Genomic DNA, 68,988 nt, shown 5'->3' with positions numbered 1-68,988 from the left:
TTTTGAAATTTCTACACACGTATATAATGTGTTTTTATCACCCTTGCTCCTCCTGTTATCCTGTCTGTCCCACTCCCACTGACCGACGTTTTTCCCCAGTTAGTGTCATTCCTGCTCTCTTTTTTTAATCCTTAAAAATTTTATTTGTAAAAATTTTTTTTTATGTGTGAGGGTGTTTTGCCTGCATGGCTATCTATGCAACCTGTGTATGCCTAGTGCCTATAGAGAACAGAAGAAGGTGTTTGGATATCCTGGAACTGGAGCTTTTATCAACCGCCATGCACATTGGGTGCTAGGAATCAAACCCAGGACATTAGCAAGAGCAACAAGCGCTCTTAACTGTTCAGCCATTTCTGCAGCCTCTAACATCTTATACTTTTTTTTTTTTCAAGACAGGCTTTCTCTCAAGCTGTCCTGGAACTTCCTCTGTAGACCAGGCTGGCCTCAAACTTAGAGATCCTCTTGCCTCTGCCTCCCAGATGCTCAGATTAAAGGGCATGTGCAACTGCCAGTTACTTTAGTTTTTGTTTTGTTTTGTTTTTTTTAGTGAACCTATGAGCTTATTTTTACAGGAGCATGGCTAAGGGGATGTTTTCAGAAGCGTTGACCCCTTACCAGTGGCTACACTACTGAAGAAAATGCCTCTTCCTCTCTTTAGTGTGACTTTTCTGGAGGAAATAAAAATAATTACCTTCTCAACCCAGACAGGGAGCCAACGATAGGGTAAAGTCTGCATAAAATTAATCAGCAACGATTCTCTTAGTGTCCAGCATGGTGATTTAATGAATTTATTGGAGTTATTCACAGGAGTATGCGTGAGGGTTTCTTTTCATAGTTTAGATGACTCAAAAGCAGTCCACTGCATTATAGAAAAGTCACCCCAGCATGGGATGGGTAATGACTCACAAAAGCTGCATCCCTGCCGTTCCCCACTGTTCTCGTTCTCTCTCTCTCTCTCTCTCTCTCTCTCTCTCTCTCTCTCTCTCTCTCTCTCTCGCCCTGGCTGGTCTTGAACTCACAGAGATCCGCCTGCTCCTGCCTCCCAAGAACTGGGATTAAAGGCGTGTGCCACCAGTTCCTGCGTTTTCAACTTTTATTTTAGATAGAGTCTTGTTATGTAGGACTGGTTGGGTTGGTATTGATGTCCAATCGCACATCAAACTCCCGCCAGCCCTCCTGGCTCAGCCTCCCCGATGCTTCACGCTGGTTCCTCCTTAGAACCGGTTCTCACTGAGGTACAGCCCAGTCAATAAAAGGAGTTCCCCATCATCTGTGGATCTGAACAAACGGCTTCTGCCCAAGAGCAGCTAAAACATAACTTGAAGGACCACACGGTCAAAAAGTCCGCGCTCTGGAAAAACAGACACCAGAGTCCGAGTCGTGGTGTTCTCGCGAGAGTTGACGCCAAGCGATCATGTGACAGTCTAAGATGGCGACGCCCAGGGATGTGGACGAAGAGTCGACGGTGTACCTGGTGGTGAGTGGTATCCCTCCTGGGTTACGCTCGGCCCAGCTACGGAACTACTTCAGCCAGTTCCGGGAGCAGCGCGGCGGAGGCTTTCTGTGTTTCCACTATCGACATCGGCCAGAGAGGGGCCCTCCGCAGGCGGCGGCTCCCAACGCGGCCCGAGCTGCTCCCGACCCTGCTGCTGACGTTCCGGATCTCACCCAGACTGCAGCCCCTGATGCCGGCGCTGTCTCCGCCCGGAACTCTGCTCCCGTCCAGACCCCCACCTGCTGCTGCGTCGTCTCGGTGCGGGGAGTGGCGCAAGCTCAGAGACTGCTTCGCATGTACTCGGGCCGCCGGTGGCTGGACTCTGAGGGCACCTGGCTCCCGGGTCGTTGTCTCATCCGCAGGCTGAGAATACCCACTGAGGCTTCAGGTAAGGGAGAGAGAATGGACTGGACTTGTATACAGGCCTCAGAACGAAGGCACATTTCCTGGGTAGTGGAGATAGGTCAGACCTCTGCTTGTCACCGACAGTTTTGGACAAAGTTCACGTTTTCAGCCTTAATTTGCTATTTAGTGTCACACAGACAAGACAAAAAAAACAAGATAGACACCTATATAGTTGGGTTTCCAGTTTATCCCTTATTAAGACCATTTCTCTGAGGGGTTGATTTTTTTATGTTTATCCTTTTTAAAAAAATATTTATTTATTATGTATACGGTGTTCTGCCTCCATGTGCCTGCAGGCTAGAAGAGGGCACCAGATCCCATTATAGATGGTTGTGAGCCATCCTGTGGTTGCTGGGAATTGAACTCAGGACTTTTGGAAGAACAGCGAGTGCTCTTAACCTCTCAGCCATCTCTACAGCACACAAGTGATTTTGAAACAGTTTTTCCTTGGCTACAAGAATTATTAACAAGAGTTTGGACCGTTAGTCCTAGCACTTGGGAAACAGAGGCAGGGGGATCTCTGTAACTTCATAAGTTCCAGGCCAGCCAGCCAAGATTATGTAGCTCAGACCCTATCTCAAAAAAAAAAAAAAAAAAAAAAAGAACGAATGAAAGAAATAAAAAAAAAAAAAAAACAAGAGAAAGAAAACTTACAAAAAACCAGTGTGTAGGAAGTTAAGGTCTACCAGGCAGATAGGAACTAACCTGGAGTCGGCCTCTTGCTGTCAGAGGCCCTGATTTCACTGCCTGAGTGTCTAGCAACAGGCGCTGTCAGAGGTCCTGATCATGCCTAGCCAATGAGCGCGCCCTCCGCCCCCCCCCCCGCCCCCCCCCTGTTAAACTGCTGTACGCCTTCTACCTCAGACACTGACACTATGCCTTCTCACTCCCATCCCTGAGGAAGATGTTAGAACCCAGCAACTCCAGTGGTGTCAGTTCAAGGTTGAACAAACAGTTGTTGAGCAGATGTTTTCAGAAAAGAATATTTTGTGTGTATGTGAGCAAGGTTATGGTTTTGGCAGAGTCCTTCCGAACAGTGTCTTGTCAGGGTATACTGTATGGGAGTAATGAGTTGCTTCTCTGTGTCTCAAACTATGTTAGAATGACTTTGAACCAGGTGGAATGACTTTGAACCATGGTAGAGCACGCCTTTAATCCCAGGAAAGGCAAGCATATCTTTGAGTTCAAGACCAGCCTGATCTACACATTATACATACCGGGCCTATCTAAAACATGAATAAAAGAAATAACCTTGATTTGAGTTCCTGATCCTCCTGCCCGTGCCTCTCAAGTGCTGGGATTATAAGTGTAGATCATCATATCTGACCAGTCCGTCATTTTTTTATTGACTTCTTGAAACAATCCTGGGCTACCAAGATGAGTAAGGGTGCTTATTGCCAGATCAGAAGACCTGAGTTGGATCTCCAAGACCCACATGGTAGAAGGAGAAAACCAACTATAGCACGTTATCGTCTGACCTCCATAGGAGCACCATGGTGTACACGCACATAACACAATAATCGAGCAAATAATAATTTTTAAAAAATCGTTTGATGTGCCTGGAATACAAGATATGTGCAGTGGGGATTGGTGACAGCTGAGCACCCAAAGGTCGGCATAGGGCTCGAGATCTAGTTGAGAGGTAATGATTCTATCTCTGGTACCAATGAAAGCCAATTGCCAGGAGGCAGATGTTGAAGAAAGCTGTATATCCCTCCAGGGAGACATGAAATACCAGGGCTAGACAGGAAATACATCTGGCTCACAAGTTAAACGTACTTACGTTCATGCTGTTGCAGAGGATTCTCAGTTCCCTGCACCCGCACGGCAGCTCACAGCTCCAGTCTGGGGATCTGCCCTCCACAGGCTCCTTCATGCATGTGGTGCATATACATACACATACTCAGGTATATACACAGAAACATTTGTTTAAACTGCATTTATTTTGTGGAGGTAGAAGACACACATGTGCTGTGACAGTAGTGTGGGGGTCAGAGGACAACTTACGGGAGCCACCTTCTGCCATGTGGATTCTGGGGATCAGACTCAAACCATTCAACCTGGAGGAAGTTCATCTTGTTAGTCCTTGTTTGAAATATCTTACTATGTGGCCTAACTGGCCTCTAACTCATCCCCTCTTGCCTCAGTTTCCTGGGTGCTGTATACCACCATGCCTGATAGGAAAGAACTTTAAAGTGAGATTTACTTCTGACTTGAATCTCATTACTACAAACGTCGAGGATTTTAACATCCATTCGTTTTCCCCTTTCCTAAGATCTGGGTCCCTTTCCCTTTAAAACCCGGAAGGAGCTACAGAGTCGAAAGGCAGCGAATGAAGCTTTTACTTTGTCCGACCTGAAGCAGCTACCCGAACTGAATCCACCAGTGCTAATGCCCAATGGCAACGTGGGCACGCCCTTGCGTATCTTTCTGGACTTGATCCGGGCCTGCCGTCTTCCCCCTCGCATCATCACGCAGCTGCAGCTCCAGTTCCCGAAGACAGGCTCCTCCCGACGCTATGGCAATGTGCCCTTCGAGTATGAGGACTCGGAGACTGTGGAGCAAGAAGAGCATGTGTACACTGCTGAGGGGGAGGAAATCCCCCAGGAAACCTGCTTGGAAGAGCCACCAGCCAGCCTCTTGGATGAACCTGAGGATGAAGGGCCGCAGGAAGAAGAGGAGTCTCACTCCGATGATGTGAGTAGTGCAGCCCTCTGCTCATCTCTTGTAGAGGCCAGGCCAGGATTTGTAGTTGGAAGTTTCTATTCTGCCTGGTCCCGCATCCGTTCAGTCCCAAATAAACACACAGAGGCTTATATTAATTATAAACTATTTGACCTTTTGCTCAGGCTTATCAGTAACTAGCTCTTACAACTTAAATTAACACATAATTCTTATCTATGTTTAGCTATGTGGCTTGGTACCTTTTCTCAGTATTCTCATTTTGCTTCCTCTATGTTTGGCTGGTGATTGCAGACTGAGCATTTCTTCTTCCCAGAATTCTCCTATTCTGGTTGCCCACCTATACTTCCTGCCTGGCTACTGGCCAATTAGCGTTTTATTAAACCAGTAAAAGTGACAAATCTTTATAGTGTACAAGAGCATAGGGCCCCAGGGGAGTCAAGCCAAGAGTCATCCTGTCATTCCACAAGTCCAGTTGAGCACATTGTAGTAAGAACTAGTGCTCAAAGACATTCCATGATCCATTTTCTGCCCTGCAAGAGCCGAAATGTTGAAACAAGAAAGAAAGAGTGTGGAAGGCTGTGTGGTGATGGCCTGGGATTGCCTGCTGGCTCGGCTGCTCTTGGCAGTGTGTGGGCAGCCTTATCTCTGACTTTGGTTCCCTCCTGTAAAGTGGAAATAAAAGCACTTACCTCACAGGGCCACCAGGATTATTCTAGGAACCCAGTTGTAGGAAGGGCCTATGCAGCAGGAGCTGACAGAATTGAGAAATTTCTCAATTGAGAATTGAGAAATTGGTGTACACCGATTAACACACTAGAGAGAGCTCTAGACCGAGTGGGCTTTGTGTAGGCTGGGGACTCAGCTTGAGGATTTGAGCAAGCAGAGAAGTGGCGTGGAGGAGGAACTGTGGTCACTAGCACAGAACTGAGAGCGGGTGGGGGTGAGCAGCAGAGGGATGGCAACAGGTGTCGTCAGGGTCCAGATGCGCTGCTTCTGGAGATGCCTGGAAGCACGGTGCTGTGGTCCAGGTCCCATGTCCCCTGCTGGGCCCTGGGACTCCTCCTCCTAGGCCTGCGGTCTGGAGTCAGACACACAGGTCACCCTTCCTCCCCTTCTCCCAGGACGATGACCGGTGTGAGGAGTGGGAGCGTCATGAGGCTCTGCACGAGGACGTGACCAGGCAGGAGCGGACGACCGAGCGACTCTTCGAGGAGGAGATTGAGCTCAAGTGGGAGAAGGGCGGCTCTGGCCTGGTATTCTACACTGATGCTCAGTTCTGGCAAGAGGAAGAAGGAGGTAAGGCTTTTGGTTACGGTGGCGAATACCAGAGATGAATTTACTTTTAAAGAGAAGAGAGCTGACTTGGAGGTCTTGGGCGTGGGCAGTTGGCTTCTGTGACTGTGTGAGGCCGCACAGTGTAGTGGAAGCCATTTCACCTCATGACTGGGATGCAAGGGAGAGAGAAGGAAGAAGAGACTGGGGTCTCATAGTCCCTTTTGAGGTCATAAATGAAGCTCTACCTCTTAAAGTTCCCGTTACTTCCCACTGCATCTGAGACTAAGTCTTTAACACATGGACTTTGCCGGGGATGCAAGAGCTGTCAAAACCAGGTAGAGGCTTCTCTGTTCCCCATAGTGGATTATTCCCTGACAGTCTAAATAAAGCTAGGAAATGGCTTCCATCCTGTATAAGTGCAAACTGTTCATCATCCTATTTTAGAATAGGAATTGGGATAGCACCTAGAATGTCTGTCTAACACTGGACCGGTTGAAGCACAGCTTGGAGTCACTGGGGTGGGGCACAGAGCTTGACGGTAGAGCGCCTTCGGCTTGTGCAAGCCCCTTAGTCGGGTTCCTAGCCCCGGAGTCCTTAACGCATGCTTCTCTCCCTGTAGACTTTGACGAGCAGACGGCCGATGACTGGGACGTGGACATGAGTGTCTACTACGACAAAGGTACTGGCTGGGGGTTGGCAGTCCTGGGAGGAATGGTGTCTGTATGTTAGCCACGCATGCTTGGCAGAGGTTAAGTCAGGGAGCTAGAGACACTGTACACTCATTCTCAGTGTACTCAAGGAGAATGGTTCTAGAACCCCCATGCACACCAAAATCTGCAGGTGCTTTCTTACACAGTTGTGTAATTGCATAGACTTACATACATCCTTGTGCACATTTTAAGTAATCTCTCTTAAAATCAGTTAGCAAGGGCTGGGGCCACATCCTAGTGCTATTTTCCTAGCAGATGTGAGGCCCTGGGTTCAATTCCAGAACCAGGAAAAAAATTACTCACTATCTATGGTGGTGTCCAGCTTGGAATCCCTGCTCTGGAGACGTGAGAGAGACTGGATGATGGGGGTGGGGAGTCTGTGTTGGTACAAACACAGTTATGATCTGAGTCGTTTCAGAGTGGTTGATCTGCCTGTGCAGAACCTGTACAAATAGGCTGACTGGACTTTACCATCTCTGCTTGTGCGTACTCACTGCCTGTAGTTAGGTGCTGCCGGAGGGCAGGCCCTGGGAACACCCTCAGGGTCTGACTGAACAGGCTCTAAATAGAAGCCTTTGGTGGCCTTTGGTCACCTCGTAGTTCTGAAGGGAAAAATGACCTGGATTTTTGTTTTGTTTCTGTTTTTGTTTGTTTTCTTTTGAGACAGTCTGTGTACCCCTGGCTTTTCTAAAACTCACTATGTAGACCAGTCTGGCTGTTCTTTTTTGATTTTTTTTTTAAATTTATTTATTTTTGGTGATTTGGACTAGGATCTCACTATGTATCTGTAGAGCTACACTATGTAGACCAGGCTGGTCTTAAACTCCCAAGTGCTGGGATTAAAGGCATGTGTCAGCACACCCAGCTAAGATTTATTATTTTTATCTATGTGTATGTGTATTTTGCCTGTATGTAAGTATAGCATGTGCCTGGTACTCTTGGAGTGCAGAAGGCATCCGATCACCCGGAACTGGAGTTACAGTAGTGAGTGCCTTATATGTGCTGAAGAATGAACCCAGGTCCTGTGGAGAATCAGCTACACTCTTACTTACTGAGCCATCTCTCTGGCTCCCAGTAACCTGATTTCTGGTTTCATCTCTGTTCTGTGATTTTTTTCTGCACTGTTCTTTGTTGGTGTATCCCGGCAATCAGCTCTCTCCCACCAGCCGGCTCTCAAATAACTACACAGAGACTTATTTATTATAATATTATGATTGCTTGACTGACAGCTAAGCTTGTTACTAACGAGCTCCTACCTCAGTCAACCCATTTTTATCTGTGTTCTACCATGTGATCGGTACCTTATCTCAGTATGGAAAGTTCACCTCCTCCTTTTCTTTGTCTCCTCGGGACTTCTGAGACTCCGCCTTCCTTTCCAGTGTTCTCTCTACACCAAAAATCCTGCCTAGCCCTTGGCCAGTTAGCTCTTTATTAACCAGTGAGGGTAATACATATTCGCCATCTACCGAGAGTTTACCCCACAGTAGTTCTCATGCACAGCGTGAGGGCTGTGCCTCCTGCTGTGTGTTCCCAGTCTCCTGAGAGAGATTCCAGGCATTATGAAAATTAATCAGTAAGTCTTGTGAGGGGACCTCAGACACCTGATTCTCCTGGTGAGAGGGATCCTTTTACAAAATGGGTTATGGTTCCTCAGATGGTGGAGACAAAGACGCCCGTGACTATGTCCAAATGCGCCTGGAACAGAGACTCCGTGGTGGCCAGGAAGATGGCTCTGTGATAGGCCGCCAAGTGGGCGCCTTTGAGCACCACACCAAGGTAAGGGAGCACTGCCCTGCCCACTGATGTTTCCCTTTTCCTGTGTTCTTCTCCAAGAATCGGTCCCCCTCCCTCCTTTCCCTTCTTCCATTCCTCCCTCTCCTCCATCTCTCCCTTCCTTTGAGGTAGGATCTCCATGTGTAGCCTATCCTGACCCTGAGGTCAGGTCCTTCTGCCCCTGTCTCCCAAGTGATGGGACCTGCACCACCTTGTCAAACTTAAACCACTTTTCCTGAGTCTCACTGCTTCCCTTTGCAGGGCATTGGCCGGAAGGTGATGGAGCGCCAAGGCTGGGCTGAAGGCCAGGGCCTGGGTAGTAGGTGCTCTGGGGTGCCTGAAGCCCCAGAAGGTGATGGCCAGCACCCCAGATGCAAACGTGGATTGGGGTAAGTGCACCCCTAAAGGACTCCTTAGAGTCTTAACCCAGCAATGATGTTATTGGTTTCTTGCTGCTTTTGGGATGCATGCTAGGTACCCCTAGAGGATGAACTTCATAGAAGTAATAGAAGAAATTGATACTATTCTTCATGTTCATTTTAGACCAAATCCTATAACTTAAAACGATCATGGGTCCCCCAGGAAAGTCATTTCCTAAAGTCTGAGTTTGGGATTCATAAGAGAGCCCGTTGTGGGATGAAAATGTCAGGGCTCCTTGTAGTTGGCACAGACTGTCTCCAGAAGGGGGCGAGCACTATGCAGGTGCATAAAGCTTTGTCTTTGGTGTTGGGGTCTGGCCCTGGGTTCAAACCCTATCAACACAAGACAGCATATCTTACAGGACAAACTAGATATATAGTAGCTACTCCTGTCCCTTGCCCTGTTTGATACAGGTACCATGGAGAGAAACTACAGCCATTTGGGCAACTGAAGAGACCCCGTAGAACTGGCTTGGGGCTCATTTCCACAATCTACGATGAGCCTCTTCCCCAAGACGAGACAGAGTCCATGCTCCGACGCCAGCCACCCACAAGCATGAAGTTTCGGACAGATATGACTTTTGTGAGGGGTTCCAACTGTGCCTTGGACAGACCCCTGGAGCCTGAGTGAGGGCTGGTCCTTGGTCAGGGTCACTCAGCTGCAGGAAACAGCCTGGGTCTTGCCTTGTGGACTTCTGAAGCAGCCAAGAGCCTTGGAGTCTGCAAAACATGCTCAAGTACTCATACCTGAGCACGCCTGCGCTTGTCTACCTCAAAGATGATTTCACAGAAAGCCCCTCCCTCTCCTGGGGTGGTCTCTGAACCCTAGTCCTTGTTTGGACTCGCCCCAGAACCAGGAAGATCTGGACTGCCTGTGGCACATTCCAGTCGGTTTTGCTGGGATCTGAAGGAGGCCCTCACGAGGTCAGAAAAAGAATAAGGGACCAGAGAAGAACTGATCCAGAGAGGGCCGGGCGCCCCTCACTACCTCTACCATTTGGCTGGGGGCGGGTCTGCACGAGAATAAACTCGTTTAGGACTGAACCGGCCCGGAAGTCTGACCTAGAGAAGTTAGGGAAACCCTGAGACTGACACCGCAGCGGGAGGAAGGTGGCTGTGTAACTACAGCTCCATTGTCGGCCAACGTCGTTGGCGTGTGGGCGGGACTTCCTCTCAACCATTTCCGGCGGAGTCCGGAAGTCGGAGTTTTTCCGTTCCTTGCCGGGTAGTTTGCTTGTTTTCTGCGTGGGTCTCCTTGTTTTAGTTCGGGAGGCGCCTGTGGGCTGGCCTGCTCCAGCCATGGCGGGGGCCGCCCCGGCCACAGCCTTCGGGCAGGCGGTGATCGGGCCCCCGGGCTCGGGGAAGACTACGTATTGCCTGGGCATGAGTGAGTTCCTGCGCGCGCTCGGCCGGCGCGTGGCGGTGGTGAACCTGGACCCAGCTAACGAAGGGCTGCCCTATGAATGTGCCGTAGACGTGGGCGAGCTGGTGGGGCTGGGCGACGTGATGGACGCGCTGCGCTTGGGCCCCAACGGTGGTCTGCTCTACTGCATGGAGTACCTGGAAGCCAACCTGGACTGGCTGCGCGCCAAGCTCGAGCCCCTCCGAGGCCACTACTTTCTCTTCGACTGCCCCGGCCAGGTGGAGCTCTGCACGCACCATGCCGCCCTGCGTAATATCTTCTCCCAGATGGCACAATGGGACCTCAGGGTGCGTCTCGGTCGGGCAAGCCCTTTACGCAGAGGGAGTCCCTGAGACAGGGAGGCAGGCAGATGCCACGCCCCCAAGTCCACACTACGAGATACTGGCCTAGTTGAGTGTGGAGCAGAACTAATGCCTCTGAGTTCGAATTTTAACACTGCCACCAACTCTGTCATCTGGGAAAGTCCTCTCGGCTCAGTTTTGTATCTCATGAATAAATGTGTTAATTCCTAATTGGGGATTTTAAGTGGAAGTGATCAATATAGAAAGTGGCCACAGCAATTGTTGGTGTGCAAAAGTGTATTGAAAGAGTAGAGAGACAGATGCAGTGTAATTTGAACCTGTCTCCCACTGCAGGGCGCTATGCAAGAAACCTCATAAGAGGGACTGGAGATTTAGCTCAATGGTAGAGATTTTGCCTAACAAATAGAAGCTGCAGGCCCTGGGTTTGGTCCCCAGCATAGTAGGAAGGAAACAAAGGTACTTTGTAATAAAACCCGCATATTTTCTGGGCGGAAGACATGATGCTGGTTGTTAGAATTAAATACAAGAGCCCGGGAAAGTGGCACATGCCTGTAGTTCCAGCACTTGGCTTGTGGAGGCAGAAAGATCATGAGCTCCAGGCTGTAAACCCCTGTTGCAAGCGCACACATGCAAGGACATGCAAGGAAATAGAAGCGGGACACAGCTGAGGAAGGCTTAGGCTGGATCCTTAAGCTGCTCATCTCACCCGGGAGGCGTGGCCCCGAAGCCCCTCCCACTGCGGTCCGGCTTTCCCTCTCATCCTCTGTCTTCTGCTCACAGCTGACAGCTGTCCATCTTGTGGATTCTCACTACTGCACAGACCCAGGCAAGTTCATCTCCGTGCTGTGCACGTCCCTGGCCACCATGCTGCATGTGGAGCTGCCCCATGTCAACCTCCTCTCCAAGATGGACCTTATCGAGCATTATGGGAAACTGGGTAAGAGCCCCTGCCTGGAGCAGGAGGGAAGCTGCTCCACATGTCTTCCTAACATGGCGCATCAGTGTGCCAGATACTGGAGTAGACGAGAGATGACAGATGAGCGCTACAGAGCGATTAAAACAAGGTGGTAGGACAGTGGCTAACTGAAGGAGTGGCTAGCTGCTCACTGCCCTGAGCCCTGGCACCCTGATGCTTGGCTGGTGAGAAGTGGCCTACTGGAGGACTGGTCTAGCCTGTCCACTAGGGGCAGAGGTGTTGGCCTATCGTGAACTGCCATAGTGAAACCACCATCCACCGGGTGGCTCAAACAACAGATGTTCTAGAGGGTAGAAGGCCTTGAGTTGGAGGCATGGGTAGACCCAGGGTCTGGCTTGTGGACGGTCACCTGCATCATCCTCACATGGCAAGAATGCATAGGGCTCAATGGGTAGTGGCTCAATGACCAGCCTTTTTTTTCTGCTGTGCTAATGGCATCTGCTCCTCAAAAATCTGAAACCATAAAGGAGCCGAGAGGAAAGCTGAAATGTCTAGTATGTGAGCAGGGAGGGGGCTGGGAGTGATGTAGAAGGGACCTTGCCTAGTCAGGACATGGAGGGAGGTCAGCCCAGAATCCACTCATATTTGGGAGCGACTTTCCAAGGAGCCCAAGTGACTGTTCGGTATGATGATATGTGTCTGTAATCCCAGTACTTGGGAGATGAAGACAGGAGGACCGGGTTCAAGGCCAGCCTGGGCTACATGAGACCATCTGTAGAAAGGGAAGGAAGGAATCAAGAGATTTGTTTTTTAATGTTACTGAGATTGAACCTGGAGCTTCACACCTGCTAGATAAACAGTCTGCCATTCAGAAACCACTGGTACTTTTTTTCTCCTTAAGATTTATTTTAGGGGGGCTGGAGAGATGGCTCAGCGGTTAAGAGCACTGATTGCTCTTCCAAAGGTCCTGAGTTCAATTCCCAGCAACCACATGATGGCTCACAACCATCTGCAATAAGGTCTGGTGCCCTCTTCTGGCCTGCAGACATACACACAGAAAGAATGTTGTATACATAATAAATAAATAAATAAATAAATATTTTTTAAAAAAAGATTTATTTTAGGGGGCTGGAGAGATGGCTCAGTGGTTAAGAGCATTGCCTGTTCTTCCAAAAGTCCTGAGTTCAATTCCCGGCAACCATATGGTGGCTCACAACCATCTGTAATGAGGTCTGGTGCCCTCTTCTGGCCTGCAGACATACACAGACAGAATATTGTATACATAATAAATAAATAAAAGATTTATTTTTAAATGGGTATACTGACGCACGCCTGTAATCCCAACACTTAGAAGGCAGAGACAGGTTGATTTCTGTGAAATCGAGGCCAGCCTGATCTACATAGTTCCAGGAGAGCCAGAGCTGCATAGTGAAACCCAGTCTTAAAAATCTGTGTGTATTGTGTGACTGTATGCCATACATATGTGGGTCCCCAGGGAGGCCAGAAGAGGTCATGTGATCGCCTGGAGATGAAGCTGCAGTTATGAGCCTCCCATGTGGATATTGGGAACCAACTCAGGTCCTTTGGAAGAGTAGCAAATACTCTTAACTTCTCAAGCTGCCCCCCTTTAAATTAAATTTTTTTCATTTATGTGGGGTACATGTTTGTGTGGAGGTCAGGACAAATTGTGTGAATCAGTTATCTACTTCTACTGTGTGGCTCCCAGAGATGACTCAGGTTGTCAGGATTGGCTCCAAGTGTCCGTCTTCACTGAGCAATCTCACAGGCTTCTTTTATTTTGTTTAGAGTTTCCCTAAATTACCCAGGCTGACCTTAAATTTACAGTCTAGGCTATCCTTAAACTTCCAACCCTTTTGCCTTAGCTGTCCTTGTATCTGGGATTACTTACCAGCGTGTGCTACCAGGCCAAGAGAATATTTCTCTTTCTTTCTCTTCCTTCCTTCCTTCCTTCCTTCCTTCCTTCCTTCCTTCCTTCCTTCCTTCCTTCCTTCCTTCCATCCTTTTTTAAGGCAGGGTTTTTCAGGCTGGAGAGATGGCTCAGAGGTTAAGAGCAGTGGCTGCTCTTCCAGAGGTCCTAAGTTCAATTCCCAGGAAACACATGGTGGCACATCTGGTGCCCTCTTCTGGCAGGCAGGCATACATGCAGACAGAACACTGTATTCATAATAAATAAATAATTTTAAAAAAGAGAGAGAGACATTGTTTTTCCATGTAACAGTCCTGGCTGTCCTGGAATTCACTTTGTATACCAGGCTGGCCTCAAACTTACCAAGATCCTGTCTCTGCCTCCCAAGTGCTAGAGTTAAAGGCGCGTGTCAAGGGCTGGAGAGATGGCTCAGAGGTTAAGAGCATTGCCTGCTCTTCCAAAGGTCCTGAGTTCAATTCCCAGCAACCACATGGTGACTCACAACCATCTGTAATGAGGTCTGGTGCTCTCTTCTGGCCTGCAGGCACACATGTAGACAGAATATTGTACACATAATAAATAAATAAATAAAAATATTTTTTTAAAAAAAAAAGGCGCGTGCCATCACCGCCTGGCAAATATTTTCCTCCTCACTACCATCATTTTCACTGCCCCAGCAAGTATTTTAGTGTGTGTAGGTAATGGAGCCAGTGTGACACTCATGCCTGTCATCTCAGCATGCAGGGGTCTGAGGCAGGGGAATTGCTGGGAAAACCACCTGAACAGCTACATAGTGACAGGCCAGCCAGAGCTGAGGGGTGAGACCCTGTCTCAGAAAAAGGCAATGACAAACAAGATAAAGCCCCGCGCAACGGGTCTCTTGTCTCCTGTGCTGCACAGTGCTCAGTCAGAATCCATCACTTCCTGTGTACCAGGCCAGTCCATTGGTTGTGGTTTGGTTTCTCCCAGAGCTGAGGACCAAACCCAGGGTCTTGTGCCTGCTAGGCAAGTGCTCTAGCACTGAGCTAAGTTCCCACCCCTGGTTACAGTTTTTTATCCCCCTTTGGGTGCCAGAAGTAGAACCCAAGCCCTTCCAAATGCTAAACACGTTGTCGCTGGGCTGCGGCTCAGCTCCTGAGGTCTTTAGCCCGCATCAGCGCATTAGCAGCTTCTGACTCTGGCCTCTCTCCTCAGCCTTCAACCTGGACTACTACACGGAAGTCCTGGACCTCTCCTACCTGCTTGAGCACCTGGCATCTGACCCGTTCTTCAGTCACTACCGTCAGCTCAATGAGAAGCTGGTACAGCTCATCGAAGACTACAGCCTGGTCTCCTTTATCCCTCTGAACATCCAGGTATTGGATAGGAAGAGATCTCTTCCCTGTGGCTGCAGCTCTGAGGGGCCAAGGACATAAAAAGATTGGATGGCTCCAGTAACAGTCTGCGTCCTGGGTCTGTCCTTGGCTGACTTTCAGAACCAGGAGCAATGGGCATGTGATCCCAGTAAAAAGCAGAACCCCGACTTTATAGTCCTGTGGTGCTGACTCCGCAGGGCCCCTTTGCACATGCCCCCTAAGTGTAAATGAACGTGCGTGAGTCCAGAGTCACAGCAAAAAGTTAGCCAGGACCCAGGGGACAGATTTTTGGGTCCATTTCACTGTGCGTCTAGGTTGTGTGTTTGCTGAGTGCCTCCCCCCGCCCCCAATCTCTATGCCTCTCATCTTGCTTGTGATAGAGCTAACTCAGGAGACACGGTGGTCTTAGGTTTCTTTCTGCGGTGGGAGACTTGAGCTAGCTTGTCTCCTGCATGAGGAGAGCGTGGGTGTGCCAGCCACCGCTTGCTGCAGCTGTCCCTGCTAGCACTGTGCCGAGAGCTGCACATGCCTTATTCTGATCTGCATCCTTCATTGAGATATATGGACTGTTCTCACATATAGATGAATATACACATATAGTGTATAGGGATGAGGAGATCCTTATGAGCCAAATAACAGAGGTGTTTGCTTGGTCCTCCCTGACGGGAGTGCTGTCCCTGTCACTGCTCTGCCCTAGGAGAAAACCCTAGGCAGTGACGGCATGGAGGAGCTGGTCTCTTCTAATCTGGACAGTTATCTGGCCAGCCAGCCTCCTGGGAAATGGACTCCTCTAGGCCAAGGACAGTGCCGGTGAAATTGTCGTGGGAGGAGCTAGAGGAGAGCAGTAGGCGTGGCCTCAGCCCTCCACACTTGGTTTACTCCTTGTGTTACCTCTCTTCTCTGCTCAGGACAAGGACAGCATCCAGCGGGTCCTACAGTCTGTGGATAAAGCCAATGGCTACTGTTTTGGGGTTCAAGAGCAGCGAAGCCTGGAGGCCATGATGTCCGCTGCGATGGGAGCCGACTTTCATTTCTCCTCGTATCCTTAGGGAACACGGGAAGGGACACCAGAAGAGTGGCAGACACAGAAGCCTAGAGATAAAGTGGCGTTGGGAGGAGTGTGAGGGGTTCGATTTGCTTGGTGTACATGAAAATGGAGAAGAGGCGCAGGGTATGGGGAAGGAGATGGGTCTGTGATGGAAGCTGGGGTGTAGCCAAGAATACAATGCTAGCCTACTACCATGAGGCCTTGGGTTGATGCCCAGCATCAGAGTGGGGGGAAGTACGTATAGTCATCAGCTCAAAGGTAAGGGTTTATTTAGGTTGACACAGGGTTTCTTCACCCCTAGCTGGCCTATAACCCCGTGTAGTGCAGGCTGATCTTGAACTCCTGATCTTCCTCTAGTTCTCTGAGAGCTGAGGAACATTTTAGGAGAGTCCTGTACATGTGGAAAATGCACTGAGTGGCTGTCATTTGGGGCAGCGGGGTTCTTAGAGTCTCGCAAGACAGAGCACGTGGAGTCTCATGGCTGTGAGCCAGTGCCTGCCTAACCGAGGCAGGAAGATCGTCAGGCGCTTGAGGCCAGCCTGGGCTACAAAGTAAGCTTCTATCTCAGAAAATATAACAAAAGAAAAAAATAGAAAAAGAGATGTGAGTTGGAAAATACGGAAGTGGTAGATTAGGACAGCCAGCGACAGAGTGGTCATGGGGAAAGGGGACAGGTTTGTCTACAAGGAATGAGCTGAGCCGGGAGGAGGTGGCACACGCCTTTAATCCCAGCACTCGGGAGGCAGAGGCAGGCGGATCTCTGTGAGTTCGAGTCCAGCCTGGTCTACAAGAGCTAGTTCCAGGACAGGCTCCAAAGCTACAGAGAAACCCTGTCTCCAAAAACAAAAACAAAAACAAAAAAAAAAAGAAGAAGGGGGAAAAAAAAAGGTTTGAGGGCACTGCTGGATAGCCAGAATGGTGCAAAGGCAGCTGGGCGTTTTGGCTTTGACCCAGCTGGGCGTGTGTGTTCCTGGGTCAGAAGCTGTGCAAGAGGCAGGGCAGGAAAACCCTAGTTCTCTAGGTCAGTGGTCTCGAAGACGGAGCTTCTGCCCAGGATGCTGGAGACAGAAATTCCAGAGTCTTGAGGGTGGAAGCGCATGATCCTAGCTAGTGATCTATGTCAGGCCATGGGGACAGGTGGCTAGAAAGGTGGTGTAGAGCATGCACTGCCCTGGGCTGAGAGGACCAAGGCAATGGTGCATGGGCAGCCAGTGTTAGCAATGTCTGCTCTTTTCCTTTTGTGAACTGACCTGTGTCCCAGAGGGAGGGAGGAGACCCTTGTGGCTTGGTAGGAAAAAGAAAGTGACAGTGGTCACTGCGGCAGCTCTGCCAGGTGAGGAGGGGGTAACAGTGGTCACTGCGGCAGCTCTGCCAGGTGAGGAGGGGGTAACAGTGGTCACTGCGGCAGCTCTGCCAGGTGAGGAGAGGGTAACAGTGGTCACTGCGGCAGCTCTGCCAGGTGAGGAGGGGATAGCAGTGGTCACTGCGGCAGCTCTGCCAGGTGAGGAGGAGGTAACAGTGGTCACTGCGGCAGCTCTGCCAGGTGAGGAGGCGTTCATAGTCATGGCTCTCATATGACTCTTGACAAGAGGGAAAGGAAGTGGCAGAGGCAGGATTTGAGCACCCTGCTCTGTCTCAAGCATATGCCGTACAAAGCTGGATGCTGGTGCTCTCTGGTCCTTTGGTATCGGCAGTGTGGGGAAGAAACGGGAACCCCAGGGAAGGGATGTTTGAAGGCCTCACATCCAGCTCTGGGAACCAGGACAGTGTTTGGGTGGCAGTCATCAGATCCTGCCAAGGTCAGATCCCACTGAGGCCAGTCCCCCATCCCTGCCTGCGACCCAAGCCTTGACCTGCCTTCCTTCAGCACTCTGGGCATCCAGGAGAAGTACTTAGCATCCTCGGACAAGACGGCAGAGCAGGAAGCAATGCAGCTCTAGCAGCTGGGCCTGGATGACCGCAGGATCTCCACCCAAAGCCGTGTCCAGCCTAGCGGAGACTGGGAGGAATATCCGTCCTGCAAAGGACTTCCGGATAAAAAGCCAGACATTGCACCTTCAGTGGTGCCCCACGCTTGGAGCCTTGCCCGCACGAAATGCTGCCTGAAAGTTGGGGACTGGCTCTGTTGGGGCTGCCGTGGGGTGTGTTGGGATATGAGATTATTCCCTACTTTTTGTGGGCTTCAAACTTTTCTTCAAGTCTCTGGAACTAGGGGTTTGGGGCAAAACAAAGATTGTCTCTGTCCCTGCAAATAACCCTGTGTCTTTCTTTGTTTTGTTTTCATTGCATTTATTTCGTGTTTGTGTACATGTCTGTGTGATGGGCAGGCACACCTGTGGAGGTCAGGGGACAGGTCATGTGAGCTGCTTCTCTCCTGAATTCTGGGAGCTGACCTCAGGTTATGGAACTTGGTGACAGGTTCCTTTACCTGCTGAGCCATCGTGGCGGCCCCGCTTGTTCCTTCATGCAGGTCACGGTTTCACACAGCTCAGCTCAGGCGATGGCGCTCAGCCCTTGTCCTATGATTTGGCAATTCTTCAGTGTTAACTGAGCCTTAAGGTCAGGCATGCGCAGGTGACTGTTCCTAGCCAGACCTGACTTAATTTATCCTATAAATTATATAGTTTGTTCTGTTTGGGCTAATATTTGAAAGATTAGACAGGAGATAGAGGAGCAATCCCAACATTCGGGAGGCAGAGGCAGATGAAACTCTTGAGTTCAAGGCCAAAGCGAGTTCCAGGACAGCCAGGGCTACACAGAGAAACCCTGTCTTGAAAAAAACAAAACAAAAAACAGGACACCCCCCCCCAAAAAAATGATAAAAGTTGGGGGCTGGAGCTTAGCACTGGCTGTTCTTCCAGAGGACCAGGGTTCGATTCCCAGCACCCACATGGCAGCTCACAACTTTCTGTAACTCCAGAAGATCAGATCCTCACACAGACACATCCAGACAAAACAGCAATGCAGATAAAGTAAAGATAAAAAACAAACAAAAAGCCAAAGTTTTTTAATTTCATGTGGTTGTACGTGACTCTAATCCCAACACTCGAGATGTAGAGTCAGTAGAATCAGGAGTTGAAGCCTTAGCTATATAGTGAGTTTCAGGAAATTTGGGATATATGAAACCCTGTGTCTAAAGAAGGAGATTTGTGCAAACTGAGTTTAAAGAAAATATTTATTATTTACTTGGACAGTTGTTTGGAGACACCTGTGCAGCTGGGGCCTGCAGTTCGCATTTTCAGCCAGTAGGTGGCACCATAGACTTAGTTTTGCCCTTAACATCATCGGTGAGAGCCTGACGGCCAAGGGACGCTTGTGCCAGAAGGTTTTATCTGTTGACCCATTCCGGCTACGTGTATGCAGGGCTTGGCATTTTGCAAAGAACATGCACACATAGGGTCCTCATGTGCCTCTTATAGCAACCCAGAAACAAGGTAGAAATGTCACCGACCTGGCTCTGTCATAGCTTACTGTGCTGACTCTGGAGTGCCCCCACTTTGGTATATGTAAAAAGTTACAGCCATCACCCGTGGGGTCTGTAGTCAGCAAGAGGGAAAATTGAGACATCTGTACATGGCTAATGGGTACTGATTGAATTGATGGCTTCATGCAACAGGAGAATGCAGTTTAGCAGAGTGATTGGGAAGGGACAGGGAGACAGGTAGCTGCTCATCTTTGCTTCCCAGTCTGGGCAGCCATAGCCGAGAACAGAAGAGGGGCGACCAGCCTCAGCTCCCACGCCAGGATGTGGAGGGCTAATAACCGGGTGCTGTTTCCCCAGCCTCTTTCATCTGAGGAGTTCAAAGCGCCTCACCCCTATTAATACCCCGCATAGTAGGTGGTACCAACAGCAATCCAGGGAAACTGAGACCAGGAGGCACAGTCTGGGGTGAGTTATGAGTCATTCGTGGGGCCTGGAGCCCAGGAATCCTGACGCCCAGGCTGCTGGGCAGATGCCTTGTCTGGGTGGGAGCGCCAGAAGCCGTGTCATGGGTTTTGATGCTTGCCCATCACAGACCCTAAGACACCAGGACAAACCACATGCAGGGGCTGAAGGCATCATTGCAGCTTTGCTGCCCTCCCAGAGGGGGTGGGGAGCCAGCTGTAACTTGTTTTGAGGCTTTGGTGTGACAGCAAGCATATTTTTTTTCTTCTTCAATGAATTGAAGTAGTTCTCATCCACGCTGCACGGTGCACATCTGTAGTCCCAGCAGTTGGATGTGGGAGGATCAGATGATGGTCAGCTTTTGGTACTTAGCAAGTTCAAGACTAGCCTGGACTACATGAAATCTGTCTCCGATACACATACAAACTAGCAAAAGCGAGTTGCTAGTTTTGTTTTTGTTTTTGTTTTTGAGACAGTTTCTTTGTGTAAGAGTCCTGTCTGTCTTGGAACTCGTTATGTGAACCAGGCTGGTCTCAAACTCACAGAGATCCACCTGCCTCTGCTTCCCAAGTCCTGGGATTAAAAATGTGTGCCACCACTGCCAGCCAACATACAAATTTTTAAAAAGTAGAAGAAAACAAACAAACTGGGGCGGGGGGGTAAAAGCCAGTGAGATGAACTCAGTAGGTAAAAGATACCTGATGACCCGAGTTAAAGCCCCACAACCTACAGATAGAAGGAGAAAATTGATTCTTGTGGCTGACTGACTCGGGCAAATTTTCATCTGACCTAAACACACATGCGCATATACATACAAAATTAATGTATTTCTAAAAAGACTTTAAGACAGGTGTGATGGCGCATATATATCTAAATTCAGTTGTCCCTCACTCTCCCATGCACGCCATAACAGAAATGTGCCCACACATATGTACACGTACACACACACATTTGTTTTCTTGTTTTTTAAGCGGCTGACATTCTTACTTCAGGTTCTAAAGTCATGCCACCACAGTTCTTTCCAGAAATGCCACTTGACAGCTCACAGGTAGCGTCGCCTTCCCTGGCCACCCCTGCTGAGCACTGTTAGTGTCCCTCAGCTTTGAATGGGAGACCCTCAGGGGCTGGAAGGTATCGTGGCAGGGGAGGTCTCAGAAGGACTCCTGGGTTGGTGACAGAGGCCCTGAGCCCTGCCCAGGCTGCCTTCGTTAGCCAAGTGCTCACCTAGCCTTATCCACAGGGGCCCATGCAAAGGAGAAAGGGATTGGTAGACTGGTCAGAGTTTCCACCCTTTCCCATGGGGAGCAGGGGGTGACTTCAGCCCACCCCAGCATCAAGGACCCAGTTTGGACCTCTTTTTCTCCTCTTTTACACCTGGGGTGTCCACCACAATTTTCTGCCCTGCATAGAAGTACCCCAGAGTAAGGCATCGCTCCTCGGCATCACTCCTGCCGGAGTTGGGGTGCTGTATCTTGTTTTCAGTCTTTGTGTTTCTTCCAGCCAGGGAGCTGCCTACAACTCCAGACTAACGAGGGGTTACACTGGGGGGGTGAACACCTTCAATCCCAGCATTTGGGAGGCAGAGGCTGGCAGATCTCTGTGAGTTCGAGACCAGCCTGGTCTACAAAGCAAGTTCTATGACAACCAGAGCTGTTACGCAAAGAAACCCTGTCTTGAAAAAGCAAAACAAATAAAACAGAATGAGGGTTAGTAGGCGTGAGGTCTGTAATTTTAGCAAGGTCAACTTCAGCTACATTCAAGTTCAAGAGGCCTGGGCTATTGGAGACAGTGCCTCAAAATAATTGAAGGCTATAGAGATGGCGCAGCAGTTAAGAGCACATATTGGTTAATTCCAGCACTCGGAAGCAGAGGCAGGTGAATCTCTGTGAGTTCAAGGCCAGCCTGGTCTACAAGTGCTAGTTCCAGAACAGGCTCCAAAGCCACAAAGAAAAAAAACCACACCAAACAAACAAAGAAAAAAGTTGAAAGTGAAAAAAGAAATGAAGGTCCAGTGAGGTTCTTAGTAGGTAAAGGTGCCTGCTACCCAGCCTCAGGACCTGAGTTTGATCCCCAGGACCCACATGGTAAAAGGAGAAAATTGATTCCTCTAAGTTGACTGATTTAGACAAGTTGTCCTCTGACCTCCACATAGGGTTCACACATATATACACACAAATTAATAAATGTTATTTTTTTAAATTTAAATAGAAAGTAGGAGGGACATTGGTGGCACTTTAATCTCCGTGTTTGGGAGGCAGAGGCCAGCAGATTTCTGGTTCTAGGACAGCCTAGTCTACATAACGAGTTCTAGATCAACCAGGGCTACACAGTGAGATCCTGTCTTAAGAAGATGAAAAAAGATTTATTTATTATGTGTGTGTGCCTTGTAATATACAAAATATACTTGTATATACACAAGTGTATGAATGTGCCAGAGAGGCCAGAAGAGAGCTTCAGATCCCTTGGAATGTGAGTTACAGGTAATTGTGCTTGGAATTGAACTCAGGTCCTCTGCAAGAGCAGCAAGCACTCTTAACCTGGAGCTATTGCTAACATTTTTATTTCATTTATTTGTGTGTGTGTGTGTGTGTGTGTGTGTGTGTGTGTGTGTAGCCACAAAGGTGGAGGTTAGCAGACAATGTACAGAAGTCAGTTCTTTGAGTCACAAGGATCGAATTCGTGGTCTCAGGCTTGGCTGCAGGTGCCTTTACTTTTTTTGATATTGTTTTTTGTTTTTTTTAGACAGGGTTTCTCTGTAGCTTTGGAGCCTGTCCTGTCACTAGCTCTTGTAGACCAGGCTGGCCTCGAACTCAGAGATCCGCCTGCTGGAATAAAGACGTGTGCCACCACTGCCCGGCTCAGGTGCCTTTACTTACTGAACCATCTTGCCAGCCCTCAGAATGGTGTCTTCCACTGACATGGAGCTCACTGATTCTGCAGACTGGCTGGCCAGCAAGCTCCAAGGACCCCTTTTTCTTGCCTGCAGCCCCAGGATGACGGAAATTCTGCACGAGCTCTTTATGTGGCTGCTGGGATGTGAATTCAGGGCCTCCTGATGAAGCCATCTTCCCATCTTCCAATATTTCAGTCTTTCAGGCCCACACTGCTTTGTGGGTCACAGAGGCAGCAAAGAGATTGAAATGTAATCCCCTCCCCCATTCAGAAGTCATTCCAGAAGTCATTGTGTTGATCTGAAAGTCTCTCTGGTCAGATATTGAGATTTTTTTTTTTTCTTTTTAGATCAGCTTCTCTCCCTGTTTTCAGCAACCTGCCCTGGAGTGTGCTGTGCTGAAGGCCTGCCCTACTCATGGATCTAACTCCAGGCTGCTGAGAGCCCAGGGTGGTTCCCTTATCTCCAGACAGACTTCAGTTTCCCAGCCCTGTAAGGAGAAGACTGGGTGGAAGGAGAGATGAATCAGGCCCTGACACCCTCAGGGTGGCATTCCTGTCTGCTGCCCCCACACACATTCCTGGCTCCTGACTCAGGAGGGAGGTGGAGCAAGGGGGGGGGGCTCCTGAGAGGGAGACCTACCTTGCAGAAACCTGCCCTCCCCACCCTACAGAGAGGAGAGGTGGGGGATGGTGTGGGCCCCAGAACTAGGTGAAGAGCAGGAACAGAGAGGAAGCAGGTTAAGGAGACCTGAACTTGGTGAGTGAGCGGAAACAGGTCTGCCTCAGAGTCCTCGGAAGGAAGAGGATTCCTTTCTGTTGGGGCCTGGGGTGGAGGAGACGGATGGTGACTAGAATAGGAATAGGCCCTTTTCTTTTTCCTTTTTTTTTTTTTTTTTTTGGTTTTTAAGAAAGTCCAAAGCAGGAGCCGGATAGTACAACATAATGCATGTTTCTTGAACGTATTTTTAACTCACGAAACCCCACACACAAAACAGACATATGTGTGGCTATTTTAGCTGCAGTGTGTGGAAACAGGAAACCTTGCCACCTGGGTCCTGCCTGAAGGCAGCTTCTGAACAGCCTGAAAAGAACCTGGTGTGGTTCCAAGACCACGGGCCTGAGAGTCAGCTCCTGTCCCATGCCCAGCACAAGCAGTGGTCTAACCTTGGCTCTGGAGTTATGCAGTTGTTCTGAGCCCCAGGTGCTTCATGGGTAAAAGAGATATGATTCTACGCAATACCCTGAGGATAAAGACATGAGCCCAGGTTGATCAGGACAGCAGAGGCTATTACTGTATCCTACTCCGGAGCAGGATGCAGAGAGGAAGTGGATGGGTGGGGTAGAGTGGAGGGGGTTTGGTCAGATGAGCCATCTTGGTGTTAACATCCGAAATTCGGGCTTCCTGGGAAGGCCTGGGACATTTGATGTCAAACACTCTTGTGTCTGTGAATGTGCGCACGTGCTTGTGGGTGCATGCGCATGTGTGGATATGTCTGTGTGAGTATATGTATATGAATGTATGTAAGCGTATATGTATATCTGTATGCATGTGGATATGTGTGTTTGTATGTGTATGTGTATATATGTACTGTGTATATGTATGTGTATTTGAGTGTGCGTATGAGAGTATGTATGTGCACGTGTGTGTGTTCCTGGGGAAGAGTATTTTGCTTTCCTGGAAAAAGTCAGGAGCCTGAGAAGGTCTTGGCTCCCTAAGATGCTTGGTTGGTTCTGAGGTATTGTTGATGTCGGTCACCTGCACCTTTGGGTCTACAGAGCCACTTTGATTTTCTTGCTGGTGCAGGGATATGTAAGGGCAGCCCTGGTGTGTGTGTGTGTATGCTGGTGTACACTCTTCATTCTAGGACCTAGAAGGCACACCAGGAGGGTGAGAAGTTCAAGGACACCCTCTGCTCTACACCAACTTCAAGGCAGCCTAGGCCACCCAGTCTAGGAAACAAAGAAAATAAAGAAGCCAGGCTCTGATGGCTTACACCTGTGACCCCAGCACTTGGGAGACTGAAGCAGGAGAATAATGACTTGGAGTCTAGCCTGAGCTACATAGCGAGTTCAGGCCAACCTAGGCTTCAGAGTGAAATCTTATCTCAAAAAACTAAAACGTAGTAAATAGTAGATATATTTTCTAGATAATTTGAGATTGCATGTTTTTCCTGTGCTATTCAAATTGTTATTATTACTTAGATTAGATCTCATGTAGCCCAAGCTAGCCTCAAACTTCCACTGTAGCTGAGGACAACTTGGAACTTTTTGATTCTCCTGCCTCCAACTCCCCTGTGCTGGGATTAAAGGCTGTTGTCACCATGCCCAGCTGGAAAAAAAAATGGCCATAACCCCTTGAAGGGACACTCGCCCACTCGAGCTTGTGGCTCTGGCAGGCCTTGCCCTTCTCCCCAGTCCCTCTGCCTTGCTAAAAACTGTTAGATGTCATTCCTAGGCACTTCCTCCTGAGGCTGACTACCAAAGTCCAGGAAGAAAAGAATGGCCCCTGCAAGGCCATTAGCTGCTGTTTGCTGCCCCAGTCAGGCAGAAGCCGCTTTATCTTCTCTTCCCCGCTTAATAAAGGCTCTCTCTGTGAAAACAGGTGTTTGGGTGTGGTTTGTGCCTAATCCGGGGTCTGGAAGGGAGCCCCCTCTGTGCTGTGTAGAGTCCCCTTCCTCCCTAATTCTCAGTCCTCTCATAGAAACATTGCTGGGGTCACCATAGGACACACAGGACAAAGCCTGCGTGTTAGGAAACTCTCTGAGAGAAATCTGCTCTGAGGGTGGCTTTATAATTTCTTGACTTAAGAGAACGTGATCCACGTGGGAGAGGGAAGCGGAACCACCAGTTTCCAGTGGAACTCTGCATTCTTTCCCGTGTGGCTGTCTGGGGCAGTCTTTTGCAGTCCGTGGTTTTAGGGTTTGAACACAGGGAGATCTTCCTTCACCTGACCTCCCGAGTGTCAGGATTAAAGGTGTGGGCCGCCACACCCAGTGGGACTGAAACTTTTTAAATATCACACCTAGACCAGGAAAAGATGGCCATCATTTTTAAAACTTTTTTAAAATTTATTTCTGCTTATAAGGGCGTTTTATCTGCGTATTTGCCTGTGTAGCATGCCCGTGCCTGTGTCCATAGAAGTCAGAAATGCATCAGACCCCTGGAGTCAGCGCTGCAGACAGTTGTCAGACACCAAGTGGGTGCTGGAAACCAAACTCACCTAGTGCTCTTAACTGCTGAACCATCTCTCCACCCCATAATTTTTTTTAACATGCCATAGACAGAGAGTTCTGAAACCACTTTGGAAGAAGGTTACAGCCTAAAACAGCTACGATCTGGAGCTAATGACCAGCATGGTCAGAGCAGGGCACCTCAGGATGAACATCCTTGACCCAGCAGGATACCTTAGGGCAGCTCTCGTCCACTCATTTCCAGGGTAGGGCAGCCATGCATGGTCTGGAGTCAACACACAGAAGGCAGAGGCTGAGAGACGGGAGTCCCTTTCCCAGGACCTATCCCATTAAGAGAAAGTCACCAGACCTGTCTGGTGGAAAGAAACCGGGTCACCTCCAGAGATGAATGGAGATCCCTGCCCTCGCCCAGACTCTTTGTGGCTTGGGAACCTTGAAACCCCATACATCACCAGGAAATGAGAAAGCAGAGGACCCAGAAAGCTCCAAAGACTCCAAAGACATCCTGCAGCTTCCCTGAAGAGCTAGGGGCTGTAACAGGAGCCCCTAACAAGAAGACCATAGGTGTAGTGTAGCCAAACCTGGACTCTGGAGAACTCATTAAGTCTGGGCTGAGCTCACTTACCTTTTCCAGAAAGAGTCCTTGCTGCCAAGCCAGCTTTCTTTATCTTTCTTTTTTCTTTCTTTCTTTTTTTAAAATTTTATGTGCACTAGTGTTTTGCCATGAGAAGTTTCCGGTCTCCTGAGCTGCCATGTTTGTGCTGGAAGTTGAACCTGGGTCCTCTGGAAGAGCAGTCAGGGCTCTTAACCACGTAGTCACCTCTCCAGCCCCAAGCCCGAAGAGCAGCAGGGCAACTTTAATAAAGACTGGACCAAATGCTCACTGTGTTTTGGGTCAGAAATTCTGGATAAATCTGAGAAGGACTGACACTGGCCGGAAGACTTCATCGCTAACATTTCCCAGGGTCACCTCCCTTTCTTTCGCAGCACTGGGGCCTGAGTCCAGGTCCTTGGAAGTCCGATAAGCTGAGCCCCACCCCAGCTCCTGGAAGGATTAATGTTTAGTAAGCATGTACCATCTGCTGCTCTGGGCACATCCTTTTTATTTTATTTTATTTTGGAGGCAGGGTCTCACTATATAGCCCTGCTGGCCTGGAACTCCCTATGTAGCCCAGGTTAGCCTCAAACTCACAGAGATCTGCCTGCTCTTGCCTCCCAAATGCTTGTGCTACCATGCCCTGCCTAGGCTTGAACTTTTTGGTTTTGTTTTGTTTTGTTTCATTTCCTTTCGAGACAGTGTTTCCATAGTCTTGGCTATCCTGGAACTCACTCTGTAGATCAGGCTGGCCTCGAACTCTGAGATGCACCTGTCTCTGCCTCCCAAGTGCTAGGATTAAAGGCGGGCGCCACCACCGCCTGGCTAGAATTGGACTTTGAATTTTTTATTTATGTGGTTTTGTTTTTTTAGATAGGTTCTTGTTATGTAACCTTGGATGGTCTGGAACTTGCTATTTTGACCAAGCTGACCTGGAACTCAGAAAGTTCCACCCTGCCTCAGAGTGCTCGGGTTAAAGGTATGGCCCACCGTGCTCTGCCTAGAAATGAATTTCTTAAATTCCCACTCCTACCCGTTTTCAAAAGAGGATCCAAACGTTAAGAGCCTCAAGCGCGGCAGCTTAAGCCTTACACCCAAGCAGGGCCCCCGCTTTTCACTTTGTGTAACTGGGGAACCTTTAGTGATACAAAAGGGAAACTGAGGCGCAGGGAGGTGTCATGGTTTCTCCGGGCTGCAAAGGTCACAACTTAAGCCTGCTGGCGACCAGCGGCTGGTCTGCCAATGATGCTCTGAGAAGAGCGTCCTGGACTTTTTCCAGCCGACTCAGACACCGCCAGGTGAGCCGATGACTCAAAGGGAGGAGACAAAATGTTGCGCACGACCCCGCCCTGTCCCGTTGCTCCCGGGGGTGGGGGACGAGCTCCCGAGTCGGGCGGGTGACAACTTGTCGGAGTGAAACCGGGAAGGCCCCGCCCCGCTGCGCTCCGTGGACCCCGGGGACTCAGCTTCGTCTTTCCGCGAGGTGTAGCAGGGCCGCGGGGCGGGAGGCGGGACATACTCGCCGTTCGTTCTCCCATTGGCCAATCGGGTTCCGGGGGCGGACTCTGTGGAAAACCCGTCCTGTGATTGGGCCGTAAGCTGAAGGTTTCTGATCGCTGCGGCGGGCTGGTGCAAGTCGCTGCCTGCAAGGTGCGCGGGCCGTGGACTGGTCCAGCCGGGCTTCCTGCGGCCCTTCCCACCCAGCTCGCGCCGACTCCTCGCCAGCGGGTTTCCTTTTGGCCCCACCTTGAATCACTGGGCCTTGGAGAGCTTTCCCTTATTAGATCTGGGTTTTTAGTGGAGGCACTATGCCCCTGCCTCCGATCGTGCACACCTCTGCTCCGACCTGAGCCCTAGATGTGCTCGGTTCCCGCTTTCAGATGTGAGGTGCTCGGTGCCCCTCGTGAAGCGCGTCTCTGAGGCCACTGTGCTCAGACTTCAGTGGCTTCGTGGCTCCCGCCACAACGGAGCTTTGCGGCTTTCCCGCCCACAGCAACTGCTCACCTCTCCTCTCCTGACCTGCCTTTCTGCTCACCTGGTCTGAACGGGAGCGCTGTGGGGCTTCGCGACGGCCTCTCACCTGAAGTCACCCGACCCAAAGGCTCTTCTCCCTTCCAGGTCACCCAGGCAGACCCGAGGGAACTTTAGGCCCTACTCAGTGTGCTAGGGTCAGGTTCTCTAACTCACTTCCGTTCCACTCCCAGTCCATGGTCAATAAACTGAAGAAGACAGGAATGTCACAGGGCAATTTTATTGAGAGGAAACATGGTCACACCCAGCAAACATGTGTTCCTTCTCATTCTCTCACACACACAGTCGCACACACACACATAGATAGCCCTTGCCTCAGTCCAGGTCCCAGCCACAGGGGTGGGAGCCTCCTCGATTCCTAGGATCTAGAAGCAACAGGTAGGAGAGGGAGGCACGGAGGGGGCTGGGGGCAGGTTCAGGAGTGGTGTAAGGAAGTCGGGGTGCAGAGAGCAGGGGTGGGCAGGGCTAGGAACCCCCACCAGATAGCTGCATGAAGAGTGGGATCCCCAGCCCCTGGTGGCCTCAGCCTGGCTGCACCCCTTTCAAGGAGGCTTTTAGGGTGTGGCAGAACATTCGGCGGGTGGGAAGGGCCGGGTCCCACTCCGTATTAGTCCTCTCTGCTGACTGGGGACTGGAAGGCAAGGCAGGGCAGGGAGGGAGCAGACGGCTTCAGCTCTGGGGCTCCTCCGGAGCTTCTCCACCCTCTTCCCCAGCATTGTCGGCTGTCCACAGCGTCAGGTTGTCTCTCAGCAACTGCATAATGAGGGTGCTGTCCTTGTAGGAGTCCTCATTGAGGGTGTGCAGATCGGCCATGGCCTCGTCGAAGGTGGTCTTGGCCAGTGAGATGGCCTCCTCGGGGCTGTTGGCTATCTCATAGTGGAAGACAGAAAAGTTCAGGGCCAGGCCCAGGCGTATGGGGTTGGTGGGCGGCATCTCCTTCTTGCTGATGTCCATGGCCTCTTGGTAGGCTGAGCGGGCAGAATCGATGATGCGCTTCTTGTCATCGCCAGTGGCCACCTCGGCCAGATAGCGGTAGTAGTCACCCTTCATCTTCAGGTAGAAGACCCGGCTTTCTGCCTCTCCGGCCTCTTTGATGAGGTGGGAGTCCAGCAGGCCCAGCACGGTGTCGCACACACCTCGGAGCTCCGTCTCTACCTTCTCCCGGTACTCTTTCACCTCGGGGCCCTTCTCCTCTGACCCCTCCTCGTTGCTCTTCTGCTCGATGCTGGACAGGACTCTCCAGGCCGCTCTCTGGCCGCCCACCACATTCTTGTAGGCCACGGAGAGCAGATTCCGCTCCTCGCAGGAGAGTTCCTCACCCTTCTCCACGGCACCCTTCATGAAGGCTGCCATGTCCTCATAGCGTTCGGCCTGCTCGGCCAACTTGGCCTTCTGGATCAGACTGGCTCTCTCCATGACTCCGAGGACAGACAGGCGGGCGAACTGGCTGCCGTGAGACCAATGCTGGATTCTGTGCTGCTCTTGCTCTCGGTCTGCCTTTTGGCTGGGGTGACAAGACCTGGAGAAGGGTTGGGAGGGGCCTGGGCGGGCCTGGGCCTTGGGCCCTGCCTCCTCCTCTTCTCCCCACACCCTTTCCGGCTCTTCCTTAAAGGTAAAAGGGCTGGGATGTGCGGGGTGAGTCATCGGGACAGTCAGCGGGAGAAACCTGGCTGTGGGTCCCACCTGAACAGGCATCTTTCAGGCTCCAGACTGCCCCCTGCTGTTCAGAGCTGCATTGCAGGAGCGTTCTGGATTACCAACTGAGATTGTCTTTCAGGGTAGGGTGTTCTTGGGTGTCCTTCCAAGGGCAAGGATGACTTCAGTCACTGGGGTACGTTAGCCTCGGCAGAGCCTCGTGAGCTGGCGCAGAGGGCTGGGATGGGTCAGGTGAGAATTCACGTGTAGGCAGGGCTGTACGGTTTCCCAACCCTTTAGCACCCATGGTCTGATATAATCCCCTTGATGACTATGTGGGACTGCAGGCGGAAGCATCAACTCTCAAGGGGAGAAACTGCTTAAAGTCACAAGCTGTTTCTTCAGACTTTCCCCGCATTGAGGCCTCTGGCCTGGGAGCCATTATCTGGAATTGAGAGCCAGACTTCTGCCCGAGTCGGCCCAAAGACTGTTCCATCCCTTGGTACTGTTCTCCTTCAGGGTCCCCTCTGAACTCCCAGAATGCGCAGGTGGCATTTCAGGGTGCCACTTAATGAAGTGTTTAGCGAGTGGCCTCTGAAGCTCCGGTCTAGTCTTTGTAATTAGTCACCCCACAGGTTTGTTGGACACCTTCCCCATTACAGCACAATTTTCCCTTTCAAGTCGGTGGCCTGTTGACACTTGTCTGAGACCTTACTCGCTGGTTCTCCACATCAGGTCACCCGTCCTTGCAGGCTGCCTGCCGTCATGTATCAGCAGGGCTCACAGAGGGCGGGGGCATGGGGCACAGCTCTTTGACTGCCCCACTCTTGCCTGACTCAGATTGCCTCGTCAGAGGCTGGGAAGCAGGTCATGGGGTGCTCAGTCCAGTTTGGTCCCCCAGGGGGGACGCTAGCAACCTGGGCAGGAAGACAGGGCTGAGGAGAAGGAGCTAGGAATGACGCGTACCATTTTGTTTTATGGAGCAGCCATTCCAGCTCAGGGAGATTCTCCCCTCCCATCCCCCTCGCTCCCAGAGGTTCTAGTACCTTCTCCTTGATCAAGGCCTCATCTCCAGCCAGAGGGAAGCGTCCACAGAGATGGAGACCACATTGTCCCCAACTTCCTGTCCCTGTTTGGTTGGGTCTTCAAGCTTTGTCAAGAGTATGGGCACTGAGGGTAGGGTTCCTGCTTATCTGCTCCCGCCACGCCCCCCTGACACTGAGGGTAGGGTTCCTGCTTATCTGCCCCCCCCCAGCAGTTTAGATGTGACTGTGACTCCAGAATCCCTTCTAAGGAACCTTCTTCCTGGGACCCAGCCCACCGAATCCTTGAAGCAGGACTACTAACTATTACATTGCCTTGCCTACCTTTTCCGTTTCTCCGCCACCCCACTTCCCTCTCCCCCTGCTCTCCCCTCCTCATGCCTGACCATGCACCTTGCCTCTGGGAGGGAGGTGTAGGCCAAAACTCTGAAGACAGGCTGGGTGTGTTTATGTCACAAGAGTAGGGGCTCTCCAGATCCTGGCTAATTCCGTGGGGTTTCCCTCCTGAGATCTAAGGGCTCAGAGCACAGCCACAGGAAAGGAAGGAAGGAAACTCCTCGGAAATATCAAGTTGGGGAAGGACACAGAGGGCACGCCCAGAGTCTCAGTACTCAGGTGGGCTGACAGAGGAGTTCCAGTTGGTGGCCAGCTTGGCTCCAAAGAGACAGGCTGCACCCCCACCCCCGACCCCCAGAAAAAAAAGGGAGGGGTTGGGAATGCAACTCGGTAGAGTTCCTGCCTAGCATGTATGGAGTTGGGTCCCCAGTCCTATATAGACTGGCAATACCTCCGTAATCCCAACATTCATGAGGCAGAAGCAGAGGGGGAGGCTATCTGCAAGTTCGAGGCCGGTCTGGTCTACATACGGAGTGCTGCCACGCTTGGTGTATGCGGTAGTGCTGGGGTTGTCCCCACGAGTGAGTCCCCAGAGCTCTACTAGTTAAACCACATCACCAGCTCCATCCCTGGTTTTTCTTTCTTTTTCTTTTGTAGCTGGGTTCTACGGATGCAGAAAGATCATGAACGGACCATACCATGTGGCCCAGCCAGGTGTCCACGGCAGAAAAGGGGTCCTCTGCCCAGACTTCTCTCCAGACTGACAAATGGTACAATCTGCACCGACTCCTCCCTTTCCATCTGGAACATTCCGCTCAGCCTTCAAGGGTTTTCCTTAGCACTAGTCATCCAGCCTGGGCTTCCCCCAGTCCTGGGGGCAACTTGGAGATCCCAGGACACTAGGAGCTTGGACCATGGGGCCTGGCATAATTCAAAGCCCACAAAAGGAGCACTTGCTCACGCCTCTTAAGCCGGGGACCTGGTGGGTGGCTACAGTCAGGTTCCAGGCCCTACAAGCCTCTCACTGCTCCACCACTGAAGTCGGACTGCTTGACACTCCTGCTGGCTCTGGCCTGGAGATCTGACTCAGTTCCTGTCTCAGTTGCCTCCCTTTGCCTCCAGGCTTCTACTTCCCAAGTCCAGGAGCCCAGGTAGGCAGGAGGCAGCAGGTCCCGGCAGAGCGTGGAACTCTGCAGCGGCTGCCTGAGTCAGCAGGACAGATCGGGCTACAGTCCAGGGGGCTCGCCTCATCCTGGTGGTCACTGCCCTCCTGACTGCAGGAAGAGGGATTCTTATCAGAGTCTAGAAAGAATCTCCCACAACTGGCAAACCTTTTCTAGTAACTTCCGAGGTAATTTTTGGCATTGGAATGATCAAATTCAACAGTAGATCAGAGGGTTTTGTGATTGGTCGAAAGAGTTCAGCTCTGTAGCTGAGAGCTGTCTGCTGCCTTTGGGAAGGGTTAGAGCAGAGGATGCTCAGGTGACCTGTCTGCCTCCTTTCCTTCTACATTACTGCTGTTGGAGCAAGCCCCCCCTCTGCTAAGCCAATCTCGGGTAGGAGACAGTGTGGAATTTATAGAGACAGAACTGAATGAGGTCAGCGTGTAGAACTGCATTCCAGTAGGGTCATAAGAGGCTTTGGACAGGTCCCTTCCTGCCCCTGGGCTTAGGCCTCCCCACTGGTAACAGGAGGCTGGCAGCCCCCTCCTGGGTATGGCATCTCCAAGTTTAGGGCTTCTCCAAGACCCCACCCTCTTCTGCTAGGGTCACACAGTTGTTGGTTCGGTGACTTTCTTTGAGTCTGTTCTCATTTGTAAGAGAGCTGAGATCACCTTTCTCTTTGGTTACCGGGGAAAAAAACAGTCAAATACATAGGCAAGCCCTGATAAACAGCAACAGTAACCCTGTCCGCCTGGGCTTTTTTTTTTTTTTTAAATGTACAATGTACTTTATGTACATTGGTGTTTTGCCTGCATGTTATAGTTGTGTGAGGGTGTCAGATCTCCTGGAAGTGGAGTTACAGACAGTGGTGAGCCGCCATATGGGTGCTAGGAATTGAACCTGGGTCCTCTGGAAGAGCAGCCAGTGTTTCTAAACACTGAGCCATCCCTCCAGCCCGGTTTTTTCTTCTAATTTATCTTTACTTATCCTGTGTTTGTGTGTGTGCACATGAACCACAGTAAACACAGTGGAATTAGAAGACAACTCTGAGCAATTGGTTCTCAGTTCACTTCTATGGGTCTGGGAATTGAACTTGGGGCATCAGGTTCTTTTCCGTTTTTTGTTTGTTTGTTTAAGACAGGATCTTATGCAGCCCAGGCTAGCCTTGAGCTTACTGTGTAGTCGAGGATGCTTTGAACTGATCCTCCTGCTGGGATTACAGACGTGTACCACCCCAGAGCACAGTGTGTCCATGTGGGAAGGCATCTAGGGAATGAGAGAAAGGACTCTATGGACCTACCTTGGGTTGGGCTCAATTGGGGAATGTGAGCCTCAGACTGGAGTTTGACACCCCCTCACCCCCTATTTTGGACTAGGCAGGGCTTTTCAAACTTCAACTAAGCCTTGAAGGTCTCTGGGGAGGAAACAACTTCTGGAGAGAGAGCCAAGAGGTCCCTTTCCCTATGTCCCTCCGGGCCTGTCTCCAGAGCAGCGCTACCTGGCCAGGGCTGTGAGGGAGACAGTCATTCTCTCACATCCACAGCCGGCCACACCCATGGCCCTGAAGGAAAGGGGTGAGACACACTCAAGGCTCCAGCAAGAAGAGGGGCTCTTTATTTCTGTTAGAAAAGGTAGTGGACAGCAGGTGAGCGGCCCCGTGCTGGGCGCAGCTAGTCTTCCCAGGTCTGGCCCAGTTCCCTTTGGGTCCCTGGAAGAAGTGGAGCTGTGTAGCCGGCCCTTGGTGCCTGGAGCGGGATACACAGGCTCACACTTCGCATCCTCCTGGGGGGATGGGGGCGTGGGAACAGTGTTGAGCCGTTGTGCTCAGAACAGTCACCAAACTTGTTCAGCAGCGTCATCGACACCCAGATAGCTCCCGAAGGAACCTGCTTGGCTTGCCTATGGCTGTGCTGACTGGGGGGAGGCTGTAAGGCAAGATTCCTGAAGAGTCTTGACACCTCACACATCTGGGGAAGGGGCATGAGGGGAGGAGGAGAGGGTGAAGATTAGCAGGGTTACAGCAGTGGGTATTGTGTTGAGGCTGCAGTATGGCTTTCTATACTCTGGCCAGCAAGGAGTAGGGGCAGGGGCCAAGAGGTCAACACCTGCCCGCTGTGGGGAGCTCTAGAGAGCACACAAGTAGGACAGGCTGGGGGACAGACCCTGTAGGCACAGATGGTGGCAGACGGGCCACGGGCTAGGCAGGTGGAGGCGCAGGGTGCCTGGCTCCCCCCAGGCCACTCCTGGAGAGGCAAAGAGTGGCGGTCCTCAGGAGCTCCTTCAGCCCCCGCACGTACTGGATGATCCCGCAGGATGGCAAAGGAGGAGAAGAGAAAGGGTTAGCGGATGGATGATGGAAAGGGTGGCCTGCAGGGGCCCCAAGTGGGGTCAAAGGTACCACAGTACCTGCCTCTCCCCCAGAAAAGGGCCGAAGCTCAGGCAGCAGGCAACAGAGCGGGAGAGGAACAGCGGCAGGCGAGGGGGCTTGGCGGGGGCACAAAGCAGGATGCAGAGGTGCTAGTGACCTGAGGGCCCTGCACACCAGTCCACCAACAGCACTGGCCAGGCCTCGCAGGGCAGGTGTGCCACCTTCCCCATCTCACCCTTCCTCTTCTGAAGGGACAGGTGCTCTGAGGGAGCCTCAATCCAAGGAAGGAGTGGGCAGGACTAAGAGCCTTCTGTTGTTGGGGGGGGGGATTCCTGGGGACCTGCCACCACCAGCACACACACCACACCACACATCAGACAGAGATGGATGGACTCGGTGAAGTTGGTGAGGCATGCATTGATGAGATGGTGTGTGAGAATGGCCAGGGCTGGCTGACAGGTGAGATACGGTCTTACCAGCTAACCCTCTGCAGAGAGGCCTGTTAGCTCCCCTCAGGCTGTGCAGGAGATGGCAAAGTCCTGACAGGTGTCCTCCTGGAGGAGATACCAGAGAGGTTGGCCTATGTTATAACCTGCCTGGCTGTTCTGGCTACCTAGGAGGTTTGGGTTGGGGCAGGGATAAGAAGCTCCAACTTGGACCTACTGTCTCAAACATGTCTTTAGCTGAGTAATCAACGGGGATCGGGGTGCAAAGTTAGCAGGAAAGAGCTCAGGAAGTACCAATTCCTGAGGCACAAGAAGGCAGACATGGTGAAGGCGGGTCAGCCACAGCCCCTCTGCTGCAGAGTTCCCGCCATCACCAGGCTGCCTGCCTCCCATTTCCCAGGAAAGAACCCAGAGCTATGCTGCAAGCCAGGAACTCGGCAAAATAAAAGCCAACAAAAACCAAACCAAAGCAAATTAGCTCTTAAAAACGTAAGTTTTATTACAAGCAGGAACAAATACTGGCTTAAATAAAAGGCAGGTTAGGGAGCCTCCTCCAGCCCCTCATCTACCTCCCAGAGCCACTGCAGGATGGCCTAGGGCTCTGAAGCGGTTTCTCCCGGCTAGCACACTCCCCAGCTGTCTGGGCCCACTGGCCTTAGGAGCAAGGAAGTGAAGTTGGACTGACTTTCTATGCTATGATCAGCTCACCTGACCTGAAGGGCCAAAGTGAGGGTCCTAAAAGAACACGTCTCTATTTTGATTAGAAACTACAGATCCCAGCAGCAGGACGATGTGCTATGAGGTCCTGGCCAACCCACACGCCTCCTGGCCTTTTCTGCTTCTTCCTTCATTCTTAATTAGCAGAAATGTGTTGTCTTTTACTCTCTAGCATGGGGGGGGGCATATACAGAGCAGAAAGCCAAGATGGGGGTGTGGCTTGCAGAATGGCAGCTGCTCCTCACTCCCCAGACCCGGTCACCCCACCCACCACACCTAGCCTCAGCCTGTTGGGGCAGGTTACGGCTGGGAGCCTGACCTAGGGGCTGGGTGGCAGAGTCCCTAGCCACTGGTTGTCTGAAGGCTATGGCAGAAGGGAAAAGCAGGAGCCCAGGGGTCTCTTGTGATTAATGCACCATCTTCCCAGCCCCTACACGTCAGGCTGCTTCTGAACACAGGGCAAGAGAGAAACGGAAGAGCCCAGGGATATGGAAGTCAGCTGTATTTGTACACAGGCGGGGCCACACACACACACACACACACACACACACACACACACACACACTCATAGCTAGATCTGCTGTAAAACATTTATTAAACCACCTAGCCTTCTGAAAATCCTTGACTTGGCACTACACAGATAGTAACACATTAACTTCTATTTTTAAAAAAAGGCCATGTAAAAAAGAGGTCTATAAAATTGTGCAAAATACCCAGCATTAATAAACCCATTTCAAGTATTGCCAGCATCACCTAACCCACCCATCTCTAGCTCTGACTTGGAAGAGACTGGGGGGGTGGCGGCACAGGAAAGGATCCTTGAGAGTCTCCATGGGTTGGGGAAGGCAGGGTCCCCATTCCCATTCCTACTGTGCTGCCCAGAACTCTATAGGAGCTGAGGTTCTGGGGCCTGGATGGCTGGTTTGGCTTCCTCCAACAGGCTGTCTCCCACCCCTGCCCATGCTCTCTACTGGTACCCCAGCTCTATCCTACTGGCCAATTCCATATACCCCCCGCCCCAAAGACCACCAAAATAGCCTTGCTCATCTCAAAGGGAATGCGGGAGCCCCAGACTAGGAGTCCAAGGGCAGGTGCTGGCCTGCCACCTGTGCTTCAGGGCCAGCTGCTCAGCAGTCCTGCTTCCAGAAGCCCCGGCTCCCCAGGGTCCAAGCATGCCTCCGGCTGGGAGGTCGCCCACTCAGTTCACACCCTCACTCACACTGGGTCTCCCTGGGCACAGGCAGTGACTTGGCATGGTTCTCTGGTGGCCTCCAGAGGCTGTGGCTCTCCTCTCCTGCCACTGATCAGTTCAGGAACCTAGGGCCCAAACTGTGGGAACCTGGGTTTGAGGAGCAAGAGGGCACAGCTACGTGGCAGTTCAGAGAAAGCTGTGCAGGATGGGAAATAAATACGAAAAGACTTGAGTCTTTGGCAGCTCTGCTTCCCTCGGATGGTATGGGGAGGGTCCCGGCAGGCGTGGAGGGCGGCAGGTGGCAAGCACTGAGTCACATTCAGGGGTGGCCTCCTACCATGCTGGCGTCTGGCTTGGCCCCACAGGCTGGCTCGTCACTTCTGATGGGCGAGGGCAACACAGCGTCAGACTGCACGAATCCCCGCCGGTCGATCAGGCTTCCAAAACATAAGGACAGGGCATGAGCCTCTGACAAGGCTCTAGACATGTGACAACAGACAATGTCTTCCCAGAAAAGATCCAGCCCTAGAAAAGCTGGGCAAACGGAGGCTGCTTTCCATTCAGTTGTTTAATGGGCGAAGGTGTTTGCCACCAAGCCTGATGATGACTTGGTTCAAGTCCAAGGACTCATGACTTCCATATGCACACCATTTGTAGGTGCATACACACACATACAAGTAAATACATTTAAAATAAGACCTTCTGTGCACCTGGCTTTTGCCATATAATTCATTCATTAGTTTGGTTTTGTTGTTTATTTTATTACTACTATTTTTAGGCATTGTCTCACTATGTACTCTAGCTCTAGAGATTATAGACTATCCTAGAATTCATGATGTAGACCAAGCTGCTCCTGCTCAAAGATCTGCTTGTTTCTGTTAAGATTAAAAAGGCAAGTACTCCTGGGTGGCAGTGTACACCTGTAATCCCAGCATTAGGAACCCAGAGGCAGGCGGATCTTGGAGAGTTTGAGGTCAGCCTGGTCTACAGGGCGAGTTACAGACAGCCAGGACTATACAGAGAAACTGTCTTAAAAAAAAAAAAAAGTGAGGGGCCGCATAAAGCAGTGCCACCATGCCAGAATGTTTTTGTTTCTTGAGACAGGATCCCAAGTAGCCTTGCTACCTGAGGATGTGGCTGAAGATGATCTAGGACTTCCGACCTGCCTCTGTCTCCCAAGTTTATTCATTGTTAATTCAAACGGACTCAGCTGTCTGCACGCCAAGGAGCCAGGCTGCAAGTGAGAGAAAGAACAGCTATTCGGAGTCACGGAGAGGCCTAGTGTCCTGTCTCCCTAGGTGGGGCACATCTGTGTAAGGAAGGTGAAGGTCTTGCCCCCGCACAGTGCCCATGAACATTTAACTCCGGTTCTGGAACTCTGGTGCCCCCTGCTGTCAGCAGGGTTGAAACACCAACGTTCCCGAGGAACATGATGGTGACCTCACTCTGCAGAAGAAAGGCAGGTCATGTGGTCATGACAGTCACTGTGGTATCTCTGGGAAGTAGGGTTACACAGAATACCCCATGATCTTTACTATTTTGTATGTTTCCCCCTTTGAAACAGTGTCACTGGGCTGGACTTGAACATGAAGCAATCCTCCTACCTCAGTCTTCAAGTGCAAGGATTACAGGCAGGTACAACCACACCTGGTTGTACTTATTTTTATTCTACACATGAGCAAATGTGATTAAAACTAACAGCCATCCTCAGAATTTCTCAGTCATCCAGCAGAATAGAGGATGGCAAATGGAATCCATATCTGTGCAGGGAGAAAGGCCTGCTAAGATCCAGACCCTCCAGAACTCCCAGGAGGGGTCCAGACTCAGAGTCATCTCCCTGTAACCTCTCTTACAAGTCCTGGCTTACCTGGGAGGTAGGGGGCCACAGAGCACAGCACTGCAGTTGGTGACAATACTTTTATGGCTGTAGGGGTTGACAGAGGCCTCACCGCCCCTCTTGCTGGACCAAGACCCTTTGATCTGGAAAGAGAAGAAGCTGGGTAAGCTGCCTCCGTCCATCCCCACTTCCTCTAGCAGTGCTGAGGATTATACATGCGAAGTAGCAACCAGTGAGCTCCTTCTGCACCCAGGCAAGCCCTCCCCTGGGAACTGCTCTCGTCACAGCTGCCTCCTTTTGCTTCACCTCCTAGAAATGGAACCCAGAGGCCAGCAAGAGTCCCACTTAGAAACCAGTTCTGTTGGAGGGAGTATGTCTTCAGTGGAGCACCCACTAGTACAGAGGACAACCAAAAGGAAGTCTCCAGAAGAAGATGTTTGGGTAGACCATCTCTACCCTGGCTTCCCACCTGTGCCGGACAGCTTGACATCAACTCGATACAAGCTAGCCTTATCTGAAAGAGGGAACCTCAATTAAGAAAATGTCTCTCTAAAATCTGGCTATAGGCAAACCTGTAGGACATTTTATTAATTAGTGATTGATGGGGTGAGGGGCAGCCCACTGTGAATGGAGTCATCCCTGGGCTAGTGGTCCTGGGTTCTGTAAGAAAGCAGGCTGGTTGAGTGGTGATGGCACATGCCTTTAATCCCAGCACTTGGGCGACAGAGGCAGGCAGATCTTTGTGAATTCGAGGCCAGCCTAATGTACAGAGTGAGTTCCAGGACAAGCTCCAAAAGCTACACAGAGAAACCCTGTCTCAAAAAATAAAAACAAAGCAGGCCGCAGACTGAACAGGCCAGTAAGCAGCACCCTCCTTGGTGTCTGAATCAACTCCTGCCCCCAGGTTCCTTCCCGGTTTGAGTTCCTGTCCTGACTCCCTTTGATGATGGTGATGTGGAAATGTAAGCCAAATAAACCCTTTCCTCCCCAATTTGCTTTTGGTCTTGGTGTTTCATCTCAGCAACAGTGACGCTAACTAGAACACCAACTAAGAGGGAGGGCAGGGTTGAGGGCACGAAGCAGGCGGAACCACTCTGACCCTGCCATTCAACTATATGACCTTGGACATCCTTTCTGCCTAGGGAAGCCCTCAGTTGACGCCATTGAGGGGCTCAGCAGGAAAGACCCATTTGATTGTCACCCAGAAGTTTCCACACTTGCTGGGCCAAGCACCCCTTTCTGCTTAAGTTCCAGTAAGACCCTGCAGAACCGGCACTCGGGAAACCCACTGGTGATGGGGTGGGCTGGGGCTGATGCCCTTTCTGCCCTTATCAATGTGTCCAGTTCTGTTTTCTCGAATGAGACTGTGAGAGGATGTGGGATTTTTTTTTTCTTTCTTCTTTTTGGTTTGGTTTTTTGAGACAGGGTTTCTCTGTGTCCTAGAACTCAGTTTGCAGACCAGGCTGGTCATATATATCCTGAAGTAGCCTCCAACTTTTTCTTTTTTTTTAAATAAACAACTGATTTATTTTATGTGCATTTTGGTATTTTGCCTGTGTGTGTATCTGTGTGAGCGTGTGGAGTCCACTAGAACTGGAGTCACAGACAGTTGTGAGCTGCCATGTGGGTGCTGGGAATTGAACCTGGGACCTCTGGAAGAGCAGTCAGTGCTCTTAACCACTGAGCCATCTCTCCAGCCCCAGTCTCCAAATTTCTATGTAGCCAAGGATGACCTTGAATTCCTCATCTTCCTGTTTCCACCTTTCAAGTGCTGGGATAACATGCATGTGCTGGGATAACGTGTGTGTGCCACTGCTCCTGGAGATGGCCTCCTTCTCATTCTTCCGTTTATTATCTATTCTATGCATATGAGTGTCTTGCCCACATGCATGTGCATCACATGTGTGCAGTGCTGGAGGAGGTCAGCAGAGGGCACCGGATTACCTAGGACTAGTTACAGCAGGGTTACACACGTGTACACTATCATGTGGATGCTCTCCAGTCCCTCCTCCATCTCTGGATACTGAGATTGAAGGCAAGGCCTTGCCCATGCTAGGCAAGTGTTCTTCCACTGAACTACTTCCCTGTCCTCTTTTTACTTTTTGATTGAGACAGACTGTCCATTCTCACCTTGAGTTTGGAATTCCTGTCCTGGTCTCTAGAGCAGCTGGGATTCCGGGCCTGGGTCACCAGACTGAGCTCCTTTTCTTTCTCTTCCCAACCCCCCTTTTAATTTGCTAAGTCAGTATCTCCCCACACAGCCCAAACTAGCCTCAAGCCAAACCATGGGCCCTCTTGCCCCAGTCTACAAAGTGCCAGGATTACAGGCCTGCCCACCATGCCTCGTCTAAAGTGGACCCATTTTCTTTTTGATGGTGGGGCCTCTGATCAATGTTGTACAGCAAACCTGGAAACATACAGTACCGTTTTCTTTTTCAGGCTGGAGGACGGTGAGGGGAGGTCATGTCTGGACTGGGGACAGTGGGTACTCAGATAATGATGGCTAGCGATGGCTTCCAAGTGAGTAGCTGGGAGGGCAATGGGGCCGCGCCTTTCTGTTCTAACAATGCCTCTCAGTGCACAGACTTCTGGACCCCAGTCAGAACTCTGCTGCCTACAGGTGTAGTGTGGGAGATGCGAAGTCGGGGTCGTGACTTCTGGGCATCAGTCCTGGACTGGCCCTTTCCCAAAGGCCACATCTCTCAAGCACACCATGCACGGGAGTATGGATCCCAGTTCTGTCACAAGCAGGATGCAATGCGTCAAGGACACAGCCAAGCTCCCCAGTCCCCAGCTTTACTCACGTCTTCGTTAGTTGTCAGGTTGGAGGCGACGAGGTAAGTGTGGAACCCTGAGAGGCCCAGGATGGACCAGATGGAGAAGAAGCAGATGACCAACTCCAGCACAGTGGAACCGTCAAGGACACATATGTGGGGGAGGGCAGAGACCCTGGGACCCTGTGTTCACTTCTCACCAGCCTTCCCTAGAGCTATTCCCCACAGCGGCAGGTTTCCAGTCATCATTCTCGGCAGATCCCCTCCTGCACCCCAGAAACAGGCGGGAGTCCTGAGGATCTGGGCTAGGGATGGCACGGGGAATTCTTTTGTTTTGTTTTATTTTACATTATTTTCGTTTTTCGAGACAGGGTTTCTCTGTAGCTTCGGTGCCTGTCCTGGAACTAGCTCTTGTAGACCAGGCTGGCCTCGATCTCACAGAGATCATCCTGTCTCTGCCTCCTGAGTACTGGGATTAAAGGCGTGTGCAACCACCGCCCCGCTGGCACAGGGAATTGTAACCACAGGATCTTGGCCAGGGAGCTTGCCCTCCTAAGGAACATGCAGGCTGGTGACATGACTCAATGGTAAAGGCACTTGTCACCAAACCGGATAACCTGAGCTTGAATGTCAAGCTGTCCCCCATCTCTATCTGTGTGCTGTGGCATGCTCCCACTGCCCCCCAGGCAAGATAAAATAAACAAAGATTTAATTAAGAAATACACTCTGGGGGTTAGAGCGATGGTTCAGTAGTTGGGTACACTTGACTGTTCCTCCAGAGGACCCAGGTTCAATTCCCAGCACCCACATGGCAGCTCCCAACTGTCTCTAACTCCTGACACACTCACACAGACATGCATACAGGCAAAAACGATACACATGAAAGAAAGAAAGAAAGAAAGAGAGAGAGAGAGAGAAAGAGAGAGAGAGAGAGAGAGAAAGAAAGAAAGAAAGAAAAGAAACCCAGTCTTTGCCAGGCCTTTATAAGCAGGGACAGTGTCCTGAGGTTGTGTGCGCAGCCACTCCCCGTGACAACCCATTTAAAATCAGCTCTAGCGCAGGTACTAACACAGTAACTGGTAGAGTGGATTCCAGAGAACAAACATGGCCCTACTGTCCCACCCTGGAGACCCACCCCACGAAGAGGCCTCAATTCCCACCCAGGGCGACAAGTGGCAAAAGATATCTTGCTGGTGTCCGTTTCAGAGTGGAGAGGAAGTCGCTTTCTTGAGAACCTAGGAAGGAAGAGACAGAGACACAGTTCAGGGGGTAGTGACTACAGCCCGTTGCTAGGGCTGAGCTCACTGGCCAGTCCTCCTCCACCCCTTGTCGTCCCCCCACTCACGCAGAGTCAGGTGGGTGACCACGCAGGCGAAGATGAAGGCTGTCAGGAAGGAGAGGGAGAGGATGAACGCATAAAAGAAGCGGTAGTTCCGTCTCCCGACACAGTTGCCCACCCAGGGGCAGTGATGGTCAAACCGTTCTAGAAAGGGAAGGAGTCAGTGTGGGTCTCCAACCAGCACTGGTGGCTAGCCCTCCCCCGGGCTGGCGCTCTCCCATCCCCTCACCCCCAACACCAGCTGACTCCTGCCCTCCCGTGGACACACCCGACTTCTAGCCTTGATCATCAGTTCCCACCCACTGCCTGACACACTCCTCCCTATTCTTTTAGCTCCATAGTAACTCCTTCTGATGTCAACTACAAAGCCACTCCCTTAAAACGTCTCCTGTGACCTCAAACTAGGCAGGGGGCCCTGTCACCTGCTCTGTTACCACTCTTTTATACAGCTTTGCCCGTGAGTGTTGCCATCCATGCACGACATGGTGAGATCTCCAGGATCCCACAGAGTGTCTGCTTCAAAGACTCATAGACCATGGCCTATTACTAACTACATGCCAACAGCTTTGGGCCTGAGGCCCAGAGAGGGCTGGGTCGCTAGGTAACTCATGGAGAGCTAGCACCAGAGGCCAGGGCAAGGGACTGAGCTCATACCAGCACTAAGTCCCTTGGGGGTAGGAGTCACACCCAGGCTGGTGAGGAAAGTCCCTGTGGGAATCTGGGTCATAAGCCCGTTGCAGGCCTTATGCCAACGCTGGTGCCCTCTAAGGAGGTGGGTGGGGCAGACTGGCAGGGATGAATAACACTCCCTGAGTCACCCACTTCACTGCCTGCTGTCCCAGCTCCCCTCTTCAGGGAGTGCTGAGCTGGCAAGATGAAGTCACTGCCCTGGGAACTGTGCACTGTCACCATGGTTCAGCTCACTTGGGTGTCATACAGACTCTCCCTTATGACACCCTCCCAAGGGACTATCATGGCTCTTCACCAAGATGTATAGCTTCTGAGGAGCAGGGTGAGGGCACAAACCAAGCAGAAGAAGGTGGGCAAGAGCCACCTTCCAGTTCTGGTCTGGGCTCTCCACCTCACTCCTCCGGATTCTCACCCTCCCTGTCTCTTTCTCAATGAGATCATCCCCTGCCTTCAGTGTTAGCTGCTCCAGGCTTCTGGGATCACGGACCCACTGAGGAGTGGCCTGAAGCTGGGAGACAAGATCAAGGTCTCTGTCTGCAGAATTACTTAGGGATTAGGGGGACAGGATATACCAACCCTGGGTCAAGAGATGTCACTGCCAGTCTTTCGGGGTCCTTGAGGCCCCCCACTCACCCACACAGTTGTCGCAGACACTGCAGTGCGAGGTCCTGGGTGGCCGGAACATCTTACAGGTGAAGCAGTATTTCAGCTTCACCATCTGCCCGTTGATCATCACTTCCCGGGTCCGAGGGGGCGGTCGGTATGTGGAGCTGCCTGTGTTGTCTGAAACACAGAGAAATGGGGAAGAGAGAAAATGGGGATGCCCAAATTGGCCCATGGCCCTTGCCATAGGGGAGTCATGCCAGAGAGGATGTGGTCAGGAACTGGGAGTCGGGGACAACGCACTATTGCAGGGACAAAGATCAGGAACTGCTTACAGACCCACACTCATTCAGGCCTGGGACTGTGCTCGAATCTCACACAGCTGCTCACACATCTGCTGGCCTCCACCCTGAGCAAGGCCACCAGGGACAGAGCTCCTAGGAAGGTTTAGGGAGACTGTATGCATCTAAGTAAGTCTAGATCCACCTTCTACTACATGACGGCGGCACAGTTAGAGGAACAACATAAACGCCCCGGGGAAGAAACTGGATGGGTGTCTACAACCCACTGGCCTGGCCTCTCACCAAACTCAACATTACTTATAGAGAAGAGCTGGAGAGAGGGCTCTGGGGTTAGGAGTGCTTCCTGCTCTTCCAGAGGTCCTGAGTTCTGTCCCCAGCACCCATGCCAGGTAGCTCATACCCACCTGTAATTCTGCTCTCTCTTGGCAGCCACATTCACACTTCCCTCCCCTCATACATAATTAAAAACAAAATATTAACAAATAAATAAAAATGTAATCAAAACAATAACATCAACAGAATGTCAGAGCTGGGATGGTGGCTTGTGCCTGAAACTGGAAAACTGTGCATTCAAGGGCAGCCTAGGTTACAATGTTTCTTTACCTCCTCCTCTTTCTTTTTGTTTAGAAAAAGATGTTTGCTGACCACACTGCAAGCAGAATGAGGTAACAAAGAACCACCTGTTGCATCAACATTTTTCTTTTCTTGTTGTTTAATGGAAGGAGTAACACGTTTACCCAAAGTCTGCAAATCCTACATGTTCTATCTGATGAACTCACATCTTAAGGTTCAGATCAAAACAGTATGTAGCAGGGCTGATGTGGTGCACCCCTTTAATCCCAGCACTTGGGAGACAGAGGCAGACAGATCAGTGAGTTCAAGGCCACCCTGGTCTACTGAAAAAGTTCCAGGATGGTCAGGGCTACTGAAACCCTGTCTCAAAGAACCAAAAACAGAAAGATAGGGTCTCACCATGTATCCCTGGCTCCCGGAATTCACTAGGTAGGCCTATTTGCCCTTGAACTCACAGAAATCCTCTTGCATCCGCCTCCCAGGGTGCCAGAGCCAAGTTACCTATTGTTTTGCCACAGAGACTGAGTTCAAGTGTGTTCAGCTTGGGAACCCTTATCAACCCGCTCCTGGACACCGGGTCTGCTGCAGAGTTTCCTGTTTGGCTGCTTACCTCCAGAGACTAGTGTCTGCATGCTTACCAATGAGCTAATCACTAGCCCAGGTGCCTGGCATGCCCGGTGAGCACATGGATTCTGATCTCATAGTTCCAACCACCAAAGAGCCTCTTACCATAACCCTAACCACATGTGTTTAAAATGCAATTAAGCACCTGAAGATTTCCTCTTTAGAACAGGAAGCAGGAAAAGGCAGGGTTGGGGCCCAGGAGGCTGAGCCAACTGAACTCTGAGCCTTAGCTTTCTAATGAAAAATAGGACTAACAAGAAGAACGGGAAATACATTTTGGTTCTTTGTGAGACATGATCACGTTGCCGGGTTGGCCTTGACTCACTATGTAGCTGAGGAGGACCCTGATCCTCTTGCCTCTCACAGCTGGAATTACAGACATGTAACTATCACATCTGGTTCTTCGGGGTGCTGGGAACTGAACCCAGCTTTATGCATGCTGGGCAAGTACTCTACCAAGTGAGTCATTCACTTTGCCCTGTTGTTTATCTCTTGAGACAGGGTATTATTTCAGAGTTTAATCTGGTCTTGAACTCAGGCAGACACAGCTCCCTGTAGCGGGGCGTGGCGGCAAACGCCTTTAATCCCAGCACTTGGGAGGCAGAGGCAGATGGATCTCTGAGTTTGAGGGCAGCCTGGTCTATAGAGTGAGCTTCAGGACAGGCACCAAAGCTACACAGAGAAACCCTGAGACAGGATCTCGAGACAGATCCCCTGTGACAGGAGTTATAGATGACTGTGAGCCGCCATGTGAGTGCTGGGAATTGAACCTGGTTCCTCTGGAAGAGTAATCAGTTCTTTTGACCGCTGAGCCATCTCTCTAGGTAAGCTGCTCCTCTCCCCCCATAAGTTATCTTTCTTAGACATTTTATTCAGCGACAAGTAACTACTATAACCTCTCTACAGATAACTTCCTCCCTTCATCCTGGCCTGGCCAGTCACAGGGTCTGCGTGTGTTCTCTCCAGACGGTCACCCAATGCAAGTCAGGCCTGTATCACCAAAGTGCCTCTCCAGAAGACTCCTTCTTCCAGCTCCTCCACACACAGCTACCTCCTTTCCAATACTCCTTCCAAGGCATTTTCTAGCTCTAAACACTTTCCCAGAGTCCCTTAAGACACAAGATGAGGGCTGGAGAGATGGCTGAGAAGTTAAGAGCACTGGCTGCTTTCCCAGAGGATCCAGGTTCAATTCCCAGCAACCACTTGGTGGCTCACAACCATCTGTAATGGGGTCTGGTGCCCTCTTCTGGCCTGTAGGCAGACACACAGACAGAATATTGTATACATAATAAATAAATAAATATTTTTAAAAAATCTAATGCCCTCTTCTGGAATCCCTGGGCACTGCATGTATGTGGTATACAGACATACATGGAGGCAAAACACCCATACACATATACACATAAAATAAAAATAAATCCTAAAACGAAACAGCTGAACATGGTGGCACCAGTCTTTAATCACAGCACTCAGGAATCAGAGGCAGGTGGATCTCTCTGAGTTTAAGGCCAGCCTGGTCTACAAAGTGAGTCCCAGGACAACCTTTTTTCTTTTTTTTTTTAAACAGAGATTGGCCTGCTTCTGCCTCCAAAGTGCTGGAATTAAAGGCATGTCCCACCACCACCCAGAGGCAAATTTATCCTTTTGACAGGTTCTCATTGTAGCCCAGGCTGGCCTAACACCTAGTTTTTGCGGTGCTGAGATCAAACCCAGAGCCTGTGATGCTACTAACTGAGCTGTACCCCTAGAGTCCCCTCTCTTTAAGATTTAATTATTTAGGGCTGGAGAGATGGCTCAGCAGTTAAGGGCATTGCTTGCTCTTCCAAAGGTCCTGAGTTCAATTTCCAGCAACCACATGGTGGCTCACAACCATTTGTAATGAGGTCTGGTGCCCTCTTCTAACCTGAAGGCATACACGCAGACAGAATATTGTATACATAATAAATAAATATTTTTTTAAAAAAGATTTAATTATTTATTGTGTATACAGTATTTTGCTTGCATGTATCCTTTCATCAAGAGCAGTCCTGGGCAGAACTAGGAGGTAGAAACTCTGATGGGAGCCCTTAGCTATTGGTTAGGGGGTGGTGGTGGTAGGGAGAACCTTAATTGGAATGTAAAATAAATTAAAAAATAAGCCGGGTGGTGGTGGCGCACGCCTTTAATCCCAGCACTCGGGAGGCAGAGGCAGGTGTATCTCTGCGAGTTCGAGGCCAGCCTGGTCTACAAGAGCTAGTCCTAGGACAGGCTCCAAAGCTACAGAGAAACCCTGTCTCGAAAAACCAAAATTAATTAATTAATTAAAAAAATAAGTAAATGTTAAAAAAAGAACAAAAAGGAGCTAGGAATCAGTAAGCAGAGGAAGAAGACAAGCTTTAAGGCTGAGGCAGGCTAGGGGTTCGAGTCCTGACCTTTCCACTTACGAGCAGGTGCTCCTGGGTAAGCGACTTAATGGCTGCCTCACCCACAGAGAAGGGGAACACAGTGCCAAGGCTGTAAGGGTCTAAGCTCCAGAACTGCGGTTGGTAAGTGCCTACTTAGCGGCTGTGCACAGGAGAGCCGAGAGGTGCAGGCTGGGAAGTCTGAGGACACTGGGTTTGAGAGCTGTCTGGAGTTCTACTTGCCACTAAAGAAGTCCTTTCCCTTCGAGCCTCAGTTTCTTTCTCAGCAGAACAGAGATCAGGTGGTCCCAGCCTCTCTCTGCGCAGCAGCCTGAGGCACAGGGCTGTCCTGGGAGTCCCTGACCTTGGTCCTGACCGAGGCGCCAGAACTGCCAGCGGGAAAAGGCCCCATTCTTTCCAAGCTGACATAACTTCATACCAAACCCCAAACCCCGACCCGCTGCCCCCAGGGCTCCAGCCCTGGCTTCCTACCCACTGCTGTCCCCGTCTTTACAGGGGCTTTCAAGTTCGTAAGATATATGGATATACATCTCTACCCAACCACTTACTGAGCTAGGCAGATCAAATCAGCTTCTCTGCTCAACATAAATGAATAAACTGGAACAGAATCGACTTCCACCCCCATGGGTTGCTGGGAAGACTGGCTAAGAATTTACTAAGTGGGTTCAACACAGCGTCTAGCAAGAGCCTAGGGGAGGCTGAAACACTAGGAGACAGACATGTTTTAGATTTGGGCATTTTTTTAGATTTTGGAATATCTACCTATACATAATGACATGTCTAGACAGCGGAGGAACACACTCCACAAAGGTTTTATACAGGTCTTTTACACATAGCTAGAAGATAATTTTTATTTTCATTATTATTTTGAGAGATGGTCTCACTGCATAGCCCTGGCTGGCCTGGATCTCACAGAGACCTGCTTGCCTCTTCTGGGATTAAAAACACGAGCCACCTCACCTAGCTCCAGAGGGTAACTTGTGGACTATTTTTACTCACCCGTGTTCTCAGCACAGTCTGCCAGCTGAGGGCTGGTGTGGGATTTTCTGGCTGTGGTCTCTGTTTTTGAAACATTTAGGATTTCCAGATGAGGGATGCCAGCCTTGGAAATAGTGTAATCTGACACTATTATTTTTGCTATAGGAACACAACGGACACACAGCAAGCTATAAAGAAACCTCTGGAATACAGCTATCTATGAATGAAAGATACAGACCCTCTTTAGTATTGGGAGAACCTACTGGGAATCTCACGGAACCCCAGAAACCCTCCTCAGGGCACAAGGAAACCTCGGTCTTTCTCACAAAGCAGAGGGAGCCTGTTCTAATCTGGGGTAGTGAGGTCTGCTCCCTCCAGAGTTTGACAGAGGAAGTGGAGCTTCCAGGAGACAGAGGGAGCAGAGAGCCTGAGCACAGGGGCCACTCAGGTGCTGGATGGAGGTCCCAGTTTGGTCAAAGGAGGCTTGTGGGGGTAATAATGAGCCAGTCTACCGGCCACCTGCTCTGTTCAGCCGCTACCAACAGCTTGTTGCCCCCAGAGCAAGTCCACCACCACCCTCAACCAGAAGTTCAGCCTTTTAGGGCTCAACAAGGGAACATAATTACCAAGGTGTACTCAGACCATCTCCCCGAGTCACAGAGTACGCAGGTCCCGCAAAGACACAAGCCCACATTCTGTAGACAGGAAACCAAATTAACCCTCATCAGAAGATGGGTCTGAGATTAGAATCTGTGTCTCCCAAGGCATCCGTTTGTTCATCTTTCACACACAAGCATTCCCTACACACAAACAAGGCCTGGGTGTGCTGGGTAGGGCCCACATGTGTAGATGAGCCAGATATGTCTGCTGGTGGGCGTCCCAGTCAGTGCCTTCCAGACAGGAAACTCTTGAGGAAGTCAATTCAGGATGTGGGGGTTCAACCTTTCCCCATGTGTGCATCACTGTGAGAAGCAAATGACCGTCCCCACACCTTCCTCCTGCCTGAGGTACAATCAGAACCCGTCACACCTTTCTCCCACCTGAGGTACAATCAGAACTCATCACACCTTCAAAATAGCTTTTTGGGGCTGGGACTGTCAGTGGCACTCAGGACTGGTATGGAACAAGACTCTATCCCGCCAGGGCAGGGTGGGCCTGGGCTGCTGGAAAGGCTTTTCTTTCTGTAGTGCTAGAAGAAGAGCCCTGCGTCACATGCTAGGCAGGCCACAGCTCCAGAGAAGGCTAAGGAAGGAAGGAGCTGCCTGCCTGCCACCCAACTGCCACCACAGTTGTTAGCACTCTCCCTGTCCCCAGCACCAGCTCAAAGTTAACCACAAAGTTTGAGATCTGGTCACTGTAATCTTCACAAGACCACCTACAAGGCTTAGTGCGAGGCCTGGGGACACAGAAAGATCACACACAGGCTGTAACTGTATGGCCATGGAAAAGTAGTGTGAGTCAATGCCACTGCCACCGTGGGGTGACTTGGGACCAATTTGATTTCACTGTGAAATGTGGCAAGGCTGCCTGTCAGCTCTTCAGCCTCCTGGAGCCTCAGTTTCCTCGCCTCTAAAATGGGCAATATGAACCTTGTAAGACTGCATGCAAATGAGAGATGACATTCTACTAAAGCCTAACCCATAGCTACTCACTGGTGTTGGTGTCTACACGCAAGAATACAGCAGCAGGGCTGGAGAGATGGCTCAGCAGTTAAGAGACTGGCTGCCCTTCCAGAGGACCGGGGTTCAATTCTCAGCACTCATATGGCAGATCATAACTGACTGTTCCATTTCAAGGGTATCTGACACTCTCACACCAATGTACATTAAAAAAAATTCAGGGCTGGAGAGATGGCTCAGGGGTTAAGAGCACTGGCTGCTCTTCCAGAGGTCCTGAGTTCAATTCCCAGCAACCACATGGTGGTTCACAACCATTTGTAATGATGTCTGGTGCCCTCTTCTGGCCTGCAGGCATACATGTAGACAGAATATTGTATATATAATAAATAAATATTAAAAAAATAATAAAATAAATATTAAAAATAAAATAGTAAAAATAAATATTTAAAAAAAATTCAGCTTCAAAATTCTGGGGGAAAAAAGGAATACAGAAACTGGGTGTGTGTGGTGCTGCACACCTTTAATCCCAGCACTACCTCGAAAAACAAACAAACCCACTCCCCCAAAGAAGAATAGAGCTCTTTTTTTGGGGGGACGGGGGTCATGAGTGTGATGACTGGGTATTCACCACTGTGTAACATAGGCCTCCCACACACCCACACACCTTGTCACAACCACATCGGTACACCACCCATCTAATGGGAGGGGGGGAACATACAGAAGAGCCAAGTACAGTGGCACATGGCACTTGGGAAGCAGGGGTAGGTGGATCTCTGTGAGCTAGAGACCAGTCTGCTCTACATAGTGAGTTCCAGGACAGCCTGGAACACATGGTTGAGATCCTGCCTCAAAAAAAAAAAAAAACAAAACAAAATAAAAACAAACATAATACCCTAAACAGCACCAGCACGAATAGAGGACAGCCAGGTAAGATGTCACACACCTGTGCTCCTAGCAACTGAGAGGGAGGTGAAGGCAGAACGGCTAGAATTCAAGGCCAGCTGGGTGACCCTATGAGACCCTCTCTCAAAACCTACAATCTGTCGGGCTGGGGATATAAGCTCAGTTGGTAGTGGGTGCTCGCCTACCATCACAAAAAGCCCTGACTCCGAGCCTCAGGACCATGTGAACTGGGTACAGTGGTGCACATGCCAGTAACCCCAATACCTGAGGGTGAAGATCATCTTTAGTGAGTCTGAGCTATAGAAAGCCCTGCCTCAGACAAAGCAAGCCCCAAAAACCCAAACTAAAATTAAAAAAAAAAAAAGGTGGAAATACACCAGATAGAATCAGATACCAGCTCAGCAGGGATGGTGGGCAGCACTCAGTAGGGGGAATAGGGAAAGCAAAGGAAAAGGCCCAGAGGCCCTGAGGTCCCACATCCCTGGGATCTGGTGAGTGGGAGGGAAGAAGTGGGGGAGGGCTGCTGCAGGCCTCCTGTGGCTCCGCCCCCGCAGGGAGTTTCCTGCTAGGCTGGTGAATCATAGTCTGAGAAAGTTATTCCCCTTTCTCTCTCCATCCTTTTACTCCAGCAAAGGGAAACTCTCCGCCTGCACGGAGAGCCTCACACCTCCGTGTACCCACTTCAACAGAGACCCTAATGGCCAGGAACCCTGTAACCTAGCTCTCTGATAAGGGTCTATGCAGAGTCGACAGAAATTTCTCTTTTAAAATATATAGTCACATGTCATATAGGAGCAGTTTCAAGAAATATGTCACTGTGTCAGTAGGTGATTTCCCCATGCAAATGTCATAGGAAGTACTCCCACAATGAAGACGGCTCTGGTCCCATTAGGTGGCGTGATGGGGGGCTTGTTATACAGCATAAGGCCATATTTGAAAGTGACTGTTTATTTTTTGGGAGGGTCTCTCTATGGTGGTCTGAAACTTATTATATAGACCAGTCTCACAAAAAAAGTGAGCCATCTGTGGAACAGTGGTGGCTCACACCTTTAATCCCAGTACTCAGGAGTAGAGGCAGGAGGGTCTTTGCCAGTTCAAGGTCAGCCTGGTCTAGTGGTGAATTCCAGGAGAGCCTAGGTTGTATACAGTGAAAACCATGTCTCGAAAAAAAAACAAGCAAAAAAAAAAAAAAAAAAAGGGAGCCATTTGAAGAAAACCATTAAAGAAATGATGGGAGGGGCTGGAGAGAAGGCTCAGCGGTTAAGAGCATGGGTTAGTCTTACAAAGGACTCAGGCTCAGTTTCCAGCACCCACATGGTAGTTCATAACCACCCAAACTCCAGTTCCAGGGCATCCAACGTCTTCTTCTGATCTCTGCAGATACCAGGCATGCACATGGATGGTGCACATATAAACATGCAGGCAAAACACTCGGAAATTTTGCAAAAAGAAAAAAAAAGGGGGGAAGTTAGGTGGGCCAGGAGTTGTAATCCTAGCACCCAGGAAAGACAGAGGCGGGAGAAGCACTAGCCTGGTCTACATACTGAGTTCATATATATCCAGGCCAGTCAAGGACACATAGGAAGACCCTATTTCAAAATAACTAACAAACAAAAGAAAAAAGAAATGAAGGAAGAGCTGGGATATGGGGAGGGTAAAAGTCATGCAGTTGAATTCCAATGACTGGTATTCAGGAGAGCAAGCTGGGGGTGCTAAGGAACCACTAAAATTCTAAGCTCAGGAGGGTCAGAGGCAAAACAGGAGCGTTGGCCCAGTCAGCAGAGCCCTGAACCAGCCTGGGGAGGAGATGAGGCAGGCTGCCCTGAAAAGGGCTCTGGGTACAGGGGAGGACACAGGGAGCTGATGGGACAGGCTGTGAGCATCCCAGGACACCCCAGAGCGAGCCTTGTATCTGTCCTGTAAGTGCAGCCAGGCCTAGGTGAACACTTCACGAGTGAGCCGCCTCCCACTGGACCAGGAAGGCCTTAGAAACAACTGCCCTGGGGCCTTGGAGAGATCTAGCAAAGCTGCCTGCCAGCTATGAAGGTGGCCAACTACCGCAGTTCACCTCAGGTGCTTTCCCAAACTGGAAGGAGCTGGTCCCCTGCTGTCTCTGCTGGAGCTGCAAGGCTCAGCCTTCCCACCTCCCACCCCCTTCAGTTCCTGTTCCTAAGAACATCCACTCACCTCAGAGCCAGAGGGCTCAGGAACCTTAGACCCTTTCAGAAAAATGTGTTTCAGTTGACAGAAGCTTCCTGACCACATTTCAAACTCCAGGTCCAACTGAAGCAGGTCGTCACGATGCCGCTCTGCCCCTCTCAGGTGAGTCTTATTCCCAGTCCCAGCACCCTTCCAAACATGGCTTCCCTAATGGCACTATCAGCATGTTCACCCAATGTGGCCTGCTCCCTCAGGCTCTGTCCTCCCTTTGCTTTCCCGTCTGCCTATAGGGCTCCCTACACACAGTTTCTTGTGTTTGAAGTCCAGGGAAACTTCACAGGGTAGCAACTCCCAAAGTCTCACAGAGAAGACACTCTTGATTCTTCCCAACTCTCTTCCAAAGCCTCTTCCTGTCAGATGTCTCCACCTAACACTGAACTCTGACCACACAGGGTAGGCTTTGCATCAGATTCCTGTCATCCAGTGTGGTGGCACACACCTTTAATCCCAGCACTCCTCGGGAGGCAGAGGCAGGAGGATCTCTGTGAGTTAGAGGTCAGCCTGATCTACAGAGCAAGTTCCAGAACAGCCAAGGCTACTATGAGAAACCCTGTGTTGAAAAATTAAACCAACCCAAACAAAACAAAACAAAACAAAAGATTCTTGTCATCCACTGGCTGCCAGGAGGCATTGTATAGAACCAGCACTTAACTGCAAGAACCCACCATGTCTCCCTGGGAGATACCACAACCCTCTCAGATGTCCCCAGTGCAGCCAGGAGAGCTCCCAGGAGGCTCCCATTCCTCAGTCATCCTTGCATCCCTCCCTTTCTTTAGCTAACACTAGCTTCCTGCACGGTGATTAGGCAAACCAGACACCCATGTCCTCATCTCCCTTGCCTGAACACCCCAGCGAAGAACAATTTCATCATGACCACCCTGTACCCTGTGGGAATGTGTCATCGAATGTCTGGCCCAGGATACAGGACATTAACGTGGAGATAAAAAGATGGAGGGGATGAATCCCCGCTGCCATCCCGAAACACAAGGCCTGGAGGACGGGAAGAGGGCACCTACTCCCCCATCTCCCTTCAACCCTTGCCCTTTGGCCTTGCTTGGAGTCTGCACTAACAAATCTGGGATCACTCTCTGCAGATGTGAAGATCTGTGGGGACAACAGTGGACGGTACAGGACACAGATCTGAGCTCTCCCCAAACACGGGGATTACTATTGTTACTGGCCAAGCAGCTCAGAAGCCAGGGGATTCCAGGCAGCCAGACAGAGGTCTGGCTGAGCTGCACAATAATCCTGCCTCAGGATTAGCCTGACTGAAGGGGACATGAACCCAGTGGCTGGTCAGGTCATACACTGAGGAGCAGCATGGGGAGGCCAGAGCAGTGCAAAGGGGAAGGAAGCTAGCTTCTAGAGCCATGGGTGTGGTTGCCCCCCAAGCTCCACCCCCTTCCTGGGCTGAGGAGGAGGCAGCATGAAGAACAGACAAAACTGAGAGGTATCTCTTCCTAGGCCCTCCCCAGCTGCTCCAGAGTCAGCAAAAATAATTCCTGGGAATGGACATAGCTGGTCACTAGACTTCACCAGGCCAGGTAGGCGCTTAAAAGCCTGTGTGTCTACTGCCTTCTTAGGGCAAGTAGCCAGCCATGACCGGAAACCCTGGAGGTGTGCAAACATCCGAGTCACTTCACAGCAGGAAGGAGCTGGGGTGGGGCCAGCTCAGATGACAGTCCAGGCCCTGGGCTTGGCTCTTTCTCCTCTGGGAGGAATAAAGGGTTAACTACCCAGAGGCCTGGGCAGGCAGATTCTGGGCACCCAGCCTTTTCCTCCTCCACACTTTCACCTTGGTAGAGAGACCCTTTTCTTCCTCCCATAGCATCTAGGGCTTGTCCTGACCGAGACTAAACTAGCCTATGCTCTATGCTGCTGCGCCTGCCTGTTCCTCTGCCCAGAAACTCTTTGCTCAAACACCACCCTCATACCCCCCCCGCCAAGCCCTGTGCCTCTTCTCTAGGTCTTTCTGGTACCCTGGAATGTCACCTCGATCTCCATGAGGACAGAGATTATTGTCAGTTTCCTTCATTCCTGTCACTAGCCGGGTGGTGGTGGCGCACGCCTTTAATCCCAGCACTCGGAAGGCAGAGACAAGAGGATCTCAGTGAGTTTGAGGCCAGCCTGGTCTACAAGAGCTAGTTCCAGGACAGGCTTCAAAGCCACAGAGAAACTCTGTCTCGAAAAACCAGGAAAAAAAAAAAGTTTCATGGCTGAATGAATAAAGAGTACATAAACATTTAGCCTGGTGTGGGGCAGCATGCCTATAATACCAGCACTTAGGAGGTGAAGACAGACAGATCAGAAATGAAGGTCATCCTCGGTTATATAGTGAGTTCAAGGCCAGTCTAGACTATGCAATATCAAAAAAGAAAAAAAGAAAAAAAAAGAGCTAAGAGCAGGGGCTCATATCAACTGTCGCCTACAGGGGCATCACAGTTCCTTCACTTACTATGTGGTCTTTTTCACTTGTTTGTTTTTGTTTTGTTTTGTTTTCTTAAGACGGGGTCTCATTATGTAGCTCTGGCTATCCTAGAACTCGCTCTGTAGACCAAGCTGTCCTGGAATTTACAGAGATTCACCTGCCTCTGTCTCCTGAGTGCTGGAAGCCACCACCGCCTGGCTTCGGCTGTGTGAGCTTCAACCATGTACAAAACCGCTGTGTCTCATTTAAGTGAATGAATAGGAAACGAGTAATAATACTGACCTCATAGGCTAGTGGCCTATCCATTGTCACACACACAAGGACAACTGAAAGCACTGCCTGGCACCCTGGCTGCCAGCGTTTCTTGTTTACTTAATCACCTGCTTGCTCATCACCTACTACAGTGATCAGCCCTACCACAGAGTCAGCCCCAGCCTGACTTGCTCACTGCTCTACCCTTAATTCCTAGCACAGCGCTGGACGAGGAAACCAGGCCTCCTCTCACATCAGGGACCATGCAGCTGGGGAGCTATCATGGGCTAGAAGTATGAGGCTCACCAATCTGCTTCTCCAGGGCAGCTGCTTCACAGATGGTTGCCCGGGGTAGGATGCCAGGGTCAGTAAAACTGGTCTGCAGGAGGCAGCTCATGACGAAGAAGAAGAGGATGGCAGCGATGATGGGGATGGCCAGGGTCAGTCTGCTGGCCAGGTAGGGACAGCTAGGAGAGAAGAGAGTTCAGGTTACCTCAGGGCTGCCTCTCCCTGAAGTGCAGCAGGAGCTGAGTGCAGCTGCTCCCCGTAATGCCCAGAGCAGACATTACTAGTTAATCCTGGACTGCTTCCAACATCAGATGAGAACAACAGATATTCTCCCTCATCCCAGCCGGCAAGCAGGTCCCTCTTCCTCCATTCCTTCCTGCCAACAGGAACTTGCCAGATAAGCCAAACTGGCCGTGAACTCTTGATGTTTCTGCCTCCACCTGAATACACACACACACCACCACACCTAGCCTTCTTTATGGCAGCACACACCTACATTTCCAGCACTCAAAAGGCCCAAGTAGGAAGATCAGGAGTTCAAGGCCATCCTTCATACACAGTAAACTCAAGGCTAAGCCGGGTTATATGAGACCCTGCCTCAAAAACAAAAATAAATAAATAAAAACAAACCAACAAAACCAGGCCACTGAGATGGTTCAGAATATAAAAATGCTTGTTATCAAGTTTGATAGCCTGAGCTTGCTCTTGGAACCCACATGATGAAAAGAGAAAAAAGATTCTCACAAGGTGTCTCTGACCTTTACATGCATGCCACAAAACATACACATGCACACATATGCAAAGTAAGTAAAATCCACCCGTGATGGTGGTGCACGCCTTTAATCCCAGCACTGGGGAAGTAGAGCCAGATGGATCTCTATGAGTTCAAGGCTAGCCTGGTCTACAGAGCTAGTTCTAGGATAGTCAGAGCTGTTACATAGAGGAAACCTATCCCGAAAAAAAAAAAAAATAAATAAATAAATAAAATGCAATTAAAAACCAAAGGCAGAGACAGAGATGGAAACAGAGAACCCCGGACTCCTAGGACTCCTTTATGCAAACACGTTGTATACAGCTCAGTACCCAGCATTTTAATATGTCCTGTCTGTGGGTGTTTTGCCTGCATGCAAGTCTGTGTACCATGTGTGTGGCTGGTGCTTGAGAAGACCAGCAGAGGGCACTGGAACAGTAGTTAGAGATGGCTGTGAGCTGCCATGCAGGTGCTAGGAATTGAACCCGGGTCCTCTGGAAGAACAGAACGGTTAGTGCTTTTAATTGCCAAACCATCTCTCCAGACCTGTCCCAGGACTTAGCTGCGGCCTCAGAATCCTTTCAGTAGACACAGAACTTCAGGAAGCCATTACCAATTAAGAGGGCTGTCACTTGAGACAACCAGCGTGACAATGTTGCAATGTCACGTATGCATGCATGCATGCATTCATTCATTCGGCCAGCTGCTCCACAAATATTTACTGAGTTCTTCTCCGTGCCAGGCAACACTCTCAATAAACAGCAGGAATAATGGCTATGGATATGACAAGAGTCTCTCTGCGTGTGGCTTATGATCGACTAGGGAAACGAGCCAGGTAAACAGGGAACTGCCACACATGGTGACGTGTGCCACAGAACAAAAAGATACCTGCCGGAGATGACACCGCACCCACACCCAGAGCAGCGAGGGGACGGCCAAGGAACACAGTATGTGCCTGCCCCATCCCCCCAGATACCAACTCCAGGCTGATCCAAGATGGCCCCAGGAACAGCTTGTGGGATAGCCTGCCCCTCCCTCCCAGTAGGCAGGCTGCTGATCACAGCTTCCACATCTACCTTTAAATCTTTGCTTCCATTTTAGGGCTGCAATGTTCTAGAAGTTCTGAAATTGGTGGGGGTGTGGCTCTAGGATGAAGAGGACCTACTGGGGGCGCTCTGTCATCTTAGCCACTCTGCTGTCTACTGCAAAGCCACTTTCTGCAAACATAAATCATATTGGTCATTTCTCTGCCCGACACCCTCTAATGGCTTCAAACTGAATCCAATCTCAATCGGCTGGTTAGGCCAACCTTGTTCTGAGATTTGCTGAGGTTTCTCCTGCCTCAACCTACAAAACTGTCCTCACCCCCTCTACCGCGTCACACTGGCCTCATGGCAGTCCCCACAAGTGTGACATTATTCTACCTCAGGGTCTTTGCACTTACTGCTCATGTCCTCTGGAACGGTCTTCCCTCCTCAGTGGACTTTCCTTGATAGTTCATATAAAGCAGTCCTCCCAAGACCATTTTCTATACGGCATTTATTAAAACCGTTAGCTGTGGGACCAGAGACGGCTCAGTGGTTCAGAGCACTTCCTACTGCTCCAGAGAACCATCCTCAGCCCCCACCATCCACGGGATGGCTCACAACCATCACTAACACCAGTTCCAGGGATTCCAATGCCCGCTTGCGAATGCCACACGTGGTACACATACACGTGCAATTAAACACTCAAAGACATAAAATAAAGCGTAAAAAACATAAACTAAGCCTGGAAGGGTGACACAAACCTTTACTTCCAGTACTAAGGAGGCAGAGGCAGGCGGATGGATCTCTGTGTGTTTGAGGCCTGCCTGGTCTACAGAGTGAGTTCCAGGACAGCTAGGCTACACAGAGAAACCCTGTCTCAAAAAAAACAAAACAAAACAAAACAAAAATTAATTAACTTAGGGCATGGCAGCTCACACCTTTAATGCCAGCATTCTGGAGGCAGAAGCAGAACAACTCTCTGTGAATTTGAGGCCAGCTTGGTCTACACATTGAGTTCCAGGATACCCAAGACCATAGAGTAAGATCCCGTCCAAAAAAAAAAAAAAGTTACCTGCTGTGTGGCTATGTTCCCTGCTTCTGTCTTGCTAAGTGACAAGCAGACAGCATCCCTTGCATGTTGCCCAATAAATACCTACCAAATGAATGGTGTGCCCCTCATGGAGAGACAGTAGCTACAATATTTTTTTCAGTACTACAGACCAAACCCAATGCCTTGTCCACACTTGGAAAGCACTTGGCTATCTGTCGTCTCCGGCCCTACCACCTGACATCTTGTGAAAATTTACTAAGGACTAAGTATTGCCCTAGTCAATAAATCATTATAAATAATACATACACACCGGGGATATAGCTCAGTGGGAGAATGCACTCTATCATGCACAAAGCCCTGAGTTCATTCAGACCCCAGTAGTCGCAGTAGAACAAGTAATAATAATAATGATGATAATGACAATATCAAATCAATATCTAAAGTGCAAACCAGACACAATGCTACATGCCTATAATTATGGCATTTGAGAGGCTGAGCAAGGAGAATCCTGAGAACTTGAGGCCAGTCTGGCTACAGAGAGCAGTGTTATCTTAAAAATACTAATTTTGCGGGGCACAGTGGCACATGCCTTTAATCCCAGTCAGGTCTGTGAGTATGAAGCCAGCTAGGACCACATAGTGAGACCCTTTCCAAAGTTAACTAAGTAACAGTTGCTATGCGCTAACTGCACAGCTGTGCACTTTACATGCATTTCGCAAGTCTTCACGGTGACCCTCTAACCTTGTGCCCCAAACGTCACAGATGAGGAAGTTTAGAAAGCTTAAACGACCCGGGCAACACAGGTCAGGAGCATTCACGTGACTGTGAAGTTCATGCTGATCGACCACAACTAGCTGCTGCCTTCCCACTGGAGCCAGAGGGGATGTGATAGTGGGGCTATCTCTTGAGTGATGCATCTGTCGGGAGGCTTTGGGCCAGATGAGGTTCCAGGGATCCACAGGGGCAGGGAGCAAAATCAGGACATGTGAACAGGGCTTTTGAAGACTGCAGCGGCCTTCCCCAAGGACCAGAGCCTGCCAATGCCAAGGGCTCCAAGCAGGCTACCCTCTGCTCCACACATTTCTTCATGTCTAATCCTCCAAAAGAACCAGCAATGTTGGACAGCTCTCCCAGTTCACGCACAAGCTGGGACCTGGGGAAGGAAGACTGGGACTTGTAGAGCCCTTGGCAAACACCAATACCAAGTCCTAGGCTCTGATTTCCACAGCCAGATTCAAGATCACCCAGCCAGGATGCCAATTACAAGCTGGCATCTCCAGAGTCCCAGCAAGAGATCCTGCCCATTCATTCATTCAACTGCTGTGCTGAGAGCTGACTGCATCCCTTGCACTGGGTCTAGGCACTAAACACACAGCAGTGTGGACGTTTGCTATCCTTGAGCAGAAAAGACAGACACGGAATGACCAAAGGCGTGCATGTGTGCATGCATGTGCAGAAGGGGAAAGAGTGAAAAGAAATGAGTGACCCGTGAGTGTAAACAGAGGTGCTCCAAACAGTGCGAAGGCCCTGAGGCAGGCGGGAGCAGGCAGGGCAATGAGCTTGAGAGGGTAACTCAGCAGAAAAGGACTGAGCAAAGCAGCAGGCACAGAAGGCCATTAGCAGAGCTCTGGCTCTCACCTAGAGGGAGAAGCAGGGAGCCTGGCATCTGATGTCAAGGGGCTGAGGCTGCTGTGAGAATGGATAGTAGAGTAGAGCTGGAAGCCCCACTGGGAAGCTACCACAATCCACCAGAAGGGAAGCAAAACCAGCAGGAAAGGTCTCCCCCAAGGCCACCTGTACCTTCCCAGAGCAGCAGGGAGTGAGCATCTTCTACCATCCCTGTCCTCACTAAAAGTGCATCCACTCTGGAATCCTCCAAGCCCCCGGCAACCAACATGCCGCAGGACTATGGGTTGTAACCCAACCCTGCTCCCAAAGTCACCAACCAGGAGTGGGAACAAGAGGCAATGAAGGCTGAGGTAATTGAGTGGTCTGTTCTCCCTGAGCCCGGGAGTTCTCCCTTCTTCTCTGGCTGGGGGCAACTCAGGACCATGAATCCATCTACAAGTTCAGGTCCAACTCTTACACTGAGGGGTCATAGGGCAACTAGAGCCAGCACTACTTCCTCCAGCCTGGGTCATAACCCTGGCGTGGGCACCATGAAGAGTGGCCCAAGGGCTCCGGTAAAAGCATGTCTAGGGCACACAAGAGGCCACAAGAAATGAAACTTGGAAATGAAACTTGGCCTAAGGGCCAAGCTGGGGTCCCAGAGTTTCTCTGTATAAACCACCCTGAGCCTTTTTCCATCCCAACCCAGGATGGAAGGGCAGAGCATTTTGGGGGACAGTGGAAAAGTAGGAATTCTTCACCTTGTGGTTGCAGACACACAATCCAAGTCCTGGAAAATGACCTGAGAACTGGTCTTTTTAAAAACTTTATCAGCTGGGCAGTGGTGGCAAGCACGCCTTTAATCCCAGCCCTCAGCGAGGCAGAGACAGGCGGATCTCTTTGAGTTCGAGGACAGCCTGGTCTACAGAGGGAGTTCCAGGACAGAGACACACAGAAACCTTGTCTCAGAAAAACCAAAAAAAAAAAAAAAAAGCGCTTTATCATGACCACATGCCACCAGGAAGTGATTTTTGGTGAACAGAGCAGTAAAACCTGTGAACATCAAGTGCTAAAAGCATGCATGCAAAAGAATAAATAAATGATAAATAAATTTGAAAAAAATAGCTAAAAGCTTGCATGCACGACTGGGTACCAATCTCAATAGACCCCTCGGAGGTGGGTACTATTAAAGTCTCCATTCTATCCATGAGGAAACTGGGGATTGCTGAGCAGAAGTGACCGGCGCCCCAGGCCATACAATTACTGGAAGGTGGAGCTGGGATTTGGGCTAGGTTCCATGGCTCCGGAGATGGAGGTCTTAACTAGACTGAATAATAAAAGAAGCCAACCTCAAAGAACAGGGAGAAGCAGAAGGGGAAAGTGGGGTTCCTCGGGTGGGTGGGCATGTGTGGGAGTTGTGTGCGTGCAAGAAGTCACACGGCTGGTGGCTCCAGCTACAGGCTAAGGGTGGGGTGGGAGCTTTGGATGCGTGAGTGACCCTGATAAAGCCATAAGCAGCCACTCCTCCACCCTGAGATGGAGGTGCCGGGTAGGCCAGCCCCGGGTCACTAGAAAAAAGGTCAAAAGCCCATAGGGACAGTTAAGATCTGTCATGCCAAAGCCCTGAGGTCTCTTTCATGAAACGGAGTGATGCAGCTGTCCTGGTGGAGGAACGTGACCAAGAGATGCTCCAGAGTGTCCAAAGAGGAAAGAGAGCCAGATCAGGGTTGGAGAGACACCTGGGGTTCTAGGGAGCTAAGAGAGGGAGGGTCAGGAAGAAGCTTCGGCAAAACTAAGGAAAGCGCTGGAGAAGGAAGAGCCAGTCTGAGAGGCCCAAAGATGCTTTAAAGAGGATGCCTTGGGGCCTATGGCGAGTCTGAATGAGAGGAAGCGGTGATGGGGGGTCGGAGAGGGTGCGTCTGAGGAAGCCAGGACCCTGCAGAACCTGGGAGGGACCCGAGAAGACGCACAGGAGATTCATAGTGTCCATAAGGGACACAAAAACTTAGTTGTCTGAGGACAGTAATAAAAGAAGCCTAGAGGGGTCAGAAAGAGCCTGGGATAGGCAAGAACCGGCCAGAGATAGGAGAGGAGGGCAGGCGGACCTGAGTGACCCGGCAAAGGCCGGTGACCGGAGCCGGACACCCAAAGTCCGGGTGGAGAGGATGGGTGCAGGGGTCCAGGGCGGGCGGAGGCCCGAAGGTACACAGATGCGGGCCGGGAAGGAGCGGCGGCCGGGGGGAGGGGGAGCGAACTCACTCGAAGAAGAAGAAGAGGACGGTGGTGCTGAGAATGAGCAGCAGCGTGAGCGCGAAGACGCCGCCGTGGCCGGCCAGCATGAGGCGGCCGCCGCAGTAGAAGCGGTTGCGGCCCGGGAACACCTCCCACTTACGCCGCGGCCGGCGGCCCAGGCTCCCACTGCCACTGCCGCTGCCGCTGCCGCTCCAGCGCGGTGCTCCGGGCGCGGGCCCGGGGCTCGGAGCGGGGGGCGCGGCGGGGCCGGAGCGGCGCGCCCCGGGGGAGGCGAGCGGCGGGGCGGCCCCGGGGCTGATCTGCTGGTACTCGCAGTCCTTCATGCGGCCGGCCGCGGGCCTCGGCTCCGCGCCCCGCGGGCCGGCCGCGCCGCTCCGGGACCGGGCCGAGCAGCGGAGGAAGCGGCGGCGCTGGCGGGCGGGCTCGCTCGGGTTGGCCCCCTCCGCTGTCGCCCCGCCCCCCCCCGGCTCGCTCGGCAGCGCCCCCCGCGACGGGCCTAGGAAACTGCAGGTGCGGCCTCCCTGGCTCCCTCTGGGCATTTGTGCTCAGACCTTGTGTTAGGATTGCTGTGTGCCAGGCAGGCACTGAGCAGGAGATTCAGGGGACCGATCGCCAGGCCCGCCCACCTCTGAGGACAGGCCGGGAAGGATGGTACACAACTTGCTTTGAAAGTGCCCAGTGTCCAAAGGGGTATGTGGGAAGTAGCCTCTAGTCTCTCCCTCCCAGTTCTCCTAGGCCTAGACCCGGGTCCAAGCCTGGGTTACTAGATACCCCTAAACGGGGATCATTCCTAACGGCCCCAAGATTTTTTAGGTGGGTGTATTCACAATACACCTAGTGCGGTGACTCATGCTCCTGGGAGGCTGAGACAGCTCTTTGTCTCCGGGCTGAGAGTTGAGGGTTCAAGGCCAGCTTAGGATTTGCACCCAGCTGGAGTTACAAGCGAGACCCTAACCCACTCGTGAACACACATACACTCACAAACACTTTACCTCATATGCCTAAGGTCCAGAAATGTTTTAGCAATTCTTTTGCATGCAGTCCCCCAAGGCTAGTAGGGCTGGACCGGGCAGTCCGAACTCTCATCTGGAGAGTCAAATGGGAGCCAGTTCCCTCGCAAGCCGTTCAGGTTGTTGGCAGAACTTTCTTGTGCTGTGACCGGAGGCCTGGAAGTTTGGCTGAGACTCCACCCGAATTTACTAGAGATTATCCAGTGACTCACCGTGGAAGTTTCTCCACAGGAGCCACGGGCTTCGCGAAACTGACAAGGAGATTGATCTTCGATTTGCCCAAACAGTACTTGACCTGATATTGTGTTGCTTGGCTGTCGAACCAGGGCCTCACACATTGGGCAGCTAATTCTGTCACTGAGCTGCGTCACTAGCCCTAAGACAGAGAGTTTGTGTTGTGCGAATGAATGTGTATGTGTGTGGGCACGCTCACGGGGAGGCAGGGTGTACAAGCCCATGCATACGTGGAGGCCTGGAGAAGGTGTCAGATCCTTTGGAGTCGAAGTTCAGGAGCATGCAGAGGATGTGTGAACTGCTACAGCATGCCAGGACCCGAACTCCTGGGCCATCTCTCGGGTGCCCGAGCCAGAGCATATATCCCCTATTATGTGTGAGCCCCCTTTGCTCTCATCGATGATTGGAAGCAAGTCACAGGTGCCACTTACAATCAAGAGGTGGGAGCATCAGAAGGCGGGATTCTTGGTGGTCATTGTACAGTCTGTCCATTGAGTCAAAGATACTGCAAAACCCAAGGAAAAGAAACCCCGGGATTGGGACTGGAGGGACTCATGCCAAGAATCTCCTCACTAGGGATGCTGAGGTAGTAGGGTTGCAAGTTTGAGGCCAGTTGGGGCTGCATAGCAAGATCTTGTCTACAAACAGACGGACAAAAGGATGCAATAGAAAGGGGTAGGAAGCCAGCAGTGGCCGTGAGAATCCCTAATCGGCCAGGTTTGGTGGTCTACTCCTATAATGCGGCACTTGCAGAGTGGAGGCAGGAGGGTTGGGAGTTCACGTTAACCACAGGTTTGATGGCGGCATGGGTGACATGGAACCTTGTCTACAGCAAACAAACAGAATCACAACTGGGCCAGACATGGCGGTCACGCTGTCATCCCAGCACCAGGAGGTGGAGGCAGACAGATCTCTGTGAGGATGAGGCCAGCCTGGTCTACATAGCAAGTCCCTCGCCAGGGCAAACAGAGCTGGGTAATGAGAACCCATCTTATTCTGCCACCAGCACCTCCCAAAACTACAGTGGCACATGTTTTGTTGTTATTATTGTTTATTTGTTTGTTTGTTTTTATTTGCATTGGTGTTTGGCCTGTGTGTATGTCTGCGTGAGGGTGTCAGATCTTGGAGTTACAGACAGTTGTGAGCTGTCATGTGAGTGCTGGGAATTGAACCCAGGTCCTCTGGAAGAACAATCAGTGCTCTTAACTGCTGAACCATTTCTTCAGCCCCATTTGTTTGTTCTTTGAGACAGGGTTTGGCTATGTAGCCCTGGCTGTCCCTGACACTCACTCTGTAGACCAGGCTGGCCTCAATTTAGAGATCCACCTGCCTCTGCCTCCTGAGTGCTGGGATTAAAAGTGTGCGTGCACCATCACTGTCCGGCCTTAGTGGCACACGTTTATCATCTTGGTACTTTGGAGGCTGAAGCAAGAGGATCAGAAGTTTAAGGCCATTCTTGGCTACATATCAAAATTGAGGCCAACTGGGCTTCAGTATAAAATATAAAACAACCCCAAAAATGCTTACTAAGAGGCATGTGTGCCGAAGGCTGCTGAGTCACACACTCTTGGCGCTGGAGGCCCCGGGTCTGGCGGACTTCACCTTGGGGTGAACCACACTGTGGGCTCTTCCTCTCCTGCTGCCACCCAACTGTGAGATGGTCACCAAACAAGACATGCTGGTCCCACCTTAACTGGATCCTCTTGGAGCCCTCCTCCTCCTCTTCTTTTTCATTTTCTAAAAAGATTTATACATATACAGTGTTTGCCTATATGTATGAGGGCACCAGATCTCATTATAGATGGTTGTGAGCCACCGTGTGAATGTTGGGAGTTGAATTAGGACCTTTGGAACGTTGGAAGAGCAGTCAGTGCTCTTAACCTCTGAGCCATCTCTCCGGCCCTACTCCTCTTCTTAATGCTTCTCACTTTACAGAAGCCTGGACTGTCCCACTCGGCACTCAGTTTCCCTCCTGTCTATATCATAATGTCTATTTGCAGACACCTTTTCTGTTCATCTTTTAAAAAATGAATTTATTTCTTTTAAAGATTTATTTATTATGTATACAGTATTCTCAGTATTCTATCTGTGTGTATGCTTGCAGGCCAGAAGAGGGCACCAGATCTCATTACAGATGGTTGTGAGCCACCATGTGGTTGCTGGGAATTGAAACTCAGGACCTTTGGAAAAGCAGGCGCTCTTAACCACTGAGCCATCTCTCCAGCCCCAAAATGAATTTATTTCTAACTATGTGCATGTTCCTGTGTCTTCATGTGGGCATGTGTACCTGGCTGCAAATGCCCAACAAGGCCAGAGACTTTGGATCCTCTGGGAGCTGAAGTTACAGGCAGTTGTGAACTGGCCAGTGTGGGTGCTGGGAACAGAACTCAAGACTCAGGTACTCTGGAAAAACAGTATTATTATTACTATTACAATTATTTTGTTTGTTTGTTTGTTTTCAAGACAGGTTTATCTGTGGCTTTGGAGTCTGCCCTGGAACTCACTTTGTAGACCAGGCTGGCCTTGAACTCACAGAGATCCACCTGCCTCTGCCTCTGCACGTGAGAATCCTCCCTAAGCTGCTCAGTGCAGGAGCATGTGTGAGTCCTCCCTGAGGATTACACAATACTGACATCAAATGCTAAACTAAGGTAGAGAAACACACACACACGAGAAACAACAGGAGCAGGGGTATTCACGCTCAACGGTAAAACATGCTTAACATAGGTAAGGCCCTAGGTCCAATTCTCAGCACTAAAACAAGACAATCTAAACAAACAAACAAAACCAGAAACAAAACAAGCAAACAGGAGAAGGGCTAGAGTGGCTGAGAGCACTGGCTGCTCTTCCAGAGACCCCCATGGTCCCTGCCCAGCACCCACATGGTGGCTCACAGCCATCTGAAACTCCAGTTCCAGTGCATCTGATGCCCTCTTCTGGCTTCCACAAGCCTTTAATTCCAGCACTTGGAAGTCAGAGGCAGGAAGATCTCTGAGTTGGAAGGCAGCCTGGTCTACACAGTGAGAGAGACCTTGTCTCAAAAAAAAAAAAAAGAAAGAAAAGAAAAGAAAGTTAACTTTGAACTAAAATTTGCATGATATGAAGAGAAAATGATGTGGGTTATTTCTATGCCCACAATTATTTCAACTGTTTTAACATCCTAGTGTTTGTAAACCATAATTACATACACATACAATAACGGATGCAGGAAATGCCAGTGCCTTCCCGGCGCTCTGCTCTGTAACTGGTCACAAAGCAGTAGTTGCTATTTGTAGCATTGCTCCCTGTTCATCCCGTATTCCCTTTGTGCGCCTCAGGACTCAGCTGTTTATAATTCTTTCCCTGGCAGGGTAATCCAAAGCTCTTCTCTGAATGCTTTGAATCTTCAAGGGGAGTACACTACTGTCCTTCAGTAGTGCCTGAGTGGAGCGGTCATGTGTTTGCTGTCCCCTCTCTCGCGGTGGCTGCATGCGGTGCCGAGCCATCTGTAACTGGGCTGGAGACAGCAGGAGCTCCTTAGTGGGAGGAAGTGCAGCGTGCAGACTGAGGCCAAAGGAAAATTACCTGCCCATGGGCTTACTTATGCCTTCACCTTCCACACACCTCGTTTCTTTACAGTTTAGCCCTTAGCATTTAGTTTGATATCTTGCGTGTACACATGCAGCAGCAGCATGTATGCAGAGGTCAACTTGTAGAAGTCAAGTCTCTCCTTCCACCGTGTGAGTTCCAAAGATCAAGCTCAGCTCATCAGCCACGGGGGCGGGAGGGAGCACCTTTACCCACGGAGCCATTTCATGGAGCTCAGGTCAGGTCACATGGCCTGTGGTTAGGCTTTCAGTGGCTACCAGACTACAGAAGTAAGGATGAGGAGAGAAGTAGTCTCCATAAAAGGGCATGGATTTGTTCCAAAACCCAAGAGTTCTGTATGGCGATTCACCAGCTGGGGCTTACCCATGACCCCATATAGCATCTCTATTTGACATGAAGACTTTA

The 68,988-nt window shown here is 50.6% G+C and overlaps 4 protein-coding genes and 1 pseudogene across 7 annotated transcripts; 3 read left to right on the top strand and 2 right to left on the bottom strand.

Annotated features, from left to right (window-relative positions):
* The first annotated feature begins 1,323 nt into the window (after positions 1-1,323).
* Gpatch3 (G-patch domain containing 3) lies at positions 1,324-9,806 on the top strand. The gene is made up of 7 exons (XM_048434086.3): positions 1,324-1,883; positions 4,176-4,597; positions 5,707-5,881; positions 6,480-6,539; positions 8,225-8,346; positions 8,605-8,732; positions 9,177-9,806. Exons 1-7 carry the CDS (start codon positions 1,430-1,432, stop codon positions 9,391-9,393), a joined length of 1,578 nt encoding a protein of 525 aa, XP_048290043.3. The 5' UTR covers positions 1,324-1,429; the 3' UTR covers positions 9,394-9,806.
* A 107-nt stretch (positions 9,807-9,913) lies between these two features.
* On the top strand, positions 9,914-17,988 carry Gpn2 (GPN-loop GTPase 2). Its single transcript, XM_048434087.3, has 5 exons — positions 9,914-10,472; positions 11,268-11,424; positions 14,525-14,685; positions 15,594-15,724; positions 17,601-17,988. The coding sequence occupies exons 1-5, from the start codon at positions 10,062-10,064 to the stop codon at positions 17,671-17,673; spliced, it is 933 nt and encodes a 310-aa protein (XP_048290044.1). The 5' UTR covers positions 9,914-10,061; the 3' UTR covers positions 17,674-17,988.
* Positions 17,989-28,532: 10,544 nt separating this feature from the next.
* On the bottom strand, positions 28,533-29,839 carry Sfn (stratifin). The gene has a single exon (XM_048434618.3). The coding sequence runs from the start codon at positions 29,742-29,744 to the stop codon at positions 28,998-29,000; it is 747 nt and encodes a 248-aa protein (XP_048290575.2). The 5' UTR covers positions 29,745-29,839; the 3' UTR covers positions 28,533-28,997.
* Positions 29,840-34,097: 4,258 nt separating this feature from the next.
* On the bottom strand, positions 34,098-64,104 carry Zdhhc18 (zDHHC palmitoyltransferase 18). 4 transcript variants are annotated; one of them, XM_087904509.1, is made up of 10 exons: positions 63,758-64,095; positions 57,079-57,239; positions 44,502-44,651; positions 43,185-43,322; positions 43,026-43,074; positions 41,870-41,972; positions 39,096-39,208; positions 37,566-37,665; positions 35,350-35,427; positions 34,098-34,801 (listed from the first exon to the last, which is right to left on the bottom strand). In XM_087904509.1, exons 1-9 carry the CDS (start codon positions 64,072-64,074, stop codon positions 35,386-35,388), a joined length of 1,173 nt encoding a protein of 390 aa, XP_087760635.1. In that variant the 5' UTR covers positions 64,075-64,095; the 3' UTR covers positions 34,098-34,801; positions 35,350-35,385. The 4 variants fall into 4 exon arrangements, with proteins under 4 accessions (XP_087760635.1, XP_087760636.1, XP_087760634.1 ...); XM_087904510.1 differs by lacking the exon at positions 35,350-35,427 and having other exon boundaries at positions 43,185-43,223; positions 63,758-64,104; XM_087904508.1 differs by lacking the exon at positions 35,350-35,427 and having other exon boundaries at positions 63,758-64,096.
* Positions 51,548-51,670, top strand: LOC125400558 (small nucleolar RNA U13; annotated as a pseudogene).
* Positions 64,105-68,988: the final 4,884 nt, after the last annotated feature.

Source organism: Myodes glareolus, chromosome 3 (assembly GCF_982192425.1).
Source record: "Myodes glareolus chromosome 3, mMyoGla1.1, whole genome shotgun sequence".
Classification (NCBI taxonomy): Eukaryota; Metazoa; Chordata; class Mammalia; order Rodentia; family Cricetidae; genus Myodes; species Myodes glareolus.
This window is presented reverse-complemented; position numbering and strand designations above follow the sequence as displayed.

What these genes read in the sequence shown, in the direction of transcription:
- Gpatch3 (XM_048434086.3), top strand. Translation starts at nt 1,430, where the DNA reads ATGGCGACGCCCAGGGATGTGGACGAAGAGTCGACGGTGTACCTGGTG. An exon ending in CCTTTGAGCACCACACCAAG is followed by an intron (nt 8,347 to 8,604) that starts GTAAGGGAGCAC and finishes TTCCCTTTGCAG; the next exon opens with GGCATTGGCCGGAAGGTGAT. An exon ending in AGATGCAAACGTGGATTGGG is followed by an intron (nt 8,733 to 9,176) that starts GTAAGTGCACCC and finishes TGTTTGATACAG; the next exon opens with GTACCATGGAGAGAAACTAC.
- Gpn2 (XM_048434087.3), top strand. Translation starts at nt 10,062, where the DNA reads ATGGCGGGGGCCGCCCCGGCCACAGCCTTCGGGCAGGCGGTGATCGGG. An exon ending in CGAGCATTATGGGAAACTGG is followed by an intron (nt 11,425 to 14,524) that starts GTAAGAGCCCCT and finishes CTCTCTCCTCAG; the next exon opens with CCTTCAACCTGGACTACTAC. An exon ending in GCCGACTTTCATTTCTCCTC is followed by an intron (nt 15,725 to 17,600) that starts GTATCCTTAGGG and finishes GCCTTCCTTCAG; the next exon opens with CACTCTGGGCATCCAGGAGA.
- Zdhhc18 (XM_087904508.1), bottom strand. Translation starts at nt 64,074, where the DNA reads ATGAAGGACTGCGAGTACCAGCAGATCAGCCCCGGGGCCGCCCCGCCG. An exon ending in TGTCTGCGACAACTGTGTGG is followed by an intron (nt 43,323 to 44,501) that starts GTGAGTGGGGGG and finishes TTCCCTTTCTAG; the next exon opens with AACGGTTTGACCATCACTGC. An exon ending in ACCTGACAACTAACGAAGAC is followed by an intron (nt 39,209 to 41,869) that starts GTGAGTAAAGCT and finishes TTCTCTTTCCAG; the next exon opens with ATCAAAGGGTCTTGGTCCAG.
- Sfn (XM_048434618.3), bottom strand. Translation starts at nt 29,744, where the DNA reads ATGGAGAGAGCCAGTCTGATCCAGAAGGCCAAGTTGGCCGAGCAGGCC.